The sequence below is a fragment of the Galeopterus variegatus genome, unplaced genomic scaffold, assembly GCF_000696425.1.
Source record: "Galeopterus variegatus unplaced genomic scaffold, G_variegatus-3.0.2 Scaffold2680, whole genome shotgun sequence".
NCBI classification, from domain to species: Eukaryota; Metazoa; Chordata; class Mammalia; order Dermoptera; family Cynocephalidae; genus Galeopterus; species Galeopterus variegatus.
In genome coordinates, this window is record NW_007728791.1 from 157,744 (window position 1) to 216,200 (window position 58,457).

At 36.3% G+C, this 58,457-nt stretch overlaps 2 protein-coding genes and 1 pseudogene across 2 annotated transcripts in view; 2 read left to right on the forward strand and 1 right to left on the reverse strand.

The window, feature by feature from the left end:
* The window catches only part of ENTPD1 (ectonucleoside triphosphate diphosphohydrolase 1), a 78,919-nt gene extending 76,883 nt beyond the window's left edge, over nucleotides 1–2,036 (forward strand). Inside the window, exon 10 of the mRNA XM_008582608.1 lies at nucleotides 971–2,036. Within this exon, the coding sequence (XP_008580830.1) occupies nucleotides 971–1,177 (207 nt within the window). The 3' untranslated portion in view covers nucleotides 1,178–2,036. The remainder of the gene's footprint in view (nucleotides 1–970) is intronic.
* Nucleotides 2,037–9,674: 7,638 nt separating this feature from the next.
* On the reverse strand, nucleotides 9,675–39,832 carry LOC103598589. Its single transcript, XM_008582607.1, has 10 exons — nucleotides 39,774–39,832; nucleotides 37,906–38,037; nucleotides 35,811–35,934; nucleotides 30,050–30,110; nucleotides 29,901–29,947; nucleotides 29,448–29,523; nucleotides 16,162–16,263; nucleotides 12,720–13,682; nucleotides 11,844–11,882; nucleotides 9,675–10,288 (listed from the first exon to the last, which is right to left on the reverse strand). The coding sequence occupies exons 6-10, from the start codon at nucleotides 29,453–29,455 to the stop codon at nucleotides 10,096–10,098; spliced, it is 1,305 nt and encodes a 434-aa protein (XP_008580829.1). The 5' UTR covers nucleotides 29,456–29,523; nucleotides 29,901–29,947; nucleotides 30,050–30,110; nucleotides 35,811–35,934; nucleotides 37,906–38,037; nucleotides 39,774–39,832; the 3' UTR covers nucleotides 9,675–10,095.
* Nucleotides 39,833–50,156: 10,324 nt separating this feature from the next.
* On the forward strand, nucleotides 50,157–53,553 carry LOC103598591 (annotated as a pseudogene).
* The last annotated feature ends 4,904 nt before the right edge of the window (nucleotides 53,554–58,457 follow it).

Sequence of the window (58,457 nt, forward strand, 5' to 3'; positions counted from 1 at the left end):
GCGGGCGTGACACTGAGGGTTGCGATCCGTTGCCGGACACGAAAAAAGACAAAAAGGGAAAAAAAAAAAAAAAATTGAATCTATAAGTCAATTCTTGCCACTGATGATGATGTAGACATAAGTATTGATGGTGAGACACGGGATGATTTTCACAAGGTATTAAGTGAATTATTCTACATAAAATTTAATTCCAGTTTTTGTAAGGAAACACATGCACAGAGCAGACTGGAAATATATGTCACAAAATGTAAAGAGCAGGAACTTCTGAGTGGTGAAGAATGGATGATTTAATTTTCTTCTTTAGGTTTATCCTAATTTTTCTGCCATGACTATGCACAACTCATGTAATAAAAACATTTTCAAAATTATATTCCTAGGAGGATGGGAAGCTCGAGCATGTTTTATCATTTCATAAGTATCCTTTCTTATGCATATGAATAGTCTTCTAAGTTCCACAAAGTAAGATTGACTTGCTGGGATTGTTCCCCAATTTTTCCCTAGCTGAATCATAAAAAAGTCCTGGTATTGTATGAATGAGTTTCCTGGGCCTGCAAAGATGTAAAAGGCCAGGGACAATCATTATTCTCTCATCCTTTTGCCTGCTTCCTATCATGCCCCATCCCTTCTCCCCACCCCCCATATTCACACAAAATGAAAACACGAATGTAAAGCTCCAAAGGTTTATTTGAATTAAGTTCTTCTAGGCAGGAGAACTGGGCAGCCATTCACCAAATTCTTCTCTGAATTTTGGGACTATAGTAGTGAGGCTCTGAACTCTCTTAATCACTTGCTTCTACTCTATGTTTCTCTACAACCATATTCTCAGTTTAAAGTATCAAGTTAATCCATTTAGAGAACTGAACGTGGTGCTCTCCACCTACCAGGTGCTCAGTGCTATGGATGGGGTTGCATGAAAGCTACACATTATCTCCTCAGACCACAATCAACACACTTTCTCCACCGTTTGCAGATCCAGGGCAGTGATGCTGGATGGACTTTGGGCTACATGCTGAACCTGACCAACATGATTCCAGCTGAGACACCGGCGTCCAGACCTCTCTCCCACTTCACCTATGTCTGCCTCATGGTCTTCTTCTCCCTGATCCTGATTGCAGGGATCATCACAGGCTTGTTTATCTTTCACAAGCCTTCGTATTTCTGGAAAGAAATGGTATAGCAGGAGCAGCTAAAATCTGCTGGCTGGAGTGAGAAAAAAAACTTTCCAGGGAGCATTTTCCTCCACAGGAGTGTACAAGGTCATTCTTCCCTGCTCACCAGGGCCAGTCTTGAACAGCCTGAAGCTTCCTTGGCTCTTGCTGAAGCCTTTCTCTGGAAGGTATTTACCACCCTTGCTTAAAGGACTTGCCAAAAGACACTGTCTCTTTTGTGAGTCTTTCCCAATTACCCTGTTTCTCCTTTGTACTCTGTGCTTCTATAGGTCTTAAAGACCTGCCACCTCTTATGATCCTGCTTTATAAATGAACAATATTGACTTTGTCTAGAAGAAATGAGAGTCCTGAGTCCTGTGCTGGGAAGTTGAGCTGGCTAAAAGAAGAATCTCAGGAACTGGTTCAGTTGTACTCTTTAAGAATCCTTTTCTTTCTCCTGTTTCCCATTTGTTAAGAAAGCCATACAATGCCTCTGAAGAGGGCAGACACACATTGCATTCCTAGCCTGCTTTTTGGATAGGAGAATTTTCTAGAATAGGCAAATATGTGCTAAGGCCAAAGAGTTTTCCAAGGGAATATATGTGCTTATGCAGTTAATACAATTCTTAATCTCATCCAAAGCAGGAATGTGAATGAGTCACATATTTCTGGGTGATGCTAAAATGCTACAGAATGGAACACTTAGACCAGAGATTCTTAAAAATCAGATGTACATATAGGCATTCCAATATCAGATTATACTATATGGTAGGTATATATGTGTCAGGAAGAAAAATACAGTTACAACTCAGGGTTGGGAAAATGCACCCTTCAATGCATCTTTTGGGGTTTTGCTATTATTATTTTTATTAATAAAAAACCAAATAACATGTAACATAATAACAAAATAACATGTAACATAAAATTCACCATTTTAACATTCAATTCAGTACAATTCAGTGGCATTTAGTACATTCACAATGTTGTACAACCATCACCACTATTTAATTCTGGAACATTTTCATCACCAAAAAATTGGCTGGAGACAAGACCAACATAGGAGAGGCTCAAACCACAAACTTTTCAGTTAACAGTTGAATGTGCTAACCAACTGCACTACGAAGATGGCTTATTGAGTTTTAAAGCCATGCCACATCTTATTGTCCCAGGCTTTAGTTTAGTGAAAGAGTAGCATTAGTGTGGAATGGCATGCTTTTGCCCTGTCATGGTATTTACAAATCAAAATGTGCCAAGAACCAAGTCTGAAAGTGTTGTTGCCACCCCTATCACACAAGTATAGGCTTTATTTACTTATTCCATATAATATTCTGTGGGAAAATATGAGGCTATGGACTTTATGGAAACATGAAGAGACCCTACCTCTTTCCTTTAAGGATTGGTGCAAGAGCTACCTGGTGAGCATGATTGAGTGGTGATGTTTTATTCTGACCTTGTCCCAAGCTCTCCATTTCTGGATCTGGGGACTGACTGTTGAGCTGATGGAGGAAGAAATGTTCTCCCGCAAACTGGAAGCCAAATGTCCCTATATCTCTTGAACAATCAAGTCATTTTTGACAACAGCCAGGTAAATATAAACTTAATAAAGCTGTGGATAGGAACCTTTTCTTTTCTGCTACTCACAATTTAATTTGCTGGACCTTGATTAGGAATCGGAAGCCAAATTGGGACATGTTCAAATTCTTTCTAGTGGTAGTTGGCTATATTGTTATAGCTGCTGTTAATCAAGCATTTGTAGTATACCATGCTCTGTGCTCAAGTGCATTACATTCATCTTGTCATTTATCCTCACAACAATCTGAAGAAGGCAGCTATTACCACTCCCACTTCATAGAAACAGAAACTGAGGCTTAGAAGAGGTTGAGTCACCTGCCCAAATGGCTGAGCCACTGTCTGGCATGAACGTAGCAATTATTTTCTTTCCCAAATATAATAGACTGTCTCCTCATAACTTCCAAGCCCACTCTTAAAACTCTGCATGAATACAGAGCTCATACAACATGGCAGAAAGGGAAGCAGACAGATGACCTGTTCCCTTATGGACTTGTAATTTAATATTGCCTTAAGTCCACAAAGGATATCATGGCAACACTGATGCTCTGTCCTTGTGCTTTGGTGGTAATACATGCGGCAAACAACGCTAATCAATGGTTCCCATACTCCTGGCTTCTTAATTATACTGCTTGCTTACTGCACAGCAGATCAGCATCAAATAAATAGTAATTGATGATAATGATGACAATAACAGTCAAATAAGTTGAGCCAGTAAAAGCCCCTTTCTTCCCTCTGTCTGCATACAAGCACTGTAATGCACATTATTCTGATCCTGACAACAAACTAGCAGAATGAAAGTATTATTTCCACTTTACAAATGAAGGTCATACAAACTACTACATGGCAGAGCTGATACTCAAATGTCTTCTGTCCCAAGTATATTGCCTTTTTTTCCCCCCTGAATACTTCCTCTCAGCAAGTTGAAATTAGAATTCACAAGTTTCCTTCAGAGAGCACAATTATTTTCTTATACTATTTCTATCTTATTGCCTAGGTCAAAAAAAAAAAAAAATCCTTTAAGGTATTTGGGAGCCAAACTCCACTTGTCGAAATTTGAAATTACGGAGATAATCACCAAGCACAACCAATCAAAATTCTATTGGAGGGAAGGCTGGTTTTGAGGCAGATCCAGGAATCTGCTTTGGGCCATTCTGGTGGGGCAGGCCAAATAAGATGGGTCATCATTAACTAGTTTTAATATCGGATTGATTACCATTCTTCTCTGGACTTTCAGTTAGGACTGAAAACTTGGTTCTGGTAGTAACCCTATTCCTTTACAAGGTGGGAAAAAATTTTTTTTTTCCATGAATCCATAGGGGGAAAAAATCAGCAGAAGCGGTTATTTCTGAAGACAAAAGGATGAAGCTATTTTGGGCCGGCCCGGTGGCGCACTGCTATAGTGCGCTGCTTGGGAGTGTGGTGGCGCTCCCGCCGAGGGTTCGGATCCCACATACAGACCGGTTCCTGCTCACTGGCTGAGCGAGGTGTGGGAGCAACACCGTGGGTTGCAATCCCGTTGCCAGTCCTGGTCCGGTACGGGCGCGACACTGAGGGTTGCGATCCATTGCCGGACACGAAAAAAGACAAAAAGGAAAAAAAAAAAAAAAAAAAAGGATGAAGCTATTTCATTAAGCTTTGTGTGTGCGCACATGTGCACATGTGTTGGTGTGTGAGAAAGGAATACAAAAATTTCAACTTGTCCAATTCTTAATACGAAATATAGAATGTGATGATATAAATAAAATTTTTTAAAAGTGCATTTCATTTTAATGTTGTATCAGTCAAGGTCCCTGCAAGAAAGAGATGGTATACTCAAATTGGGTAACTAAGGAAATTTTAAGAAAGAGATTAAATCCAAAATATTATCATTTCAACAAGTAATCAGTATGAAAATTATTAATATTTGTTTTTTATACTAAGTTTTGAAAATATGTTGTGTATGTTACATTTACAGAACATTCATTAGGACTAGCTACATTTCAAGTGCATAACAGCTATGTGTGGCTAATGACTACCATATTGGACAACAAATGTCTTAAAAATACACAAAGTTAAAAAGACACAGGGAATAAGCCCTCCTTGTCTTTCCCTTCATGGGAGGATTTTTAAAAAATAGCTAGAGATGCTGTAATATTCTTGCTATTATTTATTGTATGTGAGGTTTAACATTATTCTTAAAAAAGCTTTTAGGAACCTAGCTCAGAATTTCACTTTATTCCTGAGGTTTTGTAGCATTCGTGTTTAGTCAGAGATGCTTGTTACTCAGGCCAAGATGCCCGATGAGAGACCTTGAGAAAATTGCAACTGGATTCAAGGATAATGTAAGATAATTCTTGATGCTTACATTCCACACTCAAAATGTAAATTTGAATATTAAGATAAAAATTAGTATTTTAATAGCTCAGAAAACAAAGCTTGCAACACAATAGTAAAACTACTATTAAAATATATTCCAATTTATTGTCAGTTTAAAAGATGAGCTGAATTTCACCCAAATTGGTCTGTTCCCCCTCTGATTCAAATTCCAGTAGTTGCTATCTTGCTAGAACATGATAGTTGCTCCTAATTAGCTGTGCTCACTAACCATATGTTTCAGTTTGTATTAGATTGATCTTCAAGTACATGGGTCTAAAAAAGGCAGCTGGGCTGCTGGTAAGTTTGGGTCTCTTTCTCCTTGTCCAGTGGCTTCTTGAGACATATTCTCATGATGAACAACAGGAGCTCATGAGAGTGAGAGGAAACTAGAATGTCTCTTAAGGACTTGGCCAGGGAGGGCCCTCTGTCACTTCCATTCACATTCTATTAACCAAAACAAGTCATATGACCAAGATCAACATCAGAAAGAAAAACAATGGGAGAAATGGCAAGCTCATATGGCAAAGGACATGATTAATTCTAACAGGAAAAAATGAAGCACTGATTGGCACAATGATTCAGTCTACCACAGTGTCTCATTAACTGAAACATAAAGTGTGTTTCCTGTAAGTTACAATCTACTTATTTTGCCATAAAATATTCTCTTTTAAAAAATATCATTACTACAGAATAGAGATCCCAGAAATCAATCCACAAACCTACAGCCAACCAATCTTCAACAAAGGCAACAAGAACATACATTGGGGGAAAGACTGTCTCTTCAATAAATGGTGCTGGGAAAACTGGACATCCATATGTAGAAGAATGAAAAGAGACTTGTACCTCTCACCATACACCAAAATCAACACAAAATGGATTAAAGACTTAAATATAAGACCTGAATCTATAAAGCTCCTAAAGGAAAATGCACGGGAAATGCTTCAGGAAGCAGGACTGGACAAAGACTTTATGAATATGACCCCCAAAGCACAGGCAACAAAGGAAAAATAAACAAATGGGATTATATCAAACTACAAAGCTTCTGCACAGCAAAAGAAACAACAGAGCAGAAAGACAACCTACATAGTGGGAGAAAATATTTGCAAACTACACATCAGACAAAGGGTTAACATCCAGCATATACAAGGAACTCAAACAACAGTAGAAAAACAAATAACCCAATTAAAAAATGGGCAAAGGAACTGAATAGGCCTCTCTCAAAGGAACATATGCAAATGGCCAAGAGATACATGAAAAAAAATGCTCAACATCGCTCAGCATCAGGAGTGATGTTTTATTACAAATCATTTGTTTTTTTTTTTTCGTGACCGGCAACGGATCGCAACCCTCAGTGTCGCGCCCGTACCGGACCGGGACCAGCAACGGGATCGCAACCCTCGGTGTTGCTCCCGCACCTTGCTCAGCCAGTGAGCGGCCGGTCTGTATGTGGGATCCGAACCCTCCGCGGGAGCGCCGCTCACGCTTCCCAAGCGGCACACTGTAGCAGTGCGCCACCGGGCAGGCCCCTATTACAAATCATTTTAATGCAAATCAAAACCACATTAAGATACCACCTCACCCCAGTTAGATTGGCTATCATCAAAAAGATGGAGAACAACAAATGCTGGCAAGGATGTGGAGAAAAGGGAACCCTCCTACACTGTTAGTGGGACTGTAAATTGTTGCAGCCATTATGGAAAACAGTATGGAGATTACTTAGACAACTTCAGATAGAACTGCCACATGATCCAGCAATTCCAGTGCTGGGTATATACCTGAAGGAATGGAAAGCATCATGTCAAAGAGATACTTGCAACTTCATGTTTGTCACAGCTCTGTTTACAGTAGCCAGGAGTTGAAACCAACCTAAATGTCCATCATCAGACAACTGGATAAAACAGAATGAAATATTGCCATTGGCAGTAACATGACTGAACTTAGAGAAAATCATATTTAGTGAAATAAGCCAGGCACAGAAAGAGAAATACCATGTTCTCACTCATAAGTAGGAACTAAAATAATAAATATATAAATAAAAGAAAGATACAACATTCACAATAGTACATTGAACTTTCAAAAGGACAACTGAGGTTACTAGAAGTGGGAAGGGAGGAAAGAGGAAGGGATGCATAAAGGGCCACGAATAGCAATGATTGTGTATATTATTGAATCTAATAATTATTCTGATGTGATCATATATTGCACACGGGTATCGATGTTCAATTCTGAACTCCACGGATATGTACAATCAACTTTGTTACAATTAAAAAAAATGTCATTACTTCCAAGACTTTATCAGTCTGCAACTTCTTTCCACACCTTTAACCAGGATAGTCTGGCAGCTCCCAAATTAGCCCTACATACTAAACTGGTAGATTTCCTAGGAGACTATGCATCTATTTATTTTTCTTATTTTATATGTTTAGGACAAACCCAACTTCCTATTTTTACATGAATCTAGTACAACTTAGCACAGTTTTATCACAAGTATAAAAGATTTTTCAATAATGGAGAGAGAGGTGCCTCTAAGAGCCTCCTCTTTAGAAAAGTGGCATTCGAGACTGTTCATTTGTTGATGGCATTGCTATACCTTTTGCATTTTTCCATTTTAGATACATTAATTTCTAAATTGATACAATGATGGCATCATCCTCTTCAGCATCAGAGTTGACTTTTTGTTAAAGCTTACCAGAGAACATGGATTAATGGCAAGTGAGATACACTTGTCTAAGAAACAACATCACCCCTTATAATGAAGTTCTAAGAAGGGAGGGGAGAAAGTCTTGTGAGCTAGGCAGGGAATAGTGTGTATTGGAATTATATAAACTGAACTCTCCCTTTATATAAACTGAACTCTGCTCCTCCCCCTGTAGTTTATCATGATTAATGCCACTGCTGCCTCAACTGACCAAGATCAAAATCAGCCTCATCAATGGGACCTGCCCATTCTCCCTTTGCAACATTTTTCATTTTGACTTGTGCTTCTAATATTGTTACTGCCCCAGTAAAGATCTGTAATATATTTCACCTGGACTCATAGCAGGAATGGTGGTCTTGCTTCCAATCTATTGCTGCCAGATTAATCTATTATAAAAAGTACAGTTAATCACATTGTTCCCCAACTAAAAACAAAGGTAGCCTTCCACTGCCTAAAAACATAAAGTCAAACTCCCCAGCAAACATTTGAAGGCTTTCAATGATCCATGGCTGGCAGTTCTTTGCAGGCTCAGATCCCACTCTATACTTCTGATGTTCCTTACACTCCAGCCAGATAGACGGAGTCTTCATCTGACACTATTGAGGTTGTCTTCTCAACTTGGAATACTTTGACCCCACTGTACATTCACAGTTCAGTTCAAATGCCTCTTCTTTTGTGAAGCCTTCTCCAATTCTCCAAGTCATATTTTGCTTCTTCCTTGCACTACCACAGCCGATTACCAGGGCCTCCATTAAAGTATTCACACCATTCTTTTCAGTGTCTGGGTTAAGATCCTGGGGCAACATATGTGACCAATTTCTTCCTAAAAAGTTGGACTTGGGTATTTTAGCAGGACCTAAGGTAACAGTCCTCTCCACTGCCAAGTCACCTGCAAACCCTTCTGTTCCTGGCAGGCTGGTCCATACCACTATTTCTGTTCACTATCTTTATGTTATCTCTTGACATGACCCTCCTCCTCCTCCAGCTTTGAAGGACCAGCTCAACTTCTGATTCTTCAATGAAGCTTTCTTCAAATACTCTAGCCACATTGCATTTCCCTTGAAACATGCATTTAGTTTCCCTATGGCTCACCAACCAGCACTTGATTGTACACAGTAGAATTTTAAGGATTAGAATGAACCTTAAAAGATTATGCTTATCAAAATTTAATGTGAATACACATCACCCAGGGATCTTGTTGAAATAAAAATTATTTAAATTTAATTAATAAAAAATGATTCAGTAGGTCTGGAGTGAGGCTCAAGGTTCTACATTTCTAACAAGCTGCTAGGTAATGCCAATATGGCTGTCCAGGGACCACACATTGACCACTTTATCATTACATGGAGTTTCTTTTTCTGGCTCTCAGATAAGTAGTCATCTACTACCTTACTGCTGTCCTTCATAGGCAGCCTGTTTCACAGGGGCTAGCTCAAGTGCCACTTACAAAGCTTATTTCTTCTCTTACACAACAATCCTGTTCTTTTGTCAGTTTTCTGTGCCCCAGGAGATTCTCTCTGCCTTTCAGGAGTCACTGTCTTGCAAAGAACTGGTGTGCTTCAGAGAGATTTCTTCCAGCTCTCTTGCTCTGCTCCTTCAGTGTATTACCTCCATACTCCTGGTAAAGGCCCATGGGAAAAAGTTGGTAGTGATACATTATGCCAGCTCACATGGAGCTTTTAAATTTTTTTAAAGTTTAGCTAGTTTCTTATTATTCCTATGTACGGTAGATTTTTCCTCCTCCTGTCACTCTACAAGGGATGAAAGAGCTACTCACTTTCATGAATTTAGTTCCCATGGGTTTTAAAAAAACACGATTTTGTACTTCAACCAGCTGGGTAGAAGCTGCAATCTCTTGTCATACTCACACAATAATTATTTGCAAAATGAGTAAATAAATCATGAAATTATTTATTTTTACAATGTTTCTAACCAGAAATGCAGTTCACTATTATAAATAACTAAAAATAAAGCCTCAATAAATCAAATAGATTTCCAGTTTTGAAAAAGCAACAATTATTTGTACTTTACATTGTCAGTGTCCTTAGGCATATTTATAAATATTCTTTCCAAAAAATTGAAAGAAACACATAACATAGATGGCTAATTTTATAATAACACAAGTTGAATTTTGATATACAACTTTTTTTATTATGAAATGATTTTTAGCAAAAAACAATGAAAAGGGAGGCAAATAGATAAATAATTGATAGTTTTTAAAATGAACTACTCAGCACCACTTCTAGTTTTTTCTTGATGGTAAATCATAACACTCTCTTCAGCTCTGCAACTTATAGGCATACCATAATTGTAATCAATAGCTTAAAAATATGATCTTCTGTGTTTTTCCATATCTCTTGGATTTTTACCTCTACAATAGACAACTGAACCGTCTTCTTGGAGTACACAGGTAGATGAAAGTCCGTGTAAAGAATATGGTGTGAATCTGCTCAGTCTCCTGCATGTAAATCCATTTAAAGGATGTACTCTTCGACTGTCTTCCGGACAGGCCAGTCTAATAATATAACAGAAACAAGTTATTTTTAACCTTTTATTATAAGAGTTTTCAAATATTAACCAGACTAGAATAATATAATGCACATCCATGTGCTCATCACAGAGCTTCACTGATTATCATTTTGCCAATCTTGTAGAAGCAAGTACTAATTGTAATTACAGGATTCAGACTTCATAAAGAGCATTGTGTTAAGGAAGAAATGAGCAAATGTACTCTTTTACCAACAGTCAAATGGTGAGGTGGGCATAATTATTACACGAAGCAACGTGGTAAAAGTAAACAGAGGGTACAGAAGGATGCACCTTGCTGACTGACTAGAATGGAAGGAAGTGGGAGAAATTTTGTAGGCCCCTCTTCATCCTGTAGGGAGAACCAGGACTACAGCAACTCTATTTGCTTATTCCTTTTTAAAGGATGAAGTTAAAGAGAGTAACAGAATCATTTTGGTATAGCAGAAAATCAGTAGGTTGTATTACTTATTGAATATTTCTTTGACATCGAGAAGCTGGAAAAGGCTAATGAATTATCTACTTAGAATTGTAATTTTTGCTTTCACATAGGCTTAAACCTTAAAACCTCTCAGTAAACCTCTACTGAAATATACATTTGTGGAATAATTCTAGTAGGTTTTAAATGTGTTTCATAGTGTTTATAGAAAACTCTATTTTTTTCCAATTACAGTCCCTTCTTATCCAAGTTTCTCATACGCTGTTTTACATAAGCCTGTCAGTAATGGTTAAGAGGGAGAGGGAGGAGGAATCCTGTCTTGGCTATCATCTGCCTTATTTTTTCTCAGACCAAGGATTTTTTGGTCTAAATTTTTCCTTTAGGTTTTTCCAACTTGACTGGAATACCTTTGAGTCATTTTAATCCTGTCTATAGTAGCTGAAGAAGTTAGTGAAGTAAGAAAAACTAGGTAATTTGAAACAAAAACTTGAATTTGATTTTTATAGAGTAGTTCAATTCAATATGGAGTATCCTTGTATACTGAAACCTACTCTTTCATATAGTATACTTGTAATCCCAACCCCACATTTGGTACTGAATGGCAAGAAGGAAGAAAATGGAAGCCAAGAAGAGTCCTTTTCTTTTACATACCTTTTTTTGAATACTATAATACTCTTAACCCAACCCTCTATCAGTAATAGATTTTCCTAAGAGAAGTGAGGAATTTTTATTGACCAACCTTGGCTTTTATCCTGTCCAATAGAAGAGAGTGGGCTGGGGTTAGGGTTTAGACTTAACAATCATGGACTAGAGCTAAGTTATCATAAGGGAAATGAAACTTAAATTTCTGGCTTATATGATACCAACTGCTAGTCGCTGGAAACCTAGGTACAGATGAACTGATTAATCAGTTTTGCAACCCCAGGCTATAAGGAAGAAGTGACAGTCATTTCAAGAAGTCATGGCCAGGCCTCGCAGAGATTGTATATAAACCCTGAATATGTATGAATTCATGAAACACTTGTTTTCTAACATGTTTACATGTCAATGGTAGCAATTAGGGATGGCATGCAAAGGATGGTTACACAGCTAAATCAATACTTACCTCTGACTTCTGCTTCTGCAATTATCAGTATCAAAATTCCTGTGAAGTATAGAAAGTGAGGAAGATAGATAAGATGTTGGTAAAAAAGTTATGAGAGAAAAAAAAGTAGTTTCTAAAGAAAACCAAGATAACCTACATAGGGTCAAGCAAGAGTTCACATCTAACCAAGTATACGTAGAATAATGTATAACTGGAGAAAACATATTCTAAATTGGGGAAATGCACATAACTTTCTCAGTATAAAATCTTCATCTCCCTTCAACCTTCTCTCTTCTTCTATGACCTTATTTTCTATTCTAGTACTCCTTTCTCTTTTCCTGGTTTTTCTTTTTATTTCTATCTCTTTTTATATCCTTTTTTCTTTATTTTATTCTTCCATTTAGGATGTCATGATTCACCTCCTTTTTGCCTTGTGCTTCAATTTTTGGGGTCAATGCTCTTCTAATACTCCCACCTACATGGTACAAATAACAAATCACTAAATAACAGAAAAAAATGACTACTGGGTTGTGTAAGTTAAAATAAATTTTTTGTAGCCATCTGTAAGAAATGTTTTTTTAAATGCTTGTCTAAAAATAGTGGCATTTCCTTTAAATTTCCATTTCTGTTATTCTTTATGGTCAAAAATTAAACCATTTAAATCTAAGTTGTATTTACTTTAATCCTGAGATATAACTTAAGGGAAATTTCCAATTTGTAGCAATCACACATAAACCTGGGTTGAAAACTGCATCTACAGAACAACAAATATAAATTTTAGTTTTGTGTGATAATTTATACCACTTTTAAATGTTTATACAAATACCCTAATTTGAAAGAAGTTTGAGTCTTTTGTTAAAAGTACCATTCCTTACTGTATAGAATAAAATGACTCACTTGTCTAAATACCAATCAGGATTTATGTTAATAGGAAGTGGGTGGTCCTGAAAACATCTTGGTTTTTGTAAGGGTTTTTCATGTTCAAAGTCCAAATCTTCTGAAGGCATTTGTTCTTGTGGCTCACTAGGTGAGTGGTCACAGTAAGACATATGCTGTGGTCTAGTTCCATTGTTGAAATCAAAATTTCTTAATTGCATTTGTTTTTGAAACTTTTGAAATGGTGGTAGTCTTCCTCCATGACCTCTACTAACACATTTTTTCAACGGCGTTTTCTCTGAGAGATCAATTTTGGAATGGTCATGTAAAGGTCCCAGTATGTGCTCTGATACTTCATCAGTATATTCTAAATCTTCCAAATTCATTTCATCATGACAATAGTGCTGGTGGAAAGGTCTTCGTCTCTGAAAACCACCTGTACTGAGGTAATTAAAACCCTCTACAGGTAACTGGTCCTGAAAACCACCATGAGGTAAGTACTCACAGCTGTTATGAAAAGGCTGTTGTTTTTGTCTCCATCCTCTGTTAGCAAAACTGAAATCTTTTGTTGAAAATTGTTCCCGAAAGTTATTATAGGCCTGATGGTTATGAACAGTAGGCATCCTTTGTCCACAAACTTTGCTAACAAAATCAAAACCATCTCTACGATCTGGTTCATGGAAGTCACTGTGAGGCTGATTGTCATGAAATGGTTGTGGTCTTGTTCCAGGTACCCTGTTATTAAAATCCATTTCCTCTTGGGAGATATAACACTGATGATTAGCAAAAAATGAACATCTTGGTCTCTTGTTACCAAAATCCCAATTTCTTAGGTGTCTCTTTTCTGGCATGCTGTCACTACACTGGTGTTCATAAAAATCCCTATGCCTTTGGGCAGGTCCATTGTTGACGTTATCATAATCTGTTATCTGTACATCATTTTGAGGGTGCTGATCATTAAGGAGCCTTGACTTTTTCCCAGACCTGTGTGTGGGAGGGGTAAATATGCTATAAATCCTTAGTATTTTAAGAATAAAAGAATAAATGCTACGCTATTAGCAAAGTCTCCCTTTATCCAATTCACTAGGACACAAGATAACTTTGGTGTAATGTCCCCTAAATTGAATAGTGCCGCATTTTCATTTTTCCTTTGATCTGTTTATGAGCCCAAAACTCTCCTGCAACTGTCAGCTTGTAATATTCCAAGCAAAAGTATTGGTGTTAAATAGAACAAATTTTTTGTAAAAACTGGTGAACAACATATTTCACAGAATCTTTTCCTTTAAAGAAAGGTATCATAACTAGATCACTTTTACCACAGTTTATCTTATGCATTAAAGAAGTAATCTTACAAACATGGTTGATGGCATGCTGGTTTACTGTACTGACTTCATGTCAGAAGAAATAAGCAAAAACATATACTGCTTTATCATTTATTCCTAAAAACATGAATAGAGCTTATAACATAAAAATATTTAATATATAAATGACACATTTGGGCTGTTTCTAGTTTTTTGGCTTTATAAATAAAGCTGCTATGAATATTCATGTCAGGTTTTTGTATAAACAAAAGTTTTCATTTCTCTGTGATAAATGCCCAAGGGTGCAACTGTTGGGTCATGTGCTAAATCCATTTTTAGTTTTATAAGGAACTGCCAAACTGCATTATAACATAAAAACACACCAACTTGAAATAGAGATAAAAAGAGGAATAGAGAGCATTTAGAATGAAAAAAAGATAACCATTAAAAACCCAGGATAAGATACTATAATTGACTAGAGTTAGAACTGTGCTTCCTAGCAACAAAACAAAACCCAACCTAACCAAAAACAACAAAAAAACCCGATATTATCTGAAAACAAACAAAAAACAAAACAAAAAAACTGGTTTCTAGCAATAATTTTTTTTTTTTTTCTGACTGGTAAGGGGATCGCAACCCTTGGCGTGGTGTTGTCTGCACCACGCTCAGCCAGTGAGCGCACCAGCCATCCCTATATAGGATCTGAACCTGCATCCTTTGTGCTACCAGCGCCGCACTCTCCCAAGTGAGCCACGGGGTTGGCCCTAGCAATAATTTCTAAGAGGGATTTTCACAAGGACTCATTTATAAGGAAGAGTAATGTAATAGTTATTTTCAATTTTGAAGGTAAAGAAATGCTTCCTTAGAATGGGAGAGCAGAGATTATATGAAGGAAAGAGACGGTGTCATGGCAGACATGAAGTGCCATGGTAAACTGAAGAGCTCTGTATGCCCCCTCATATTTTATGTACATCTTGTGATACTAATGCCTAACAGTGCCTGGCACTGCTCAAGTGCTTCTTTCCTGGGGAAGAGAAAAATCAGAACTGTTCAGGTGGCAAAATGCTTCATGTTTTGAAGTAAGAATTGAGGCTGGAAGAAAAAAAGTAGAAGATTATACCATTAATGTCTCTTTTAACTTGTATTAAATCAGTTCATGGTAGATAATCTCAACTTATTGAAAACAATAGTTACATAATATTTCAATTTTTCTCAAAAAATCAAACCAAAACCAAACACAAACTATTCCTCACATTTAAAATAGTACTGTATATTGAGATTAGTTTTATAGAGAAAGGTGCCAAAAAAGAGCGCAAAAACTCTTTAAAGAAAAAAAATTTCAAGATTTTTTTCAATTATCTCTCAGTTTATAAACATACATATGAGGGGACTTCAAAATAGGAAAGATTCGTATTATCTTTTAATTCTATTTTTAATATCTATTTAATTCTATGTATATGTGTTAAAGTCATAGAAGAGATTCTAGGACCATTTGATAAACTTAATTCAGTTTCTGACATATTGGTAGAATAAACACAAATGGTTACTTAGAATCATAGCATTTTAGATTTTGAGGGATAACAGAGATTACCTAATTCAATATTTCCCAGTTTGAAGAATATTAGTTTCCCACAGCATGATAATGATTGTTCTGTGGGAAAAAGAGTTCTATGCTGCTCAAGTAAGTTGGGAAAATGCTGGGTTAAATAAAATTTAATAAACTACTTTAGGATTTCTAAGGCTTTTTTTTGGGTGGGCAGTACAGGGATCCAAAACCTGTGACCTTGGTATTATCAGAACCACATTCTACCAAGTGAGCTAACCAGCCAGCCCAGGTTTCTATAGCAGGCCGCATTTTCCAAACTTATTCGACTTAAAAAAAAAATCCTTTTTATTCCTGTAAAACTAATATCTCATGAAACACTTAAGAAAAGTTAACTGATCTGGTCCAACTGCATCATGTTAAAACTTAAACAACTGTGGACTGAAAAGTTTATGTCACTTGCTCTAGATCACATACAATTAATAAGTGGTAGAGCTAATAAGATTTAAACCCAAATTTCCCAATTCTAGTCTTGTGGGTTTTTTCCCTACGATTACAAAAGAATATATTTCATAATTTTCATAAAATATTCATCTAAAGACATGTTACGAATATTTACCCATGAAAGTCTTTATCTGAGGGCCAATCCCTGGATTCTTCCATAGAATTGAATGGGGGATTTGCATCTTCATCAGAACCCCAGACATCCATTCCAAGATTACTAGAGGAAAAAATTAATAAACAGAAACATAAAATTCAATCAGAAACAGAGTTACAGGCTTTTAGAAACATAAGTTGAACACAAAATTAGGGGAAAAAGCAAATCTAAACACTTTTTATCTCGGGAAAAGCTAAGGATATTTTGCCATTTGCCTTAGTAGAAACAATTAAGCTTAAGAACAATGAGGTAAACATTAGCTAAGCAAAATTTAGAAAGTATTTTTAATTGTTAGGATGTAAACATCATTTCCTGTGGCCAAGAGGTCATAAAAATTATTAAAAATTTTAGGAATAGGCACTATGAGGAAAGCTTGGGGGGGGGGGATGGGAAAAAGGTCAGGCGCACTCACATACTGAATAAACTAATAAGCCCTTATATTTTTAGCTTCACCAAAATATAATCAAAACATCATATTAAATAATAACAGTAATGGAATTTTACACATCCTCAATTAATAATGGAGATTTAGTACTAGTTTTGTTTACTATCCCTTCCTGCGTTAGAAACATTTCAAGATCTCTCGTAGATGCAGTTTCAATTAGATAATTATAAATTTTTTTTTTTCTCCTTGCTATGGATAACACACAGGTATTTCATGACTTTAAAAACATTTTTATTTGGAGTCACTTGTAAAATGCATATAATCAATCTGAATTTCTACAGAAAAAATTATATACATTAGAATTTTGTTTAAAGGGAATTTTAGCTGGATGGGGATTCCCGTCCTTTAGTACATGTGTTATGACTATATGAAGGTATAAATCTCAGAGCTAGTAGCTAACATTTATTGAGCACTTACCATGTTTGGCACTGTTCTAAGAGGTTTACTTGTATTAACTAGTTTAATCCTTACAACAACCTATGAGGTATTATCACCATATTACGTAGCTAACATTTATTGAGCACTTACCATGTTTGGCACTGTTCTAAGAAGTTTACTTGTATTAACTAGTTTAATCCTTACAACAACCTATGAGGTATTATCACCATATTACAATCAGAAAACTGAGGTGCAAAGATCACACAGTAGCAGCAATGAAATTCAGACACAAGCTATCTGGTTCCAGAGCACACGTTCTTAGTTGATGCTATGGACTGAATGTGTCCCCCTAAAATTCATATGTTGAAATCTTACTCCCCAATATGATGGTATTCAGAGGTTGAGCTTTTAGGAGGTAATTAGGTCATGAGGGCAGAGCCCTCACGAACGGGATTAGTGCCCTTATAAAAGACACAAGAGAGATGATATCTTTCTCTGTTATGTGAGAATACAGCGGAATACAAGTTTATCTGCAAATCAGGAAGAGAGCCTTTATCAGGAACCAAATCAGCTGGCACCTTGATCTTGGACTTCCCAGTCTTTCTGTTGTTTAAGCCACCCAGTCTATCGTATTTTTGTTATGCAGCCATAAGACAGCAAACAAGTTATATTGCCTCTTTGGAAAGGAGGTAATTAATTTTAAGTACACAGCAGTGTTCAGCCCTGTTCTATTTAGTACATGAATCAACATGTTACTTAGTTAAATCTCTCCTATTCCTACTTCAAAATATTTCTGGCTGGTTTGAATAAATTCTTCCAGGTGACTATACTTCTCTTTCCAATGCTGGCTGTCAATCTCTAGCTTACTTGAGCAGGACCTGCCTTTTTTTACAGAAAATATTTTGTCTCAAATATCTTGATATTCAGCCTCTACAGAACTACAAGCTTTTCTTCTGTTTGAACGGTAGTTTACCTAGACATCTACGTTTCCCTATTCACAAGCATAACAAATATTATGTGTTGTTTTAAGCCATTAAATTTGTAATTTGTTACAGCAGCAATAGAAAACCAACACATTGGCACTGATCACAAACTCAATTTGCAACTTCCTCTCTAGTCCAAAGATCAAACCAAAAAGTAGGAATCTAAAACAGAACTCTGATTCATCAGGGCACTAAATCCGGAGGGTTCTCAGACTTGGATACACAAAATAATCACTTTTTGATTTCAATTTAATTGCTTTTAAGTGGGGCCAGATATCAGTTTTTGTTTTCTAAAAAAGTCTCCTGATAAATTGTTATATGTAATCAAATTTGAATATCTCTATTCTAGGATAAAAGGAAATAAGCATATGAATCACCTGTCAGGGGGAATAACTTTGTTCTCTAATAGGTAGCTAGGAGTACTTAGAAGATGAACACTATTTTCCCACTCCCAAACTGGTAGAGCTAGAAGTACTGTAGACAGCAGTCAACATAGGGCTGCCAAGTTGGCAATGCTATGTGTCATTAAAGTATTAAGGGCTGTCCTTTAGGTTTTAGCCAAGGGGCTCTGTATACAACTATGGTCACCTGTGCCCCAATACCCTCAATGACTTTAGACAGCTGGTTAGGCTGACTTCCTCCTCTTTACGTAACATGCCAACTTGAGTGATACATACCAAATCAGAAACCTGGGAATCAACCTTTTTTTCCCTCCCGCACTCACTCACCCATATCTCTTCACCATGTTTTAATAAGTCTGTCTTTAAACACTCTTAACTGTCCTGCTCCCCATCTCTTCCGCCACTGTCTTGGACTAGGCCTTGATTACTTTTTCCTTTAATTTCTGTAATTTCTCTCAAACTGTTCTTTGTGCCCCCAACCTGGTTCCTTCCATTCTGTGATATTGTGAAATACATATTTGGTCTTAGTCCCTGTTTCCTGACATACAGCTCCTAATACCTTTGGAATCTAGGGAGTGATAAGAGTGCCTTTCATACGCTAATTAGATGATTGGTGTCTGGGGGCCCCTAGATAGCCTCAGGATGGGGCTGTTCACCCAAAAGACCCAGGCATGATTAGAGGATTCAAACTTGTAACCCCATGCATCAACACCAGGGGAAGGGAGAGGGGCTGAAGGTTAATGGCCAATGATTTAATCAATCATGCCTACATAATGCACCTTCCATAAAAACCCAAAAGACCTGGGTTCAGAGAACTTTTTAACATGTGAAAGTTCCTAGAGGGTGGTGTGCCTACAGAGGACATGAGCTCTGCACCGCTTCCTGCATATCTTGCCCTATGCAGCTCTTCTATCCGGCTATTCATTTGTATCCTTTGAATATTCTTTATAATAAATGGGTAAACATAAGTGTTTCCCTGAGTTCTGTGAGCTTCTCTAGCAAAAAAGATCCTAAACAACAAATGGGTCAGAGAGGAAATCAAAAAGGAAATTAAAAAATTCCTGGAGACAGGGGCGGCCCGGTGGCGCACTGGAGAGTGCGCTGCTTGGGAGCGCTCCCGCCGAGGGTTCGGATCCCATGTGGAGACCAGTTCCCGCTCACTGGCTGAGCGCGGTGCGGGTGCAGCACCGAGGGTTGCGATCCCGTTACCGGTCAGTAAAAAAGACAAAAAGGAAAAGAAAAAATTCCTGGAGACAAATGAAAATGAAAACATAACATGCCAGAACCTATGGGATACAGCATGACACTTTTTGACAAAAGTGCTATGAATATACAGTGGGGAAAGGACAGCCTCTTCAATAAATGGTGCTGGCAAAACTGAATATCCATATACAGAAGACTGAAACTAGACTCCTCTCTGATCATATAAAAAAATCAACTCAAAATGGATTAAAGGGGCCGGCCCGGTGGCGCACTAGAGAGTGTGCCGCTTGGGAGCACGGTGGCGCTCCCGCCGAGGGTTCAGATCCCATGTGGAGACCGGTTCCCGCTCACTGGCTGAGCGTGGTGCGGGCGCAACACCAAGGGTTGCGATCCTGTTACCGGTCAGTAAAAAAGACAAAAAGGAAAAAAAAATGGATTAAAGACCTAAATTTAAGACTCAAAACTCTGGAACTACTAGAAGAAAACACAGGGGAAATACTACATGAAATGGGAGTGGGCGGTGTTTTCGTGTAAGACTACAAAGGTGCAGGCATCTAAAGCAAAAATACAAAAATGGAACTACATCAAACTAAAAAGCTTCTGCACAGCAACGGACACGACCAACAGTGAAGACACAACCTACAGGATGAGAGAAAGTGTTTGCAAAGTACACATCAGACAAGGGGCTAATATCCAGAATATATAAGGAACTCAAACAACTCAAGAGCTAAAAACCAAATAACCCAATTAAAAAATGGGCAAAGGATATGGACAGATATTTCTCAATAGAAGACAAATAAATGGCCAACAAGAACATGAAAAAATGCTCAACATCACTAATCATAAGGGAAATACAAATTAAAACTACAGTGAGATATCATCTCACCTCAGAATGGTTATTATCAACAAGACAGAAAATAACAAATGCTGTTGAGGATATGGACAAAAGGGAACACTCCTACACTGTTGGTGGCAATGTAAATTGGTATAGCCATTGTGGAAAGTGGTACGGAGGCTCCTTGGAGAACTAAAAATAGATCTACTTTATGATCCAGCCATCCCACTACTGGGTATATACCCAAAGGAAATGAAATCAATATGTAAAAAAGACATCTGCATTCCCATGTTCATTGTAGCACTAGTCACAATAGGCAAGAAATGGAATCGACCTAAATGCCCATCAATAAATGAATGGATAAAAAAGCTGTGGTATAAATACACAATGGAATACTATTCAGCTATAAAAAAAATGATGTCCTATAATTTGCAGCAACATGGATGGAACTGGAAATCATCGTATTAAGGGAAGTAAGTCAGGCACAGAAAGACAAATACTGCATGATATCGCTCATATGTGGAATCTTTAAAAAAAAGTAGTTCTTATAGAAGTAGAGAGTAGAATAATGGTTACCAGAGGAGGGGAGGTGGTGGATTAATGAGTACAAAAGTATGCTATCTACCCTAAGTGAATCACTGTGCGGTATTAAAACAACACACGTTATCCCACAAATATGTACAAGTAAATGTTAAAATATTTTGAATTTAAAAAAAAGAAAATTAAGAGGAAAACTTGGATAATTATTATATCCAAAATAAAAAATATAACATGTATACAGAGAATGGGAAATGATATCAGATGCTTCAAAGAAAAAGCTACAGGATTCAGGTCAGTTCTTTGTGATCTCTGAGTAGGCAATTTAATTTATTAAGTGGTGAAAACAAACTGCATACATTTAAGAAGAGAATGAGAAGGTAAAGAAATGAAGGTGGTGATCACAATCAAGTTGTTTTTAAAAATCTGACAATAAATGCACCAAGAGGATGGAATTGTAGTTTATACAAGGGAGTAGAATCCAACAAAACACTTCTAGGTATGTTTGAAAGCAAAAGAAAAGTGGCAAGGGAGATTTCAGATACAAGAGTGGAAAGGGACAGTGACAGTGAGATCCTAGTGCTGAAAAAAATTATATTCTGGAGACATGGAATTTTTTTTTAAGGAAACTCTTTCTAAGAATGAGGCAACGATTACTAAAAAGGGAAGAAGGGTAGTGATATACAAGTGACAATTAGACTCTGTTGCCAGTAATCATAAACACTATCGTCAAGAGATCTAAATGGGGTAAAAGTAGAAAGCCAGTCTTAATTTAAGAATACAAAATGTATTATGTATAGCAGTTATTAGGGAAATGCAAATTAAAACCACAATAAGATACCATTTCAAATCTACTAGAAAAAAAAAATGACAGACAATAACAAATATTGGCAAGGATGTAGAGAAACTGAAACCCTCATTTTGAAAATGTTGGGCAGTTTCTCAAAAAGTTAAACATAAGTTTTTCATATGACCCATAAATTTCTCTCCTAGGTAAATTTCACCCATGAGAAGTGAAAACATATGCACACAAAGACCTCAGCATGAATGTTCTTAGCAACATTAACAATAGCCAAAAATTGGAAACAATAGCTGATGAATGGACAGACAAAATGTGGGATATATCCACATAATGGTATATTATTCAGCAATAACAGGGAATGAATACTGATACCTGCTATAGCATGGACAAACCTCAAAAACATGCTAACTGAAAGAAGCCAAACAAAAGGGACCATATGATTTCCTTTATATGAAATGTCCATAAAAGGCAAATCTTTAGAGACAGAAAATAGATTAGTGGCTGCATGGGGTGGGGGAACAGGAATTAACAGTTAATGAAATGAGAGCCCTTATTAGGGAGATGGAAGGGTTTTAAAACTGCTTTACGGCAATGGATGTACAACTTGGTAAATTTATTAAAAATCATTGAACTGTATCCTTGCAATGGGTGAATTATATGGGATGTAAAGTACCTAAATAAAGTTATTTAAAATGTTATGTATAATTCGGTTTGTCCACTTAAATAACCAACTTAAATTATTTAAGTTAAAGAGAAATTTACAAACTGATTTTAAATAATTTCATTTTTTTAACAAATAAAATTAGAATCCCTTATGCTTAATAAAACAGACAATAGTAAAACTCAGTAGAATCAAGTAACGTTCTCTGCATTTTAGTATTCCTGATTCTTTTGAGCAAATATAGAAGGCCCAAAGACAACGAGAACTGAAAATCACTGCTGAAAGAAATTAAAGAGGACACAAAAGGATGGAAAGACATTCCATGCTCTTGGATTAGAAGAACTAACATTGTGAAAATGTCCATACTACCCAAAGTGATCTACAGATTCAACACAATCTCCATCAAAATACCAATGACAGTCTTCACAGAAATAGAAAAATAATCTTAATGTTCCTATGGAACAACAAAAGACCCTGAGTAGCCAAGACAATATCATTTTAAAGTTTAAGAAAGCTTCAGAGTTTACTTGATCCAAATCCCTCAGTGCACTCTTGAGGTAACTTGTGACAGGAAAAAGGAAGACTTGAGCAAAGTTACATGGCAACTTAGTAGCAAAACTAGACAAGAACTCAGCTCTCCTGATTTCTAATCTAATACATGTTTCATTATACCATGCAACCTTCCACATTTTCAGAACAGAAACAGAAAAATTAGAAGCCCCAAATTCATGGGGCTGTATCTTTTGCTGTTCCTATAAATATTCTTGAGCTTCATTCTGGGAGGCAGTTAAGTTACATACTTGGAAACAGTTTGATTTTTTTAAGTCTTGCTTTTAAGATTTATTAGGTAAGATCAGAGAAGTGTTCAGGGTAGGGCTAATTATTCCCCACTATTTAGATAAGACCCTTTCTAATATAACCCAGCTCTGTGAGCTCCAAGTACTGCTCCCTCTAACCTTTTAGAAGAGTTCTTTCTCCAGCTTCAGACAGTTTGCTCGAATGCAGGGAGACCGACCTTCTGCAGACCTCCAAGGTGCTCCCTTTGGGCAGCTCTCTCCTCTCTAGTGCTAGCTGCCTTGGTCTCCCTGGGCTCTCAGTTCTGTCCCCTTAACTCAGGGCATGTACCTGGCTCCACCATGAGTCTGCCCTCCTCCTTTGCCATGACCTGGAAACTCTCTCAAGGCAGTTAAGCTGGGACAACTGTAGGTCATCTCATTTGTTTCTCATTTTTCAGAGATCAGTGTCCTTAGTTGCCTGATATTCAACCTCTTGAAAATTGTTGTTTCATATATTTTTTTGCTTTTTTAGTTCTTCGAGTTAGGAGGGTAAACCTGGTTCCTGTTACTTACTCTTGGCTAAAAGCAGAAGTCCCCAGTACTATCATTTTTTTCTACTCTGAAATCTTGGGTCTGAGAACTCTCTTACTTTATTAATTGGCTAATAATTAAAAATTCCTGTCTTTTTAATATCCTTGTTTTACTTTTAATGTTCTCATATTTAGAAGCACAATTAAATTCTTATAAATTATTTGGTAAGAAATATCTGGCAAAAGTAAAGGCTTGATTTAAGTATGATGACTTGACAAAGGCTCTCTCTTTAAGCAAACTTTAGTCAGGCTCTTCTGAGCCCATTTTCTGCTACACCGTTCTTGGGCCTTGTCCTCAAGAACAAGAATCCTGCTGAGTCAGTTTTGCTAGAATTTCCATCCTCGGTACCTGATCACCCTTAATATCTGATCAAATTCTTCATCTCCCACCATCCCTCAGGTGATGTCTCATCACCCTCTCCTGCTTTCGGCAAGAATCCTGCTAGGTTTGTATAACCAAAACTCCCCCTTACCTCGAGGTTTCCTCTTGGTAATTTTCAATCCACTGACCCCTACTCTGCTCCTTGGCTATAAATCCCCACTTGTTCTTGTACTCAGAATTGAGCCCAGTCCTATACTGAGGTCTCTTTCCCCTATTGCAATAGTTCCTGAGTAAAATCTGTTTTTTTACCACTTTAACTACTTCACACCTCTGGTTTTCTTTAACCCTGTTATGCCCAATTTTACATAAAAACACCTCTGGTTTTCTTTAACTCTATTATGACCACTTTTACATAAAAATCCTTTTATCACATATGTCACACTTAGAAACTGTAGCACTATGAACATTTAAACTGAAAATGGTCTCTCATCCCTTAATATTTTATAAGTATTAAACTAAAAAATTTAAAACACACCTTATTGCCATTGGCCTTAATTTTATATACTTCAAATAAAACTGTAGTGCTTATGTCCCATTTAAGACTCTCTATATTCCCTTTCTGCATACTAGGAATTTTTTTCTATAAAAGCAATAACCAGGGCCAATAAAATTTTGCTAGTTGCATTTTGGAGCCAAAGGGCACCTGAGAAAATCTCTTTTTAATTGCTTTCTTCGTGGAGTCTTGAAAGAATTTAACTGTGCCACTGCTATATTACAGGAAAGATGAGACTCAGTGATCACCCAACTTGGTTTTTCCATGGTTGAAAATATACAATTGAATTCAACACTTGAAACATGGTAGAACCACCCACATACACACTAAAACTATTTCCTTTGACTTAAATCTGAAACTTTAAAATGTCAACCTTTAAAGTACAATAGCTTTTTAATCAGCTGCATCAAACTGCTTCAAGTAAAATTCCCTGCTTTTTTCACATGAACTGCTAAATCAGGCTTCCACATCTTTTCAGTGCAATTTTAAAAAATCAACAATTGTAGGATTATACTTATATCTCTGTAAATTTCACCTTACTGGTTTTAGCTCAGTGTTCTGGCCTATCAAATTCGATTTTTAAACCTATGCTTGTTATCATAGTGATTTCCAACTGTGGACTTTTGGCAACAGAACAACTTTGAGTGCCTAAAAAAATAAAAATTCTTAGGTCCCTCTACAGAGATTTTGATTCACCAATTTAAGAGTGAGCCAAGGAAGTCTTCAATTAACAAGCCCTCAAGTAATTGCCAAACAACTACATTTGGGAATCACTGTTCTCTCATATTAGTTAATTCAAAGAATTAAAAACAGGTACTCAAACAAATACATATACTACTATGTTCATAGCAGCACTATTCACAATAACCAAAATGGAAACAGCCCAAATATCAATCAACAGATGAAGGGATATACAAACTGTGGTATACATGTACAATGGACTATTATTCAGCCATAAAAATTAATGAAGTTCTGAGACATGCTACAGTGTGGATGAACCCTGAAAACATTATTCTAACTGAAGGAAGCCAGACACAAAAGGTCACACGCATACTGTATGATTCCATTAATATGAAATATCAAGAATAGGTAAATCCATAAAAAGAGAACACAGACTTGGTGGTTGTCAGGGGATGGAGGAAGGGGCTAATATGGAGCAAATTCTTAATTGGTCCAGCGTTTCTTTTAGGGTGATGAAAGTGTTTTTTCCCTAGATAGAAGTGGTGGTTGCACAACATTGTGAATGTATTAAAACACCACTTAATTGTTCACTCTAAAATGGTTAATTTTATGTTATATATGAATCTCACCTCAAAAGAAAACCAACATAATTTGAGCCTGGTATTTAAGACATCTAGAAGGTTTAAATAGGTACTAGTAAGATAGTGATGTGGAGAAAGTAATATTTCAGCACATCCTTCAAACTATAAGAAAACAAAGTAGAGATTATTTGGTTCTAGCACTGAGAAAGGAAATAAAATTAACCCACAGCAGATGGGAATAGTATAGACCAGGGGTCAGCAAGGTAAGTGAGCAAGATGTCTGTTTTTTCAAGTAAAGTTTTATTGGAACACAGCCTTGCCCACTGGTTTATGTATTGTCTATGGCTGCTCTCACGCTACAATGGCAGATTTGAGTAGTTGTAACAGAGATGGCCTGCAAGCCTAAAATATTTACTATGTTCTCTTTTAAGAAACAGTTTGCTATCCCCATACAGAATATGCTATGTTTATGGCCAAAGACCCAAATTAAAAAGGCAAGAAAAAACAGTGAGCCCACAGTCATGGTGACCTGTGTGAAAGGTTTCTGGAGTATTCAAAGCTTTCAACTGTTAGAAGACATGAGTGGACAATGATTAGGTGTTTGTGAACCTAATGAGAAGAACATCAAGTGAACATTGAACCCATGACATGAAGGTATTTGGCTGTGATCTGGCTGGCTATAAAAATCTTTAGTAAAGCTTTAGAAGAAACCTGTTATTTTCTCCAAGTCCAAAATTCTCAATAAACACCAACCTTTGAAAGGATAGTAGATGGGACTTTCTGTGGGTCAGCCAAACTCTAGATCAGTGAAAATGTGTAAGCTGAACTAGAAATACCTTCTTTTTATGAGTGATTAATCGTAATGAGAACAAATTTTTTTTTTAAAAAAGAATTAGCAATTAGCTTAAAGGGAAGCAGAAAAATTTCACTTTGCTTTCATCTCCATTTACTGCTGAGCTCTAAAAATAGTTTAGAATAACCAGAAATCTGCACTTTCCCCTTTAAAAATTTTTTCATAAAAGCTATAACTTAAGGCTCTGAATTTAAAGACTCTGTAAGCAAGGATATAAATGAATAATGTCTACTTTTCCTATCTGATATATGAATTTCAAGAGCTCTCCAAAGCATGATCAGATCAAAGAACTTTCAGGAAAAGTTTAAAAAGGTAGAACAAATTCTCTTCAATTAAATTCTCTGTACTCCATACTGCATTCTCTCCTTATATGGATGTAACCCAATTATAGTGCTGGGTTAGGTAGAGGGATGAAACTAGGAGGAAAGGACTTAGGTGCTTCTTTCAATTTTGGAGCTTACAAAGTCTTTCTGAAATCTAACTTTCTGGAGTCAGGTTCTGCCTGGGGCACTGCTTTACTCCTATGTTATAAAGGATACTATAAGGACAAGAGAATCTCCTATGTTTTCACCTACTTAACGTTCTTTGGCTAAATTTACATTATCCCAGGATTTTAAGAGTAAAGCTTTAGGGAAGTAGGTCATGGTTAGGTGATGATTTGTATAAAATGGCAATGCTGCTTAGCTCAGTATCTTCAGATATTCTGCATAGAATAGCATAGATATTGGATTACTGCTTAAATTCTGGAAGGGTTAGAGTTAGAGTATCACTTACATTTTTCGTATGGTCATAGGAATGAACAAAGAGACCCTACAGTTTCCCGAAGGTGCTATCACATGTATCCTCTTTCCATTTATTGCCAAATATCTCCAACATGTGGTCTATACCTGCTCATTTTCTCACTTTTGCATTTTCTCTCCACTCTTTAAAAAAATATGTCTAGTTTAGAAAAAATAGCACTAGATAAATGTTAGATGACTTGAATTTACAGCCAAACTAATAGTTTGGTTATAATACTCATCATCTCAGAAGAAGAAAATTGCTTAAGAGTGGGAATGAACATAACAGCAAAATGGGAAATAAAGAGAATGAATGAGTCTAGGGTGGTGGTGAGGATACTGGAGATGGCTGGCAACAACATCTAAGAGGGGTGGGGATGCAAGTAAAACCTACTATCCACATGGCATGCTTCCTCACTTCCTTCAGGTCTTTAGCCACATGTCACCTTCTTTAGTCACATGTCACTTTCTCAGTGAGGCTTTTTCTGGCCATCCTTCTGTTGCTTTTTTTAAATTGAAACATAATTGATTATACATATTTGTTGGGTACAGAGTTGACTATCCATATTTGTGTACAATAAGTGATGATCAAATCGGGATAGTTAGCATATTTATCATTACAAAACGCACTCTGGCCATCCATCTAAATCTGAACCTTCTACCCATCACTCTGACATTTTCTATTCTCCTTCCCAGCTTCACTTTCTTCCATAGCATTTATCACCATCTCACAAGCTACGTATTTTACTTTCTTATTTAAATTGTTTATTGTTTGTCTTCCAACTAGATGGTAAGCTCCATAAAGGAAGGGGTTTTTAGTACGTTCTGTTAACTGCTATATCAGCAACACACAAAACAATGCCTAGAATATATCACACATTCAATAAATATTTGTTGAATGATTGAATTTAAGTCTCAAAGTGAATAAACAAATGAATTGTGCCCTAGCCCATCTTTTAAAATTTATATCCAAGTAATTTGCTTAATGAAGCTTTTTAATAAAGTGGGCACAGGCTTTCCTGTTGAAAAAATATGCTCCTCTATGATGATATGTAGTATGCAGTATAGACCTCAAGAAGCAACTATAGGTTTTATCTATTTACTATTAAAATGAATGGCTTAATATCCATTATGCTGCCATTTCTAAGTGGAGATCTTAAAATACTACAATAGATCATGATCAGTCAAGGAAGTCAAATCATTTACTTACTTAGGGTACATTTTTCAGTTTACTCAGCTTGTCAGCGCAGGAATTTGAGTTAATCAATTTATCTGGTCTACTGCATTTGTTCCCAATCCTAAACCTTTCAAAGATCAAATTCCTGAGTGCCCCCACCCCTCATACTAAACCTGTTAAATTAGTGGTTTTTATGGTGGGGTCCAGGAATTAGTCTTAAAACAATCTCAAGCTGATTCTGCTATACTGACAAGTTCAGAAACCACCATTCTAGAGGAGGCATCCCAAGGCTCCTCTTAATGGTAAAGGTGATTGACTGATAGTACCTATATACTTGAAGCTTTTCCACTTCAAAATACTTTCTTCCACACTCTATGACAAATTTAGGAGTTGGCAAAGTCTGAACTTTTTTTTTTTTTTTTACATATAACAGTGGTAGATTTGTGACTAACATTTTTTTAGATTAATTTTCTAAAACCTCTGAATATATTGAACACAAAAAAATTAGTTTTGGCCACTACTCAGCATGTCTTACTGATAGACAAATTATCTCTCTTTTGGTTTCTATGGCCAACAATGAGAGTAATAACAAAGGTTCATATTTAAGAGAACTGCAAAGGGAAGAAAAAACTTTACATAAGGGATAAGATTCTTGGATAGGATACAATTCACAAAAGGGTTCTAAATTACCTTCTCATGGGCCGAGTTTTGAGATCCTTTAAGTACACACAACCATCTATTTGATGACCCCGGGCCTCACCAAAAGCTAAAAATAATCAATGAAAGATTAATATTGAACAAATAAAATTAGTGAGATAAATTATGTTACAAGATCCTAGGATTTCTTTAACCAATTAACAGATATGTAATAAAATGATTTCTAATGGCAGCAGTGATGAGACCCTAAAAATCTATAGAGAAATATTTAATATTTTTAAGGTTCCTATTTTTTTTTTTTGAGTAATTGGCTATATTAAAAAGTCTACTTAAAATGTATTAAGTTGAAAAGTTGCTGATAGAAAAGCAAAATAACTTAGAATTTTAAAAAGGCCTTATTATCCATATGTGATCCATATTCACTTATACAACCCTAGACATTTTCATAACATTTGGCCTGCTTTTAGCTCAACTTTATAAAAATACCTTGAATTGCTGTATCTGGATCCCAGCCTTCAACATCAATAAGGTACCTGAATAAAAATATCATTTTAATTTAACAGAATAAGACTGAATTTAAAAATTTTCATCTCAAGAAGATAGATTTGAAAATATAGCACCTATATCATTCTTACCTACATATAAGGTATCCTGTTCTGTTAATTCCATTAGTGCAATGAACTCCAATGAGTTTATCTATAAAATGGAAAGAAACATCAAAAAGCATAAAAAAAAATAAGATCAGAATGGTACAATAAAAGAACATGTTTTATACATAATTTATATAATATGATAATTTTTAATAAAAATATCTGCCATTGGTAGAATTCTTAGTTATTAAATTTAAATCCAATATATTAGAGGGGCACTATCAAAGATTCAGGAAAGAAACAGGCTTTCCTTGTTGACCCTACAGTAGCAAACATGAATTTTTAGAGTTAATCAAATAAAAGACAATGTTCATATCATGTTCATGAATAATATACCTCAAACATTACTTAGGAATGAAATAACATTCAACTTACTTATTTGATCTTAATTACCTTTGGGTTCCATGAAATGTACCACTACTTTCTGGTTACTAAGAACGTCTATGTCACCATTTCTAAGCACATGCTCTGATACCACAATTGAAGAATTAAAAGTAAGATAAATCTTCTGACCTTTGTGGATGGACCAGGAACCTTTTTTTCATGGCCAGGGTGCTCTATCTTAAAGAGTTTCCCTATCCATGATGTTAAAATTTGAATATTTCCTTGAAGAAGACAGGTTTTCAGAGGCTTATTCATCTCTTGGTTATTATTTCTGAGGAAAATTTGCAATAAGATTTATGCTCTAGATTTTTTTTCTTCACTTGTAGATAGATACCTTATATTCACCTGTCATATCTTACCAACACCCTGCACTTCTTCTCAAAATTGTTGGTTTGCTGCCTCTCTGTCAGAACCACTTGTGAAGGTTCATGAAGCACTTGTTGAGGGTCTGCTAGGGTGTTTTTTCAAAAGATGGAAAGTTAAAACCCACATTTCCAGGTCTTTAAATTACTTTCAAATACCATACATATCTACGTGAACATATTCAGAATGGGCTTATAATAATAAATTTTAGAGACTTGTTTTCATTACCTGTTTTGTAGTTTGAATAGAATGGAATTTTTTTTGGAAACAGAACTACTTTATGGCATTTTATATGTATACAAATTATTTCTATTACACTTAGAAACTTTTCTGATATGTACATACTTTCTTCCCCCAAATATCTCTATATGGCTTTACATATTAAAGAAAAATAAGGGGAAGGTTTTCATTTGAGCAATACTAATAGCTGCAGTAATTCCATCTGAATCTAGCTGGTACCTCGATCAGTTCAGAGTCTAGCAGGGGAAGACAGACAAGTAAACAAAGCATTTATTATTATAAGACTATACAATAAATGCACACAGAGGTATCATAAGAGTATGTAGGAGAGAGCTCTTAATTTTACACTGGGGGAGAGGAGGTTTCGGAGGGAAAGTTGCAAAGAAACATTTAGATAATCTGGAAAAATGAGATGGAGTTCATTAAGTAAACAAGATTAGGAAAATATTTCAATAAGAGAATAGTGTGTGTAAAGGCAAGGAGTACAGAATGGGCATGGTGAACAGACATGTGAGACGTACGTGAAACAGCCTTATGAGGCTTTAGAAAGATGGCCAAGAACCAGGCCATGAAGAATCACTGGGTCACCTTAAGGAATTTGGTGCTCATAGGATGGGATGCCATTGAAGAACTTTAAGCAGGGAAGTGACCTGATCAGATTTACATTTTAGAAAGATAAATTAGCGGTAGTATGGAGGAATAATTGGTGGGAGGAGAGGCAAGAAACCTACTTAGAAAGCCATCATAATAAACCAGGCCAGGGAGGATGAGAGGAGAACTAGGGAAGTTGGGGATAAGAGAAGGAAGATTAAGAGTTCAGTTTTTGACATGTTCAGTTTTCTGATGCCAGTCGAACCCCTTGGTGAAGATACTAGACATCTATGAACACAGATATGGAACTCAGGAGAAAGGTTTGGGCTAGAGATAGAGATTTAGGAGGCTACAAGTGATTGATGCCACAGGAAAAGATGAGACAAAGTATACAGAATGAAAAGAGGGCTTAGGACAGAAACTTAAGAAACAACAGTCATCAAGGATTTGAACAGGAAAAATAAAAAGAGCTAGAGAAAAAAACTTAAAAACATTTAAGTAAGTAGAAGAAAATTAAAAACAAAACAGGAGAGATGGTTTAAGGAAGGAATGAATAAAAAAGGTAAAGCTTACGGAGAGTTCAAGCAAGATAAATATGAAAAACTATCCTTTGCATTTCTACAACATTCTAATTGAACAATCAGATCACATCAGGTTGTAAGTGACAATCTTGTCAATCCTGTTTCCATTTCTTCTAAAAGCATAATCAGGAGAGGAAGGAAACAGAGAATCAGAAATAATTAATGTTGCAAAACGGAAAAGAGTATTGTTTTAAGAGACAGGAATGGCTTGTGCATGTTTATATGTTGAAACTACACAGAGGTGAGAATAAATGAAAAAACATCCTGAAGAAGGCAGAAATGAAGAGAATATCCAGCAGAGCTAGAGGATTAGTCTGCTCTTCTTAAGGCAGAGGAAAGAAGGTGCAAATACAGATACAGATAAGAGTAAGTGAGAAAGGGATATCATACCTGATGTCCTCTATTTTCACTGAGTGTTACTGAGAGTGTGGGAGATGAGCGTGGTAGAGGTAGAGGAGAGGAGTAAAGATTTGAAATCAGATGAGTGAGCTGACTGCGGACAGGGAGAGGACTGCTAAGCAGCACTGACAACCTCGCTGAAACCCTTAACCATCAACCCCATCAGTGGCACTGAGCTTCACAGTAGAGGTATTTTCTCTAACATGCAAGAGAAAAGAAGGAGAGAATGAAATTCTGCCATTCATGACAACATGGATGAGCCTGGAGCAGATTATGTTAAATGAAATGAGCCAGGCACAGAAAGAGAAATACCCCAGGTCCTCACTCAAAAATGGGAGCTAAGAAAGAAAGACCACAACAAAATGTTTAACTTGCAGGAGAGAACAGACCTATAGTTACTAGAGGTGGAAAAGGGGGAGTGGAGTTAGGGAGTAACTGGGTAAGGGACACAAATAATAATAACGATTTGTAATGATGAACATGCTAATAATATTGATTTGATCATCACATACTGTACATAAATACTGATAGTCACCTCTGTACCCCATAAATATGTATACTCAATTATGTTTCAATTCAAAAATAAATTAAAAAACAAAAGAGAAGAGAAGGAGGATTGTTGGTTGAGTTTAGAGAATATTTCTTAAAGATCTATGGGTGACTAACTTTTGGGATAGGGATAAAAAAGGGGAATGTATCTTTTCAGCTATATACAAGGGTACTTCAAAAAGTTCATGGAAAGATTTGTATTGTCTTTTAATTCCATTTTTCCACACATTCATATGGAATTTTTCTTTTTACGGAATTTTTTTTTCCTCCACTTGTTTTTTAAAAGCAAGAACCTAAGGCCACGCCAGTGTTCTAATCCCCAAAGCATAAACTTTTTGATATTATAGATGAAAATGCAACTTTATACCGCTGGACAGAAACCAGTAGGAACAATGATCTATCTGATTCAGGAAATCTGTCTTCCCAAGATAAATAGGTGAACTAAACAGCAATTAGTCCCCCATCCCCTTTCCCTAATTTTAGTAGGAAATAAACCTAAAAAGCTGTTTCTGATTTGCTGGGAAAGACACAGTAAAAATTAGAAGCCCTGGGCCCAGAATACAGCTGTTGTCATTGGCATCAAACTGTTGCTATCAGCCTGAAACCCTGAAGCCAACTCTGCTTCTCAGGCTTTTGCTGAACAGCTAGTTAAAGAAGAGCCATTAGCAATGCATCTGCAATTAAGCCACTTCCTAAGAAGCCAGCCTGGTGTCCTGAAATTCTTCTTCCCTAGGGCCAGGAGACTAGGTAGTCAATACCAGTTTTATCCTTTTCCATCCGTTCATTCACCCTAAAAATGTGCTTCTTTTTCTTTTTACATTTCTGGACATAAAAATTTGCTTAATTCAGGAGAATCATGCAGGTTAAGTATGAGAGAACTGGAATCTGTTGTAATTATTTAGCCTATATAATTTGTTCTGTAACAAGAAGGTACAGGGAAACGATAATGAGAGGAAAGAATTTAAGAAAGTTAGAAGTGTTTGGAAAGCAGAATTGACATTATCAGCCAGACAGGATAAGGGACATAAATGGAACCCAGAGGGACTAATAGACTGGGAGAGAAAGGAAGGAATCCAGAGAGAATTAGATCTAGCGGGAATCAGGGGATGAGAAATCTTAAGAGTACAGGTGGTAGTGAGAGAAATTTATGCTAGAGCTATGCTGTCCATAAGCAGCATTTATTACCTACAGAGATTAATCTCAGGTATACTCTAGCTTACTAGCTTTGAATTTTAGTAGCTCTAATGATGCAGATAAGAGAGGAAATCACTAGATTTAAGACTTTGATGCTGCCAGATTACCTCTAAGGTATTGTGATATGTTGCGAAACCTCTACCAGAGATAAAAATAAATCACTGGCCATTAAAATTACAAACATTCGAATAAAACTTTACTTTTAAAAGCAATCTTTTAAAATTAGGAAAGTAATAAATGTTCATTGTAAAAAACAAAAAACAAACAAACCTGCTGAAACATAAGAAGTACAAATAAGAAAACAAAAATCAGAAACATCACTATTAACAGTGTGATGTATCAAGGCACTTAAAAAAGTTCATGGAAAGAAAAAAATTAGGAAAGTAATAAATGTTCATTGTAAAAAACAAAAAACAAACAAACCTGCTGAAACATAAGAAGTACAAATAAGAAAACAAAAATCAGAAACACCACTATTAACAGTGTGATGTATCAAGGTACTTAAAAAAGTTCATGGAAAGATTTGTATTATCTTTCATTTCTATTTTTCCACAAACTTTATGAAGTACCTTCGCATATCCTTTTGGTTATAATCACATGTGTTATCTATGAATAAAACTACGGAATGACACTGTCACTTGAAAATATCTCAAGCATTTTGTCAATCAATAAATACACTTATTTTTAATGTCTGACTATTATTACATCTGTGTATGTACTTGTCATAATTCATTTAATCAGTTCCACATTAATAATTTAACTGTTTTCAATTTTTCAATATCATAAACACATCAATGAACATCCTTATAAACACATGTTTACATATAGCTCTATTTATTGAGGAAGGATTCCCCCCAAAAAGATTCACAAATCTTAAAAGGATTGCATGTTTTTAAGTTTATCTTTCTTTTCTGTTTGAAACCAAACTCTACATCAAAAAGATTAAGATGCACATTACTTTAGGCTCCCTATCCTTTTAAGAAAAGTTATTTCTAAATCAATTTTAAAATACTGTTATTTTTAGGTGTTCTGAAGGTATTAGTATTTAAGGAATGCTATCAGGAATCTATTTGTAATGTAAATCATCACCCCTCAATTTTCGTTTTCTGAATACTTTATTTTCCCCAAGTCAAGTTTTCCTAAAGTGAGAAACATGCACACATTGTAATCTACAGAGAAATCTTTGATAGGGTCCTTTTAAATAGATATATTCAAGCAAAATATGTACATTAAATCATATTTAAGTGGTCTACAATGATTTTAAAGTGAGAGACATGCACACATTGTAATCTACAGAGAAATCTTTGATAGGGTCCTTTTAAATAGATATATTGAAGCAAAATATGTACATTAAATCATATTTAAGTGGTCTACAATGATTTCTACTAAAGTAATCTTTATCAATTAAGTAAAAATGTTTTGATATATTAAAGATTTTTAATTACCATTTTCTGCATTTTCCCAAAGAAACTCTCTGACCCATTTTTTGAACTGCAGAATAGTAGCATTATCAGGGACTTCAAGTCCAACAGTGTAAAGTTTTTTATAATTAATATTTTTAGGTAAGTCCTAGAAACAAAGGAAAATAGGATGTAACAATTATAAGTTATTAAAAACAAATTCTTCAATCTAGTAATACTCACAAATCAGTATTTTTAAGAATAAGGTATAATGATTATACAAAAGCACACTTTAGATCAAATTGTGTAGAACTCTTTTGTAGTCTACATGAAAGAGGCTATAAAAGTAAGCCCAATTCCCAATGGCCAACAATGAGTTAAGGATTTAAGTGATTAACCAGACACAGGGCCAACCTAATATACAAGCTTAAAGTATTAACTCCACAGGTGGTATTAGGATTCTAAATGTTAGCTTAGGCTATGTTTAGTAAGCCTGTTTTAAAGTCGTTACATGTTTCCCTGACTGATTCTAAAATTTGCAAGAGTCTAAAGTGGAGGCTTTAAGAATAAAAGTCTGGGCTAATTCCATCATTTTAAGTAAAATCAATTAACCAATTAGTGACAGTCAATTAAAGAATGCCAAAGTTGGTGATGAGTATAATTGCATAAGATCAGTTCCTAGGAGCAGATAATGTAGTTGGAAAAGTTAGGATATAGACCCTTGAACAGTCATATGCAAAATAAAACAAATGGTTATATTCTCAACAGTTTAGTAGTGGCAGTAAATCCTAAGCCTTGAAATGTAGGTAGATTTTTGGACAGGGATGGGGTGAACAAAATTCAAAGTTTATGGAAGAATTAGAGGCAAAGAATCAAGAATGAACACAGCATGTTCATAGGACAGTGAAGAGGTACACCTGACTACAAAAGATGGTATGCTGTAAAGGACTGAAAAGAGCAGGATAAGAAGGGAGCCAAGTAAATTGGGCCATGAAAGACCGGGAGAAGAGTTTGAATATTGTACATTAAAAGGCACATGGAAGGGCAGACAGAACTGAAGAGGTTGTTTTTAGGAAGGAACTGGAATTGGCAATAATTATGTTTAAGGACAGCTAGTCAAAAAATGAAAAAGACAAACTGCTGAATAATCAGGTAAAGGACGTAAAAAATTTGAGACACATTTTAGAGGAAAAAAATCTATAGGTTTTAGTGCTTGACTTGATGCAGGGTACCAGGAAAATAGAGGATATCAAGGGATTTGAATCTAACTGATAGACTAAATAGGGGTATTGAATCTATCAGTTAGATTCAAATCCCTTGATATCCTCTATGCTTTCAGGAGAAACAAGGAAGCTAATTTGTATTTTTGAGAAGGAGGAGAACAGAAGTAAAGAAAAATGGTATGTTAAGTTTCTTGTATGTTGAAGTATCACATGGTAGTAAGATACCCAAGACAAAATGTTACCTAATCAGGGTAGGAATGACATGTGACACCTTTGGTGGCACCAATCCAATCAAACAGCAGGATCTAAAACTTATTTTACTCCAGAGCAGGGTTTTAAAACCTTTGCTCTCCAAAGTGTACCTCTATCTCTAAGACTGGGAGTAAAGAGTGGAGGACTGGAAAATGATGATGAGGTCTAGTGGACTGAGTCTGGATCCTCAATCTCCTGCTTCAACCAGTACCACTCTAATTTATCTGCTTTCTATAATGAACTTCAGAGCAAGATTTAATTGAAAAGATTTTGCTACTACACAAAGTTCAAAAACCACTGTTGTAAAGTAACACCCATCTCACATTTTCTTTTCTTTATCTCTTTTGTTTTCTTTTTCATCATAGTCCTCTTTCCCTCTTTTGTTTTCCTGCCCCCTTTTTGCTTTTCCTATTTCCAAGTACATTTTTTTCTTCTAGTTATTTTGCTTCCTTAAAAGAATAAAATTCAGAGGTTTTTTTCTCTGCACAATCCATCTAAAAATCATGTAAAGGACCAAAAATATTGCTAAGCAATTACTCATGGGAAATTCTAAAATTTATATTAAAATAACCGAGACTATCTTGATTCACTTTCCAAGTGCAGTATTCAAAAAAGCCTTTCTACTAAGACCCACCCATGATAACAAAATACATTTGCAACTTTACCTTAACTTCATAATATCTTGTGGTATATGTTAAATCAATAATTAACCCAAGCTCCACATTTAGTGCTTTTATTGCACTAATTAAGTCTTTTGGTGTAAACTTCTGGGCTGGGGTAAGTCTCTGATTAACTGCCTATGACAAAAAACAAACAATAAGGTTATAAAACGCAGATAATATGTGAAAACTCAACACAGAACAAACAAGAAAGAGAAAAAACATAACAAGGTAAAAAAGAATTGGTGAAAAACTTCACAATGTAAGAACACTGAAAAAGCTTTTAACTTTTTAAGTGTTGTACAAAAAGCCTAAATAATTTTCATCCTTTGCCTCAGTGATTTGACATCTTAGAAATTATTCTAAGGCAATTATCAGAGAAGTGGGGGGGGAAGAGTTTGGGTACCACTGTACCATTATTTATAATATAAAAACATCAAAATATCATGTGACCCTTAAGCATCATGTTTCTCAAAGACTAATGATATGGAAAAATTTTCAAAAACTTAAATGAAGGGTCGAGCCCGTAGCACACTTGGGAGAGTGCGGCGCTGGGAGTGCAGCGATGCTCCCGCCGCGGGTTCGGATCCTATATAGGAATGGCCGGTGCACTCACTGGCTGAGCGCGGTGCGGGCGACACCACACCAAGGGTTGCGATCCCCTTACCGGTCACAAAAAAGACAAAAAAAAAAAAAAACTTAAATGAAGAAGACCACATTACGAAACTTTTATTTATAGTATTATCCTGATTTGGGGGAGGGTGTTGGGGGGGGGGCAGGAAAATAATTTCTTGAAAAAAACATATCACCATTTTAACCATGGAAGTTCAGTTGTTTTTTCTACTATACTCTTACTTTTCTATATATTTTCCATTTTTTTCTACAAGGATAATTTATTATTGATTTTAAATAAGAAAAATTTGTTATTCCTAGGTGCTGTTTGCTTTGTATTCAGGTTCACCTAAAGAAAACTAATTAAAATTTGCTACCATCACCCTGTTAAATATACCAAGTGGCATCTGCCTCTGCACAACTTCATTCTATATTCAGATTTACAACTCTGCCCAAAGACTGCTTCCAAAGACTGAACAAAAATTAAATGTAAGAGCAGAAATTGAACTAGCTGCAGTAAATGCAGCTGCAAATAAATATGTAAAGCAGATACTTCTCTCATGAATTATCAAGGGCTGAATATGTATGACTTGAGGGTATTCTTCAAGCCCTTCCCTCACTTTTCTTCTTTGTCATAAAATAATTCCATCCAGGGACAAAATTAGGGTCTTTAACTATACTAAATAGGAAAGGAAAAAAAAATTCAGAAATAAGTCAAAGTCTTGGATCCTGTAGCTGAAGCCAACCCTGTCAGTGACCTGCCCATTACAGCTTAGCATGTTCCAGGGAATACCATAGTTTCCTACTGAAAGCACCTGGGACTATCTGCCCGAGGGCTTTCTCTTGTCTGTGTGCACAGGGTAGGATAAAGGGGGAAGGGTTTGAGAGTGGGGGAAGTGACTGCTACTGGGCACAGGTTTTTTTGGGCATGGGTAATAAAAATCCTCTAAAATTGTGATGACAGCTGCACAACTCTGTGAATATACTAAAAACCATTGAATTGTATATACTTTGAATAGGTGAATTTCATGGTATGTGATTACATCTCAATAAAGCTATTATTAAAATTTTAGTTCAAGCTACTATTCCCTTGTACAAGCATGAACAATAAATACATGTGTGAAAATGTTTGTAGTTTCCTCTATAATGTCAAACATGTGCTGGAAACTTATACTCACATATTTTTACAAAAAGCATGACATGGGTCATGTTAGCCTCAGTTCTTCTCTTTGTGAGACAGATTAAAAAAACAATGTACATACCCCCTTTAAAGGAACTTTAAAGGCAATAAATCGGGTCCCAGGTAGAGGATGTCCAATTGGTATCACAGTCCTCCACCTGCAATGAAAATAAACTACAGTTGTAACAAAAACTCTTATGATTCAAGACGGTAAACAAAGAAACCATTTTTTAACAGAGCTTATTTTGTTGATTAGTTGCTTTCTTAGTTCTATCATACATGAAATTTTTAATTTATTGCTTCCTCTAAAAAAAAAAAAAAACAAAAAGAAAACCTAAGATTCTAAATATACAAGTTACAGCACTTGTACAGTAAATAAGGTAGTGCCCATTTCAATACCCCAAACAACGTTTTTGTTTTCTCGTGCAACAGTACGAGAAGGAAAATAGTTTATGAATTTTAGATCACTGTTACTATTTAAATATTAAACAGAGTGGTAATATGAGAGGTCTTCAAAAAGTTTGTGGAAAGATTTGTATTATCCTTCATTCCATTTAACCATGAGCTTTTTGAAGTACCCTTGTAGGTATTAAATGTGGGAATAATAAAAGTAAAATATAAAAACCTATAGTGCTTCAATAAATGGTTAGGAAACAGAATCATATTTTCTCAAAGTGAAATGATTATTTTGGAGATGTCATGTTTTAATTTCTGATTAATCTTGAATTAGCAACTACTGTTCATTAACTTTATACATCTTTGTTTACCTATGATGACTTTTTGTGAATGAGCAGAGAAATCTGATATTCAAAACAATTTTTTTTTCATATAAATAATTATTCCCTAAGTTATATTTGATAAATTTCAACTATAACTCATGAAGATTTCTTAAGATAAGCATGTTTTAATTCACTGCCTACTTCTCTACCTTCATTTTTGCACCATCCTTTCCTTCTCTGGCCTCTGAATTCATTCTGCTTCTTTCACGCAGTTCTTCAAATGTTCTTTGCTATTCCTTCTGCCCACCCCCACACCATTTCACCCCCTCAGTCACCCTCAAATTTTGGCTCAAATATCAATTCTCAGAAAAGCCTTTGACCCATCCACCCACTCCAGCTAGACATAATAACTTGCATCCTCCGTCCTGGCACTTAGCAGAGATTGTAATTACACACATAATTATGTGATTAATTTGACAAATGGTGGTTTCTCTACTATAAGCGCTATAAGAATGACAGTGTCTGTCTTTGCTCACTCAAAGTACAGTGCTTACCACACAGCAGATGCTTAATATTTATTAAATAAATGTTGAATAAGTTTGGCTTTATAAAATCATTCTGTACCGAAGTGATTACTTTAATCAACATGAAAAAAGTCATTTATGTATGTATTTTATTCAGAGGTAAAAAAAAAACCTCATCATAATCATCAAAACCAAGATTTAAGACTCTCAGACTCAACTGTCACCTAGGTACTGTCATTAAACAAGATCACTGATTCACTCTTGTGTGTCCTCCTTTAAACTCTTATGAAACTTAGTTCTGTATCATTCATTTAGCAATTTATCATAATACCTTATTGGATTTTTAGTTAAATCTTATCACCATTCTTCTGCTTAAAACCCTTCAAAGGTTTTCTTTGGCCTATTTAAGACATTCGAGGCCTCTCTTAATTACCTGGCTTTCTGACTCACCTGAGACCATTTTTCCATTCTAAATATATCATGTTTTCTCTTGCTTCTGGTCCTCTGAATATGTCCTCAGAAAAGAAATCCCCCAATTCCCACCCCCCACCCTCAGCCCACTTCTTCACCAAGTTAACTTCATTGGTCTGTGATACCTTCCCTCATGAACTACATGTCCTTCCTGAATCACCAACATTTCTAGAACAACCAAATGGGTAGGATTTTTTGTTGCTGCATTTTTTAAACAAGGAATTGGCCTGCAATATTATCTTGAGTACTGATACCCTACACTTCACATACCTAGCTCAAAAATGAACATAATGAAAGGATAAACAAATTTCAACTAAACAAATATCTAAATATCAGTATTTGGTGGGATGATTTTTAAAAAATATATATAAACTTGACATTGTATGTTTCAGACTACAATATTTTCAAGTTTAAAAAATTCCCATTTTAAATAGAGATTATCCAGTCTGAAGAACAGACAGCAAAAACAAACAAAACTGTACTTACATGAATGTAATGGGAGTCACAGAAAGGGAAATAAAGGGCTGGAAAAAAATATATTTGAAGTAATAATCATAATAACTTACCAAATTTCATGAAAACCTTAAACTAAACATCCAAGAAGCCAACAAACTACAAAAAGGATAAACTCAAAAAGATCTACAGCTAGACACATTATTGTCAAACTGTGGAGAGGCAAAGAGAAAATCTTGAAAGCAGCAAGAGAAAATGACACTAAATATACAAGGAGATTAGCAGCTGACTTTTCATCAGGTACAATGAAAGTCAGGAAGCAGTAGAATGAAATTCAAATGCTGAAAAAAAACCCCATCAACCAAGAATTCTATATCCAGCAAAACTATCCTTCAAAAAGGGTAATTACTATGTTCCAGTAGTCCTTTGCTTTGTAAGAACAGAAACTTGATTTTGAAAAATGTAGTTTCTCAAGTCTTTAAATACAATACATATGCCATCAAAATCCAAAAACAAATCCATAAGGTTGGAATAGCTTTCATTGTTTTCTCCTTAAAATTAGAAAATGGTTTCTATCAAAAGTCATTCTTTTTTTTTGTCCTTTTTGAGACCGGCCGCACCGTGCTCAGCCAGTGAGCGCACCGGCCATCCCTATATAGGATCCGAACCCGCAGCGGGAGCGCTGCTATGCTCCCAGCACTGCACTCTCCCAAGTGCGCCACGGGCTCGGCCCTATCAAAAGTCATTCTAAATAAAAGTCCACATTTTTGCCTTTAAAAAACTCATTAACTCTTGCATTTTTGCTTGTAACATTCTTGAAAGATTTTCTTTAATGGGATTCATCACCTGTGGAATGAGATGCTCTTTGAACACTTATAACAAGTTTACCTTCCTCAAAGCCACCTCTACTCTTATAAAATGACATTAAGACTACGATAGTTATATAAACTTGTTCAACTTTTGTTTTAATACCCAGAAGGCAGCTGTTCCTTTGGCATTAACACAAGGGCACCATATGGAAACAATTTTAGATTATCTGCTAATACTGCCAACATTAATATAACATGCACTTTTTTCAATCCATCTATTTTTACAATTAATGTTTCCAAAATGGTATAAATAAATAGTATCTAAGTAAACTGGTGCTTCATATGCCTTATCTATTCAGCTACCTTAAAAAAGTATGTATATCCCAACATTTGCTTCTGGAATGCAATACTTTTGGGGTTCTGGTTTTCACAGAGGTGGAATTTTATTAAGCTTTTAGGAAAGGTAGAAATTTTTAATTACAGTATCCAAAATCTGAAGCAATTTGCTTATAGAGCTCTTGGATACAGTGTAAGAGAAAAGGCAATTACCAATGCAAAATTAAACAAGCAAATAAAAGGTACAGATTATGGGAGAAAACCTACAGTGCATTGTTTGCTACCAACAGGGACAATAAGTTGTTATGCTATCATTCATTCTAGCCATGTGAATGGATGAACATGCTAATTTAGGATAATTATTATTAGTACGTACAGAAGGATGTCACAGACAATGTGTACTAGAAAAACCTTTTCCCCACCTATTTGAACACTACCTATCCTGGAGTATCAGTTAAAAATACCAATTTTATGAAGTTGTCTTTTATTACAAACCTCCCCCATGACTTAACATTACAAAAACAGGATAAATTGATCTCATATGCCTCCTGATACCGTGTACTCTGAGAAAAATATAACATTACCAATGTAGTATTGTTGGCAAAAATGTTTAATCTGAATCTAATTGAGAAAACAATCAGTAAGCTCAAATTGGGAGTCATGAATAACAAACTGCCTAGACTAGGGGTCATCAAACTTCTTGAAAGGCCAGATAGTAAACACTGCAGGCTTACAGACCACATGGTCTCTGTCACAACTATTCAGCTCTGCCATTGTAGTGCAAAAGGAGCCTTATACAATATGTACATGAATAAGCATAGCTGTGTTTCAACAAAACTTTATTTGTAGAACCAGGCAGTTGGTCCAGACATAGTTTGCCTACACTATTAACAAATTTCATCAAAAACCAAAAAAAGACTGTTCTAGGAGACCAAAGAGGCATGACAACTAAATACATGTATGACCTTTATTAGAACCTGGACCAAAACCAAAATCAGTTATAATTATACTGGGAAAGCTGAATATAGACTGTAAGAATACTGTATTAATGTCTAATTTCCAGACTGTGATAATTATATAAGAAAATACCTTCTTTTTTTGAGATACATGCTTAAGCATTTAGGCATGTACTGTTATGACAGCTGCAACTAACTCAAATGGCTGAGAATAAAAAAGTGTGCATAAGCGCATGTGAGTATGAAGAGCAACCAAAAGTGAGACAATGTTGATTAGAATTAACTAACTAACTAGAGCAGAAGCTACTCTAAGGCACATTCCCTATCTGGGCAAAAGAGGCAGCAAAGGTCAGGAAACTGTTTAGAAAGGAAAAGGGCAGATTCACCATTGAGCTTCTAGCTTTACTTAAGAGAACAATGCTCTGCAGGCAATCTTTTATCTAAAGAAGATGAAGACTACACCCATGGTGGAAATATAAACTTCTTAGAGTTTCTTCCTGATTTCTGTGCTGTGATACAACTTTGTAGTTGGAAGGGGTATGTATTAGTCCGTTTTGTGTTGCTATAACAGAAATACCTGAGACTGGGTAATTTATAAAGGAAAAAGGTTTATTTGGCTTACGATTCCAGGACAGCTGCATCTGGCACGGGCCTCAGGCTGCTTCTCCTCATGGAGGAAAAGCGGCAGGCAGCTGGTGGGTACAAGCAGATCACATGGTGAGAGGAAGCAAGAGAGAGAGAAGGTGCCAAGGTCCCTTAGATAATCAGCTCCTGCGTGAACTAATAGAGCATAGAGTGAGACCTCACTCACTACTCCCCCCTTCCCCAGGGAGAGCATTAATCCATTCATAAGGGATCCACCCCCAATACTCAATCATTTTCCAACACTGCCACGTTGGGGATCAAATTTCCACACGAGTTTTGGAGGGGACAACACATCCAAACTCCATCAAAGCAGGAGTAGAATAGAATCCAAAGTACTCTCATTTCAATGGTTTCTAACCTTCTAAACCTGCCTTAACATAAAAATTAAAATTTTCATAATCCTATATTATAGGAGTAGCTACCGTTTTAAAAGATTAGAGTCACTAGGATTTTTTTCTCTAGTGTTCTACCCAAATCACTGTACTTTAGAATATAACTAAATAGATCAACATTCCATCTAAACAAATATTGGGTCAGTGATAGCAAGGGGTATTTTTTAAAAAGAAAGAATATTACGAAAATTAAAACCAGCCTTAAAGCCAAGACTTTACCTGCCAAGTTTGAACCCTGTACATTTTTTGTCTGTACTGCCTCCTTGGCTTACATGTTCCCTAAGTTTTCTACTCACTGGATAAAGAAGTAGGTGGAGAAAGAGTAGAACCAGAACAGCAGCTGCAATGACAGTGTTACAAAACAACTGACATATTAGAGAAGGGATGGACAGTGAAATTCAATGATTAGGGCACAAAAGAGTGGTGCTGAGATTAAAAAAAAAAGATATTTAGGAGCCATCCCTTTTCTTAAACCCTCTAATCTCATTGCTAACCTTAGTTATTGAAACAACTTTATATCCATTTCTTCCTTTTTATTCTTACTTTACTCTGATCTTATCACTTCACCCAAAGGACTCTTATAATGTATCTCCTCCTTTGCCTTTCAGATGCTCCCTATTTATCCCATCCTACACTTCATTGTTATAGAAACTTTCATTAATTCTGCTATCATTACAGGATAAACTTTAAATCTGGTGAGACTCCTTCAAGGCCCTGTATCACACAGACATCCCATATGTTAAGTCTTATCTTTCATCACAGATCCCACCTGCACATCATCTCTCCAGTCCAGCAGGTCTCTTTACAGTGCAACAAATACAAGTTCATTTCTTTCTATGTTTTGTGTCTTTCCCTAGACTCCTTGACAATCTAAAACAGGGTTTCTCAACTGGGAACTAATGATATTTTGGGTGAATAATTCTTTGTTGTAGGGGGCTGTCCCCAATGTAGAATGGTTAGCAGCATTCCTGGTCTCTAGCCACTAAATGCTAGTAGTACCCCCAGCTCCAGGTTACGACAACCAAATATGTCTCCAGACACTGTCGAATGTCTCCTGGGAGATAAAAATAACCCCTGGGTGAGAACCATTGACCTAAATCCTAGTCTCACTTCAAGCCCTAACTCAAGTCCTGTACAAAACCTCCAATCAACATAACGCATAGCCATCCTCCCTTTTTAAAACCTGTATGAAGTGTTTACACAGCTATTTTTTTTTCAATGTTTCTTGACTATAGGTTCCATCAAAACTAGATAATATGGGCCGGCCCAGTGGCGCACTGGATAGTGCGCCGCTTGGGAAGCGCGGCAACGCTCCCGCCCGAGGGTTCGGATCCCACATACAGACCGGTTCCCGCTCACTGGCTGAGCGAGGCGCGGGAGCAACACCAAGGGTTGCAATCCCGTTGCCGGTCCCCGGTCCGGTACGGGGGCAACACTGAGGGTTGCGATCCGTTGCCGGACACAGAAAAAGACAAAAAAAAAAAAAACAACTAGATAATATGTACACTGTCTTTACAACTGGAATCATCCAAACCAGAAAATGTATCATTTATTAAAAATTCCTAGTGGTATAATGTGCTCCAATACCCTCAGCATACAACTATGTGAATTTTTAAAGCTTCTAACAAAGTTGAAAATTAACTTGTAAGCTAATGTGGTAATTCATATAACTATTCAAATAAATAATCAGACAGAGGCAACAAATCTTAACAGCATTTTTATTTATTCAAAGCCATTTCAAATATATTTCATTCTACTTCCCATCCTACTCTACAGTCCAGTTATCAAAGATTTTGGTTACTGCTGCAGTACAACTTTCTATTACACTGAACTGAAATAAAATGCCAGACAAGTAACCTCATTTAGCATATATTTTACTTATTTCACAAATAACTTTAAGCCACTTAAAATATAAACAATAAGTAGAAAATCAAGAACACGTAAACATCGAAAAATACAGATCATAAAGGCTAGTCAGGGTATTAACTAAATTTCACATTCACCTCTCAGTTTCCAAGAAGCAAAAGCAAAAAAAGAAAAATAATTTATTATACAATATTTATAAAATATCAAAAAGAAAATATTTTCTATTAGTGAACCCTAAAAGAAATCATTCATATGATTGAGCATGACATTTAACATGAGCAGCAAGACACAGTGAAACAAACTCTTGAAGTAATTAAGGTAATGTAGTCCAATATATAAGTTTGAGTGATCCAGCTTGATCCATAGGAAGGAATGGAGTACACATCCTTGAAATGATCTTCTGCAACAATACTTCCTTCAGCCAAGCTTTTGAGAAAAAGTTAAGAAAGGACAATTCTAGATCTTTCTCTCTCACAAGAATCTGGTGTGTGGTATACTGCTTATTGAGAATGGATCCAGACAAGTTAGAGACCCACAGATATAAAGAGCCAATCCCACAGAATCTAGCATGTGGTAAGTGGTCACTATTTTTTCTTAAAGCTTGACAATAAGGTTGGTAGCTTACTGAGCAAGTTAAGGTGCTAGAACTCTTGCCTAGATAGGGAAAAAATCCACCTATTCAGTATAAGTGCTTAAATAAATATCTGAGTTCTATCCCATAAAAGAGTGGCTTCTAACCAGCGGTATACATAAGAATTCCAAAAATCCTTTACAGAAATATTAGAAGCCTCTGGCTCAATCTATGCTAAATCAGAATTGCCAAGGGTGGGACCCAGACAAGTGTATTCTGAAAAAGATTTTATGGGCAATGACACAGAACAGTTAAATGTAGTTGTGGCCTGGCTTTATGGCTATAAAAACTCTTCAATGGAAGAATCTCAGTGAATTTTGCCAAGAAGAACTTAGCTTCAAAACATACTCCCAGAATGACTAAACAGACTGACTTGACTGTAGGAAATTATTGAAACAAATGAATTCTGAAAAACATCTGATGTTTACTCAGCAAATTCTAGAAGAGTTGATATGAAAACTTTTTCTGACATAGCTTCCAAGCCTAATTACCTCTTGAAGTTACTCCTAATTTGCAAAGTAACAGTATGTTATCAGTGTATTTGAAGATACACGGATACATTATGCAGGAGAATATGCACCCAATTCACTGAAAAGTTTTACATGATTAGATTCCCATTAAAAAGGATCTTTGTACTTCTTGCGGGGGGAGGGAAGGGCAGCTGGCAAGTATGGGGATCCAAACCCGTGACTTTGATGTTATAAGACTGTGCTCTAACCAACTGAGCCAACTGGCCAGACAATTTTGTACTTTTTAAAATATGTATTTGATCTGCCAGATAACTGATATCTGTGGTGTTATTAAAACAGGCTTTGTACACTTCAATAACTCAAATCATATATTAAACTTATGTGATATAATTAGTTACTGTACTGAAACAAAGGTCAGTGTAAGCTGTGCACAATAAAACATTAAATTTGATAATCTTCCCACAAAATTAAACAGGAATGATTAACAGTATGGCTATATTTGAATCTCACTTCATTAAAATAAAATAGAGAAGGAAGCTAACAGAGCTTTACTGGGTTACAGTAATAAATACTATGGTCCAAAACTGATCATAAAAATTCCTTACATTATTGTAGCATCTATTTCATAATACAAAAATTAAGATTTATGCAAAGAGAATCAAGTTCCAATTATAGAGCAACTTAGACTCAAGTAAAACCCTATATGCTATATACCTTAAAAAACGTAGACTTACCAAGAGTATATACCATTGCTAAAATTGGGAGAGGGGAATAAATAAATACTTTGTTCAACTCCAAAACATTAACTACTGACTATAAATTTCTCTAAGCCACATTCGTTTTTGCCAGGGCAGAAATGGATTAAATTTAAGGAAAACTTGGCAGCCTGCTACTGACTTGACCTGGGAGAGTTAGCCAACCTAACTTCTCTGTAGTATAATCAGCAGCCTTCATTCACACTTTCATCTGCATAGTGCCCTCATTTTTTAAGTTTGGGGGGATCAACTGCTCTTTAGGGCAGCACCAGTCCTTTGGAGAAATTATAGCAACAAGCTGGGCCTAATTCTTTTTTGGGGCCTCAAAGTGGTCTTACCCTCAAACACTAACTGTAAAAAAATGGTAAATGTAAAAGAATACCTTTGAAAATCCTCCTCCTCTTCTTTTGACTCTCCCTCTCTCTCACATACACACACACGATCAAACACATGCAACAGTCTCAATGAAAACAAATTGAACTGAATAGTATTTTCCAGGAGTGTCATCCTGCTAAAGAATGAGCAATCTAAGTTTCAATTACATTTTGTCCTATACTATATAATTTTGCATCAGTCTGCTCTTATTTTTTAAGTAACAAAGATGAAAATCACAAAAGATTTATTGATAGCTGCAACAGTATGCTAAAACCTAGATGCAAACACAGTTCCTTTCTCATTTTGGAATAAGTTCTTTTTTCTTCTCTCTCTCCTCTCTCTTTGTTTTGAAGGGCAAGAGAGTGGAGGAAGTAGAGATGATTTTCTTAGGTTAATATAATACAACTTTAGTAAAAATGGATTTCCTGAATTCCTTTCTAAAGACCGATTCAGAAACTCTGTGAAGGAGTTCTGAAATCTGCATTTTAAATAAGCACTCCTTGTGGCTGGCCCATTAGTTCGTTGGTTAGAGCATAGCCTTATAACACCAAGGTCCCAGGTTCAGATTCCATATCGGCCGGCCACAAAAAAAAAAGAAGGAAAAAATATTAAATAAGCTCTCCCGGTAATTAGCATGCTTATAGTCCAAGGATAACACTGAAAAAACAAGGCCCATGGATGAGTAGTATATGTCAGCCCATTCTAGGCAGAGTGAAGAACAGAAGCAAAGGCATGAAGGCATCAATGTGTATCATGTACCTTAGGAAGAGGTGCTTGAGTCCTTTACCCTTGCTGGTCCTCAGTTTCTACATATGTTTAGACCACACTGTCTCTAAGGTCCTTCCCAAAGTTAATATTTGATCATCACCAAACATATACAGGAATCATGGTTCACTGTTCCTTGAAGACACTGTGCTACTTGCTACTCCTTTATTCATTCAACAAACCTACTAAGCACTAATGAACGAAGAAATTTGGCATCAACTCTCAGTTTTTAGTTTGGGCGCGGGGAGAAAGACAGGAAAGTAATTGCCATACAGTGCTGTAAGACAGGGAATTAGGGATGGTAACGCAAAGAAAGTAATGCTTGAGCAGAAACGTTATGGGGAAAAGGGGATGGCATTCCAGCAAGGAATGAAACATGCAAAGACATGCAGACATGAAGCCACATGCTGTGCCTAGGATAAAGTGAGCAGTTTGAAATGGTTTTAGCATAGTGTGCATGCTGGAGAGTGGTAGAAAAACAAAGCTTTAGAAGAAAGGAGATAGATTATATATGCCATGCAGAGAGCTCAGATTTTGCCATATGGACAAATTTTATCGTATTGGGGAAGTGAAGGCAGGGGACTAGGCCTGCATTTTAGGAAAGTATTTCTTGTGTTAATACAATGAATGAACCAGAAGGAGACAAGATGGAGACAAGGAAATCAATTAGAAGGCTAATGTTAAGAGATGATGGCTGCTAAGCAGAGCAATGAGAACAGAGGCTGCAAAGAAGAGCTATTTATGAGGCAGAATCAAATAACCTGCTGACAGTGTATGGGATATTTTAAAAAATTACAATTTCAGAACTGTTCCTAGTTTTCACTTGGATGACTGAATAGATACTGGCCTCATTCACAAAACAGGAAATACAGAGAATAAGTTTTGAGAGGAAAGGTTGGTTTTGAACTGTATGCATTCTGGGTACTTTGGACACTGGGGTAAGGGTATCACAAAAAGTCTGGAGCTCAGGTAAGAAGTTTGGGCTAATAGATTTGGTTGTTATTTCCTTATAGATGGTGGTTGAAGATAGATTACTCACAGAGAACAATACAAAATGAAAAGAAGGGTAAGGGTATCACAAAAAGTCTGGAGCTCAGGTAAGAAGTTTGGGCTAATAGATTTGGTTGTCATTTCCTTATAGATGGTGGTTGAAGATAGATTACTCACAGAGAACAATACAAAATGAAAAGAAAGGAATCAAGGACAAAACCTAGAGAGGAAAAATTAAAGAAAGAGTAGATGAAAGGGTTTGTTTTGTTTTTTGTTTTTCTTAAGAAAAACTTGTTTGTCAAGAGAAGAAAATGACTAAAAAACTGTAGAAAAAGGTATCAGAGCAAGATCGCAGAGAAAATGGCATCAGAAATTTAAAAAGATCTAAGAGGTGGGAGAAGAACAACAGAAACTGATTTTAGAGAAAACAAGAAAGGAAAGTTCAAGACTGGGAACTGGTATACAGAGCCAAGTGCAGGTAAGAGGCCTAAGAAGATACACAGGGTTTAGCAATTAGAAACTCCTTGGTGGTGGGATACTTGAGTTCCCAGTTGAGGAGGGGTGGAAGCCATGAAGGATTAAAAATGTAAGATTAAAGGGCTGGCGAAAAGAACAGGGGAAAGGCCAGACAAAAACAGAAACTGGAAGATTTGTCCCTGCCATACAAAAATCAATAAAAAATGATACTAGAGAAAAACAAACAGATGTCCTTCAAAGCACTTGCACCACTGGTGGCTTGGATTTTCATAACTTGGAACTGAAGAATAAGAACAGTGGGTTGCCAAGAGCTACAGAATTAAATGTTTGCTGTAGCAATTGCCAAAATAAACCACCATTTAGGGGTACCAGATGACCAAATAAATAATACTATTCAAATGGAGGAAAATATGACTTATCTAATCAGAAACTGGAAAAAAACCAATGTAAAACGTTGTCTTCAAAGAAACTCAAAAACTGTGAGAGAACAAATGAAAGGATAACAAAAAGTCAGAAGCAAGAGAGAACTGAAGAATCAAATGTATCCATTGATATTCTAACCTCCAGGGAACAGATATTTTGATTAAAAAAGAAAATGCACGGCTGTCATCAGAGGTAAGGCTATATTCTATTGCCTTTTAAATCTAAAAATCTAAATCCTAAATCTAAAAAAGTGATAAAGTATGCATGAAGTATAAACTGTCCTCCAGCACCATTAAAGCAGTAACAGAGTTTGCAGTGCCAAAGAATCAAAGAAAGTGCATCAGACTTACATAAAACTATAAGTCCCATGAATAAGTCCACAGATACTTTATAAAATACAGTTGAGTACAATGTGGATCATAAAAGTAAAAACAAGAAAGACTGGAATGAATGTGATTTGCTCATTGTCAACCAGAAAAAAAACCCAAAAAACTTAGACCTAAAAAGGAACAAATGGTCATCACCTCTGACTTTAAGAAAAATACAAGCTTGTAGTCAAAACTGATGAAAATCAAAAATCAAGTAGCTATGCCATTTTACAAGCATCAGTTCTCATCAGACTTATCAAGTACAGAGATAGAAACAGAAAAGGAAATTAGAAGGAAAACTTGGGTTGCTAAGAAAACCAGAGCAAGGAATACCAAAGAAACAGTGGTTCACCTGTAAAAAAGCACAAGAAACACCACAGGCAAGTTCCCAGTGATTTCAAAATCTGAAACTGAAACTGAATATCATATCAGACAAAAAAGAAAGCTAGATTTTCTGCTAAGAACCTCTTCATTTTTTTATTTTTTATTTTTTTCCTTTTTGTCTTTTTTCGTGACCGGCAATGGATCGCAACCCTCAGTGTCGCGCCCGTACCGGACCGGGACCAGCAACGGGATCACAACCCTCGGTGTTGCACCCGCAACCTCGCTCAGCCAGTGAGCGGCCGGTCTGTATGTGGGATCCGAACCCTCGGCAGGAGCGCCGCCGCGCTCACAAGTGGCGCACTGTAGCAGTGAGCCACCGGGCCGGCCCATAAGAACCTCTTCAGAAATCCGGTGTTAGAGATGAGTTTCCAATTACTGAGGCAATGGGATCTGATAAGCCTAACGGCATGGGCACCAGTTAGAATGTTTACCTAATTCAATTCAGGATGAGGAATGGAATGAGAAGAAATTACGAAAACTTCACGGTGCTTTTTCATTTCTCCCAAAGCATAAACCTGGTTTCTGGTCAGATGTAACTATGGCTATAGGTTCTCCATCTGCTGAGAACTGCTAGAGAAAATACATGGAAGATCCCTAAGGAAAAGGATTCCAGAAACTCAGAGCAAAGAAAAAGCCAGCCAATCTCAAAGGCCAAAATGGAAAGAGAGGTGTGATGCTGATAAGAAGCAAACTATTAAGATAACTGCTGAAGTGGGAACTCTCAAAGGGAAGAATTTTCTGGACTTGTTGCCAAAAAATGATCATGATGATTTTTCAATACAACACCTTTAGAGAATCAAAAACCACAGGGATAATTGTGATAAATGTTTTTTGTATGCAAAAAAAAACATAAAAGTAAAGGTGGCATGGTCTGGGGCAGCACCAAGAGAAAAGCAGTTGAAACTAATTTCTCAACCCCAATATTAAGAAGAAAACTCCATTTAACAAAGAGTTAGGAGGAAATTCTGGTAATGGAAAACTTTTCACAAGTGCTACAGATCTGTAGATGAAGAAGAGAAAGATTATTATTTTTCCAACTCTGATTCTGCATAGTAAAAATGAGAAAATATGATTTCCAGAATTTTACCATAAAGCAGTGTATTTGCATCTTCATTTGTAGTACATGTATTTTCTTTGTAACGTAGCTTCATATGAAAACGTGGACTCTGTTTTCAAAGGTTTTATGTGTTTGTATTCAAAGTAAAATATCTTCCTATAGAATAAAAAAAGAAAGTAAGCTTTTGGTGGTATGAGAGGTGGTGGAAATCTGTGGGTGGACACCATGAGTGGAAGAGTTAATAGGTAAGGGAAGGAAAAACGAGATTATCTGTTTTACAAGTTTGGCTGTGAAGGAGAGGAGAATTAGAAGAGAGGTGGGGAAGGAAAGAGAGCAAGTGAGCATGCAAGCAAGCACAAAAATGGGAGAATAATCAATCCAAGTGGAGGGCTTTTCTTTTTTTCTGATTTTTTGATTGTTGGAAAGGGGAAATGAAGTCAGTGCAGGGAGGTGGGGAAGGGATATACTGAAGATAAAAGAAAGGATTAAATGATGAAACAAGGCCGCAGAGGAGACAGAATAAATGGAACCTAGGACACATATAGGATCAGCTGTGGACAGAAAAAAACATACCTCTTCATCTGAGTCAGAAGAGAAGGATATCTGCTGATGTTAAGTTGGCCTGGTGGTCAGTGTTGCAGTATTCATGTTAGAGAGTCTCTATTTCCTCTGAAAAAGCAAAGCCAGCTGCTGAAAGTACAAGGTCAAAAGTGGGGTAGAAGGTTTAAGGAGTGATAAAAATCAGAACAATAGCTGTGGACTGGAAAGGAAAAGAATAGCCAAGCTACATTATGGCCATATCATCATGGCAATAATATGATTTTCACTAATACAATTTAGCTACCTATATATATAATTTGAAAAAGAAAATGGCTAGACTGAAGTAAAGAGGATATTGAATAAAAGTAGGAAAGATACAAAAGACAAGAAGATTTTGGACACTCGTGAGTAAATAATAAACCAAGTAGTGTGGCAAGGCCAGGAAGAAAGTCAATCTAGGTAGAAGCTGATGCTGACAAAATGGTAGTCAAGGGACATGAGATCAGGGATTAAGTATAAAAAGAAAAAGGGAGAGGGAGAGATCAAAGAAACAGAAGGATGAGAAGAGAATGCTAGAGTTTTATGATTTTTAACATGGAACAATCTTAGATGTTATAGTCCCACAGTCAGTAAGTTAAGGGAATTTGGGGTGCTGGATTTATGATGCACATGCCTACTTTAGTCCTCCCAGGATCTGGTAGTAATTCAGTAAGAAACAAAGGCTGAGTGCTAAATTCCTTAATGAATGTGACAGAGTGACCAAGAAGCTGGTAAATGACAGTGAAGAGAAGAGGTAAAAGGTATAATTAAAGAAGCGTTTCTGATAATGTTTTAAAAGGTGGAATGAAGTGGCCTAGCAATGGCCTTAAGGAGATGAAGAATGCAGATGCCACTGACAGGCCCTGTGGAATGTGGCGAGCTGCTGGAAAAGCAGCGTCCTTAGGAGAGAACCAGGTCCTAAATATCACAAGGAGGAATGTTCTGTGAAAGGAAGAGGGTATAGAGGAGTTTATTTATATCACAAATGGGGAGTTTAAAGTCTCCAGAAGGTGGCTGATACAGTGAAATGATCAGCAGATGGAGAAAGTGTGGGGATGAGGCTATGGGAAGGGATAAATTATCTGAGTGGCTACCAAGTAAAGACAGAAACTAGAGGCACGGTGAGATTTACTGGCATTGAATGACATTCTCCTAAAATTGTTTCAGTGCAAGACACAATGGGACTTTTTGTTACTAAGGCTAAACTCTAGAATTAGTTGTAGTCATTATTAAAAAATAAAAATTCTAAGAAACTTAGGCAGTTAATGAATCAGAATAAAAACATTAATGTTTATACTCTTATTAATATGTACATTCAGAAAATAAAATCGAAGTTTCAAAACTCATGAAAGGCTCATACAAGATGACTGAAAATTTTAAAGGAGAACTATATAAACACGTTCTAAATATTTACATTAGAGAATGAGGCCCCAGCTTAAATTCACTCCCTCTCTGGTAGGAATGACATATGATAGTTACTCTGTTCCCAATTTCAGGACCCAGGGACTTTTTCCCCCAACCCCATACACAACTACAGCTGCCCTCCTCATGGCAAACCCTTTGGTTTTGTGACAAAAGCTCTGAAAAATGGGCAAATGGGTGGAGTGGCAGATAGCACATAGCAGTATGGGACTGAGGATCCCAACTGTTCTGGATATGAAGATAAAGTAATGAGGGATAAAAATCCTCAGTGTGGTACTTTGTCAGAACATACATAATATCCACTAGGACCCACGTATGGCAATGAACAGAATTTTAATTCAATCACCAGGAATTGCTCTATGACAGAGAAATTTCTCAGGAAAAAAAATAAGGTAGAGAGCTTATCAAAGGAGTTCCAATTGAATCAAATAAATTGAAAACAACTCTGAGGTACAATTTCTAAAAACTTTTCAAATTCATGGAAAATTAATTTTTATTTCACAAAATAAAAGCAAACCATGACTCCAAAGATAGATGACTACAATAATTCAGATCTGATGTGCTCAATCTAAATTTGGTAAGCAGAGGTTGTTTTACACCTCACTCTCATATCTTTTCTCTTTCACTACTATCATTTCCCTTCCCCCCAAAAAAAAACTCATGTCAAAATATTCTACAATTTAAAAAGGCAATGTGCATCTTTCTTATTCTTTTTAAAATCCATCCCAATCAGAGTATCCCTTGTCTATGGACATGTATGTTTTTTCTTTTCTTTTCTTTATTTTTTAACTTTGAGTAAGAGGTCATTGGAAAGGAAAAGTAAATCTACATTCCAGAAGAAAAAACTTGATGCCTTAGAGTTACTACAACTAATCTGGTTGCAACACTCTTTCGTATTTCATTGCCACATTTCACCATAATCCCAGGAAGAAGACAGGACAGGGAATACTATGATCATCCAGGCTGCTCAGATGACAAAACTGCAGCTCACTGAGTTAAGGGACTCTACAGATATCTGAGGTGGATTCATCTTCTGAGTGTGACATCATGGAAGATTACCACGCTTTTTGACAAAACAGTTCTTCACAGCACTGTATGATTGAACTCAATATGACGTTTTTATTCTTGAAATAAGTAATACCATAAGTGAAGGCCCTTCCTTTACAGCTGGAGTTGCAAACTCAAACGCCAGGCAGTCTGACCTACTAAATGAAAGATGACTAAAATAAGGAAAATGATGAATAGATAAAAGGCCACTGCCACTAAGCTTCAGCACAGGAGAGGCTGTAAAGGGATGGTGAACTGGAGGACTAGAGAACTGGAAAGGCTTTCTCTATACAGAAAAAATACCTGCAAATCAGTTACAACTGACTACTGCCTTGTATGAATGCTTGTCATGGGCAGATCTGGTTTTTCTAAATATGACTTTTCAAAAAATCTGGATGAAATTAGGTCCATTAGTTTGAGTTATCTACTGGACTGATACCACTTCCATTTCCAAAAAAAACACAAAATGCTTTTTAAATGTGAAAATATTTAGACTTGATTTTTGGTTGGGGTTTTTTTGTTTGTTTGTTTTTACCCACTGTACTACATACTCTCTAGTACTGGAACTCGAATCCCACACTAACTCAAATTTCGTCTGTTCATTATTTGGGCCTATATACTTCATAACACATAGGTGTAGCTAAAATAACATGAGTACACCATGGTATATATATTTTTTAAAATACGTACGTAAAAAATAATACATATATAAAAAGTAGTACATGTGATTTTTAAAAAAAAAACAAACTACTGCATGATAATTCCAGAAGTCAGGTGCACTTAAGGAACATTACATAAAATACGTACGTAAAAAATAATACATATATAAAAAGTAGTACATGTGATTTAAAAAAAAAAAACAAACTACTGCATGATAATTCCAGAAGTCAGGTGCACTTAAGGAACATTACAAATTATGTAAATATTTGCAACATGCACACATATTCTATTTAGTCCACAACACTGCTATTTAAGGAAAGTATTTCTTGACTTTTTCCTTCTTTCTCTGCTATCGTTGTTATTCCTGTACCAGATGAGTCCTAGAAAGTAAATGGGAGGGCCATTGGGGATTTTCTTCAGAATGGCAATTTGGCCAAATGATTTTGAAGCTTGGACACATTTAATGGTATGTAGTAACTTCAATTATAAGGAAAGTGGAACTTGAGTTCCATTTCTACTTATGCCGTAATGCATCTATATAACCAGGAGCATTTTTGCAGCAATTTATTTCCATACCTTCCCTGTCCTAAATGTACATGTCCAAAGTTTTAAACACCTAAGCTTCTTTAGAATTAAAGCGCCAAGCACAACGCCTGACACAGAAAGCAGATAATACACACTTGTCGAAAAGTCTGAATGAATGAAAGCCCAACCACCGCCACTGTGCAGCTCTCCACACTAGCGAGTTTCCTAACTTCGTCCTCGCCCCCCTTTTCCAGAACAGTTTCAAACCACATAACGTTTTACTGCACTCGTTATTTTAACTCGGGGCGAAGCACTGGGAAAAGAAAAAACTTGAAAAATTAAAAAATAACGTAAGCTGTTCCGTTTAATAAGCAATGATGACACGACATGAATGAGCATGTCTAGCATGCCCTATTTTCAGACTTTGAAAAGTATTAAATTTGTCATACCAATAACAAGCTCTGGATATAAAGAGGACCGCCTGCATACTTTAGGGACTTTTTTGGAGGCCACATCCAGATCACCTGAAATTAAAGCACCGCTCTTCTCCCAGCAAGGCAGAGGCGACGGGAAAGAGGAGGCAGGTCCCATGGGCGCCGCAACCCGCGCTGCCAGCCCCGCCGGCGCCCCGCGCCCCTCCACGCTCGGCTCGGCCGCACGCCCGCCT

Coding starts and splice junctions, on each gene's coding strand:
- LOC103598589 (XM_008582607.1), bottom strand. Junction 11,883..12,719: donor CCTGATTGGTATTTAGACAA/GTGAGTCATTTT, acceptor TATACTTCACAG/GAATTTTGATACTGATAATT. Junction 10,289..11,843: donor TGCAGAAGCAGAAGTCAGAG/GTAAGTATTGAT, acceptor TTATATTATTAG/ACTGGCCTGTCCGGAAGACA.